Source organism: Phyllobates terribilis, unplaced genomic scaffold (assembly GCF_046119375.1).
Source record: "Phyllobates terribilis strain yellow unplaced genomic scaffold, ASM4611937v1 Scaffold_2__4_contigs__length_985480577, whole genome shotgun sequence".
NCBI classification, from domain to species: domain Eukaryota; kingdom Metazoa; phylum Chordata; class Amphibia; order Anura; family Dendrobatidae; genus Phyllobates; species Phyllobates terribilis.
In genome coordinates, this window is record NW_027362762.1 from 242,774,902 (window position 1) to 242,846,990 (window position 72,089).

Here is a 72,089-nt window from a genome sequence, read left to right on the forward strand (position 1 = left end):
GGCACATGACAGCTAATAAGATCAGCTGTCATGTGCAGGGAAAAATTCGGGCTCAGTGCCAGAGTCCGCATCAAAGGCAGGGACACGACCGATGATGTACCTATACATCACCGGTCGTGATGGGGTTGAACTATTTTAGCACTATGGCAAGGTCTATTATGCTGCTGAAAAAGGCCACTTTTAATGTAGGTGGTATGTGCAAAAGAAACATTTACATAAATGCAATTACCTATGGTTCCATCCTGCAAAACATTGACCAGAGTGTCACACTGCATATTCCCATAATGCATCCTGATACCATGTCTTCCCCTGGTTAGGAATTCATACATAATAAATTGGTGTACTTCTTTAATTATCATAAAAAGACTTTCAGTTACAGCATATAATTTGTAAATTGATACCCAGTAGGAAATTAACTTAGTGATGATGATATATCAACTCAGCATACTGACTGTGAAGTGGAAGACATCTTTGTGGAATTTTTATTTCAATGCGTGCATTTTTGGCTAAAAATCTTTTTTGCAATTGTGTTTCTTCAATTATGTTCTTTTGCACAATTTGCCTTCTTTAGCTTCTATGTTGCACTGTATATGCCGGCTGCAGAATAAGTTAACTTAGAATCTGCATGTAACCCAAAAACAATGGCAGAACTGCTTTTTTTTACTTTTCCAACACACTTGAAGTTCAAATTTTTCAGTACGTTGTATGGTAAAATGAATGATGTAATTAATAACTAGAAGGCGAGTAAAAGGGTAAAATGTGTAAAAAATTAAATTTGCATCGACAAGAAGGGTTTGATGAAACATATAAACAAAAGTGATTTTTAGCTGAAAATTAATTAATTTCACCAAATAAAAAATTGAAATGCAAACATCCTTCCAATGCACATTTTTTCTGCATTTTTAAAGAATTGCTAAAAAAAGAGCAATGAATTTCACGCATTCTTCATGACATTTTTGAAAAGCATTATTGGTGGTATTTTTTTACCCTTTAAAAAAATAAATAGTTGAAAAAAAAACATGTTTCTAAAGTCCTACGGTGGAGCTTGCAGAAAGAATGCCAGAAAAAAACATCATATCTAGACACTTCTGTGTTTTGAAAAAAAAAGTTTTCCTCTTTGGCGCATATTTTAGCTTCCATGGCAAGAAATCTACTCTAGAGTACATTTTTGATATTATTTGCAGCAATTTATACATTTGTTGATTGTGCTTGGCTGCACCCTTTCCATCTTAAATTCCACTAAGTTTAAAAAATTGGTACAATTGCATAATAACTTTTATGACATTTAAAACAGTTTTACAGAATTCTGCAAAAAAAACTTACTCAATGTGTAAATTCACATACAGGCCTTGATTCGTCAAACAAATTTTGCTGATATTCTGCCAAAAAACTATTTGAAATGTTGTAAAATGTTTGTTCAACTTGCAGTTGCGATATTGCAAATTTGGTATTTTTACTCCAGTAACGTTAAGCTCCTGAAAAATTTCTGAAAATTTTAACAGCGCTTAGCCGGAGGGACGTGGTCAAGCACAACCAACAGATAAATTCTGATTAATGTCACAAAAGTAGCATAATTTTCTATAAAAATGTATTCTAGTCCCAACTGGAGTATTTTTCTTGCAGAGGTCCATGGCATTTACAAGATGTGCCAAAATCATTAAAAGATGTTACGCCCACCGGCAGCACACGTAGATTTGTGGACCCACTGTGCCACAGGGCCAGGTCTGCCTAGGTAGGGGCATAGCTAAGCAGCTACCTGGTGTTCACAGAAGCTTCTGGTGGTGGAGACAGATTGGGATGCAGGTAGCCGCCAGGTACCACTTCTAGTCAGGTACTGCAGCAGCTGACCCTAGAGGACAGGTCAGCTGACACAGACTCGCGCTCGATTCACACTAATAGGTTCAGGATCAATGCAGAGTAGTTACTGACACGGAGACTCAGACAGGTACTTCAGAGATAGGTTGTAACAGTTTGGATATACAGTATATGTGGATAGGGAAATGTTCAGCCTCTCAGGTTTCGTATACTAATTCTGGGGTCGGCCCCATGCAGACCAGGGATAATATTCAGTCACTGGCCACACTGGGACCAGGGGACTTTGGGAACAGGACTGTCCACACCAGGACCAGGGGACAATGTGTCGGCACTGGCTGCACTGGGACCAGGGAACTTCAGGAACAGGACTGGCCACACAAGACCTGGGGACAATATTCAGGCACTTGCTGCACCAGTACCAGGGAACTTCAGGAACAGGACAATGGCTGCACTAGGACCAGGAATTGGGTTCAGGACCCTGACCACACTGGGACCAGGTGACCTAACAACTCACTAGTAGGGGAAACTAGACTCTAATGAATGTTGCTTCAGCGACTCCCCGAAGAGGAGAAAGTCTTTTATACAAGATGAAAAGACTTATTTGTATAAAAGACTTTTTAAGTCTTTTATACAAGATGCCTCCCAGCATTTGACTGGGAGCCATCTTGCAGGTGTACTCAGATATTAAATGCATCCAAGTGTGCGCACGTGCTGCCCTGATCTTAAAGATGCAGTACATGCACATAATAAAATGCCCCCAGCGAATAGCTGTGAGTGAGTATGCCAGTGTCACTGCATGGAAGGGTAAGGGAGGCGATGCAGGGGAGCTGGCAAAAGTGTTACAAAAGATGCATGTTTCTTAATAAATTTGGGGCATCTTACTCCAGTGCTCCCTTCGTCAAAGCTGGTGTACAGAACTCCAGTTTTGATAATCTATTAACAGAAAAATGCTATTAAATCTTGAATTAATTTCATGTTTGCAAGAATTTAAATGGGAACTGTACTTTCAACAAACATTACAAAAATCCTTACTCTATGAAGAGTTGAGTGGGAGGAGAAGTAAGGAGCTCTTAAAAGCAGATTGAGAAAACAAGCAGATCCAGACACAAAGAAATTATTCTGAGTTTTCCAGCAAGTCTTTCTTCTCACCTCATTGCTAAAGTCACATTTACACTTTTAAATTCTGTTGAATAAAGTCCCCTATACTGCTGTTTCTATTAGTTTGGTTAAGGAGTAAAGTGCAAGAATCCATCTCTGTGTCTTGTGTATGGGATATATTAGCAGCTGATCCCTTCATACAAACTAAGATTCATAATCAAATTAAGAGAGATGTACCTTCTTTGTTGGCGACCTAAACCTCATATGCCTCTCCCCATCTCAAAGCCTACAATTAATTAGAGATGCACCCTGCCTGTCGTTAAAAAGGTAGACATTCAGCTAGGGAGAGGCATATGAGGTTTAGAGTCCCAACAAATTGGTACGCCTTGTCGCTGGCTGTTTGGCTCTCGCAAATTAACCATTTTTTATGTTGGGTACCTTCATTTTTTAACATATTTTCTATAGCAGTAGAGCAATTCCAATCTCCTTTAGTCAATGCTTGTGTATTATAGAATTTCAGAGTGCTGCAGTATTTAATGTTATATTTAATAGTCATGACAGCATGCACCAGTTCACACTTCTCATATTCTGTTTAGAGATGCTGTTCAGTTTTTTGATATTTGTAGTACACTCCATCTGACTGAGCACTCCTCCCATCAGTCAAAGGAGTTTTTAAGTAGAGCTGGATCCTGCCTAATCATGTAGGAGCAGGTCAGTTTATGTATATTTTTAGTACAATTTAATATCGGGAAAAAGATCTATCTAGCATTATTGAATTTAGATTGGCGATTGTATTGTTTTGGAGATAAGTCAGCTTGCTCATACAAAACCCGAGAGCATTTGGCTGAGTGCGTGCTTCTGTCTATGGGAGACACAGCCAAGATAGCTGCCTTCCAAACAATCAGTCAAAATAGTGTTCAGCCAACAGCCATCTAATGTGTATGACTGACCTTACATTCAACTGTACTGCTGATTGAAGCAAAGTTTGTTGAAACAACGGTAATTTAAGTGTTCACTTACCTTTTCAGCATTCATTCTTTTTCTTCTTCAGATACCTAATGCTAAAAGACAATCATGTGTGCTCTGTAAGAAGGCATTAAATGAATTATATGATTTTATATGGCTTTCTAAGTTTTTTGGTGTGCTCAAAATGCAAAAAAGAATTAATCACTTTATGCCTAAAAAACATTGTACAAAATGTAAAGTTTTATATCATGTACAATTGTGCTAAAATTTAGCAACTTTGTGTGAGTTTTCATCACCGCCACCATGTTTTGAAAAATTGCTTAATCGGATGGGTTTGGCCTGGAGAAGGCCAACATACTCACTTTAATCTACATCAGAAAGTGGCGTATTTATATCAGAAATGTGTTTGAGGGGGTCATTTTTTTGGTATTCTGAAAGATATGCCAAATATAATAGAACTGCCAAATATGTTAAGAGACATGTGACTTTTAATGAAATTGGAGCATCATAATCTTGTGTTTTTTTGATGAAAGCAGTTATGAAAAAATGCATATTTTAATGTATCCCCTCGTTTGTTTTATTTACGCATTGTGGCTTTTCTCACTTTACAGCAGTTTTGCAATGTTGAGATGTCTTTTTTGCAGTTTTGTTAAAAATCACAGTACCAATGTGTGACAATACCACAAAGTGTAGAAAAATCAATTCAAGAGATGGTGCAGCCTGTACACACAGTCCCTGTCTAGCAAAAATCAGAACCCATTTCTACTGTAACAAATCTAAATCTTCTTCTTTCACATTTTTCTGTATTCTGCGTATTAAGCTTTTAAAGTATTACACAATTAATTTTCAATATAATAATTTCAAAACAGCTGTAAAGGTTTCTGGCCGGCACTATAATTGACCACTGTCTGTTGTCTGAATTGCTCCATTCTATAATTTCTCAGTCATCACAATTCAAATGCAATGAGGTCAGTCTAATAGAGTTCGGAAGTAGAAATTTCCTTTGTACCACATACAAAGCCATCTACATGCAGCTTTTTGAAACATGTTTTTTTTTTAGGTCAGGTAACAGTGAGTCTAACGTAATAGCCATTGCTGTAGAAGTAGGCAACAATGGAGACAGCTGTGGGTGTGATTAGGATGAAAGAACAAAAACTGCCTCATATTTGTCCTATTTAGGGAGTAATTGAAGGAAAATAAAAAAATAAAAAAACCTCCATCTTCCAACATTGTAAATAAAGTTTTTGCAAATTAGTGCAATTTTTTTTCTGCTTCTTCATGCATATTATCTTTAGTGTAAATTGTTAATGCAGCATGCTTGCGACCAGAGAGGTGCCATATTTGGGGATTTTATGTACTACTGGATGCTTTCAGTGCAGTTTGGCTCAGTTTGCAGGAAAATGGTAACTTACTATAGGCAATTGCAAAATAAATTTTACATTTTTGCCTAAGCGCCATTGTTTGTCCATCAGTAATGAGCTCAATATACAAATTAGATTTATTTCTTATAAATAAGGATGTAGGATCTGATTTGTATTTTTTGGTTCATGTATCAGTTTCTACCATCTAAATGTCATCCGTTTTTCTCATACGACAAGCAAAAAAACTAATCGAGGTTTCCCATGTTTCTCACAGCAATCAGTTAAAAATGAACAGCACATGGATTCAACTCATATGGCATGTGCTGTCCTTTTTTCTTTTTTTTTTGTGAACGCATTCATTTAAATGGGCAAATTTGATCTGCAAACTGGATAAAAATCAGACATGTCTTCTATTATTTTTGTACTGATGGCTCACAAAAAGCGCAAAAATCAAAAACTGGACATGTGAAAAGGATTCTAGAAGATAACAGATATGTGTTCTACCCTTTTAAAGGCGAGATGGAACACATTGGTGAAACTCACAGGTGTGAACTGGTCCTAATGTTATAAAGCACAACAAGAATAATGTGCCCTATGTTAAAAAAGCTTTTCTCCAACTTCTAAAAGAAAGCAGTAGCAAATGTTCCGAAACCAAAAAATAAACAATACTCACTTATTTTCCCCTGTGAACTACCACTATTGCTATGGTGGTCCACCATGCTGTTATAGCAGTACTATGACAGTCTTTCTTGTCTTTTTTTGTGTGCCTTGGAGCTTTGACCTGAATCTATGGCTCTCCAGGACTTTGCGTACAATTTAGAGTGATATATAATTATAGTTTTGTTATAGATGTGATTTGATCCCATGTAATACTTGGGCAAGGTATAAAGGTGTCTCTTTTCAGAAATACTGCATGCTGACTTTGATATCTATAATCAAGATTGCAGAAAAGCTGCATTGCCCTTTACGAAACAACACATTAAATGTTGGTATGAGGAAGTTTACTGTTTTCATGCGGGCTAGGCTTAGTTATAAGTCATTTTATTTTTCTTCTAGAGTCTCATTTAATATAAAACAAGGCATGATATCTGTAATTTTGTTGCACTAAACATAAACACTTTAATGTAGATGTTACATGAGTCATACCTGCAATAACTCAGATCATGTCAATCATGAATTATAGAGTGTAAGGAAAATATTAATATCAGGAAAATGTCCTTCCATCTGCGTGACACACATGTTCACCCCCTCCCTCACCCACTCCTTCTGCCAGCACAAAGCCCCAATTAACGCACGACTGATAAATAGTTATTCACACACGGCCAGGGAAGAAGTGTTAAAACTTCGTTAGGGAACCAAGCCTCTTGTCTCTGAGAGAGCAGGGGGTAATTACAACCGCAGGCTTGCACTAATTTACATGTACTTTTGAAGACTAGATCCCAAGCCTCAAAGGAAAGTTTGTAGACGAACTGACTCCGATATTAGTTATGAAATAATATGAGTTCTATAGGTCCGACAGTAACGGGACCCATATGTGTAGTGACCAAATCAGCCCCGGATTATGTAGGTCACTTTCCAAGGCCGTAACCAACATTGGGGGGCCGTAGTGCAAGAACCCCGGAATAGCAGACTGCAGCGATGTGATGCGTGATGTCAAAATAAAGATAAAATCATGAGGGAAAATATGGCGTAGTTTGCGAGCTTCTGCGATTAACGAGCGATGAGTTATCGCAAAAGTCAGCATTTCTAATAAAAATCTACAGGCTGAAGACCTGCCCACATGATGTCACCGCAAGGGTCATGTGGCCTGGTCTCTCCTTAGGTATAAAGTAATCTAGGGGGAAGACAGAAGCACTCATTGCCAGGGGGGAATAAGAATTATAAGCAAAGGGTCCTGTTCAATAACAGCATAATTTAGAGAGCTCCTCCTCCACCTATATCGAATCGTCTCCGCGATCGTATAGTTTAAGTAATTAATCTTCTCTTTCCTCCTGTTTATTTTATGTAACAGCATATGTATTTTAATGTCCCCTTTGTAACATCCTTGTATATATTTTTCCTAAACAATGCCTCCCTTTTTGGATTAAATATAAAATTTAATAGTTCTGTTTCTTTTGTTCTGTAATCGTTCTCCTCCCCGAAGCCATAAATGCTACTAGGTTGGTTCCTGACCCGATATCAGTCTTTTAACGGACTTGTATCAAACGAGAACTGGTGGCAGCATGCCATCTGGGGGGATTTGAGGAAGGCTAGCAGTGACGGTCGGAGGCGTGGATATATATTACTGGCGCAGCCAGGGGAATATATATATACCGCCCTCACTGCAGAGGGCCTCAAATACCCAGTGGGCTACAGGACGGCCTCTCCGGCGACCACTCACTCTAGGTGCAGTACCTTGACTGACCTGAGAGGCAAGGTGGCGCCAGAGAGCGGCACCCACCGGCCGGCAAGTTTTCCTGACATAGACGTTATCCATCCTTAAAAAAAAATAATTAATAACCGCAGCAGATATGAAAAAATAAACTCTACCCACCAATCCTCTCATTGGGTTCCAGTGCAGAAGATCCAGTGGCTCCCTGGTCTTAGTTTACAAGTGACTGGCATATGACTCGAGCACCCAATCTGCTGCCTTTGCAGTTATATATTGGCATGTAAAAGTTTTGGCACACCTCCTCAAAATTATTGTTATTGTGAACAGTTAAGCAAGTTGAAGATGAAATGATCTCTAAAAGGGCTAAAGTTAAAGATAACACATTTTCTTTGTATTTTAGGCAAAATGAATATATATACTGTATATATTGTCATTTTTTACATTTTAAAAAGGAAAATGGGCAGATGCTAATATTTGAGAACGCTTGAAGATGTGTGTGCCCAGATAACTTTGACCAAGGTTTCAGACCTTAATTAGCCTGTTAGGGTTATGGCTTGTTCACTATCATCATTAGGAAAGGCCATTTGATGGAAGGTCCCCAGCTTTATAAAACCCAGCCTCCTTTAACCTGGTGCCAAAAAACAGCACCCATGGATTCTTCTGAGCAGCTGCCTAGCACTGTGACAATGAAAATAATGGAGGCCCACAAATCAGGAGAAAGCTATAAGAAGATATACCCTTTCCTCAGTTCAAAATTGAATTAAAAAATGGCAATTAACAGGAACAGTGGAGGTCAAGATAAGGTCTTGAAGACCAAACAAAATTTCAGTCAGAACTGCTCATAGGATTGCTAGAGAGCAAATCAAAACCCCTGCTTGACTGCAAAAAACCTTCAGAAAGATTTTTAGCAGACTCAGGAGTTGTGGTACATTGTTTTACTGTTTAGAGACACCAGCACAAATATGGCCTTCATGGAACAGTCATCAGAATAAAACCTCTCCTGCGTCCTTGCCATAAAATTCAGTGTAAGAAGTATGCAAAAGAACATCTAAACAAGCCTGATGCATTTTGGAAACAAGTCCTGTGGACCAATGAGGTTAAAATAGAACTCTTTGGCCACAATGATAAAAAGTATGTGTGGAGAAAAAAGGACACAGAATTTTAGGAGTAAAACATCTCGCCAACTATTAAGCATGGAGGTGGATCGATCATGCTTTGGGGTTGTGTTGCTGCCAATGGCACATGGAACATTTCAAGGATAGAGGGAAGAATGGATTCAATGAAATTTTACTAAATTCTTGAAGCAAACATAACACCATTTGTAAAAAAGCTGAAGTTGAAAAGAGGATGGCTTCTACAAATGGATAATGATCCTAAGCACAATTCAAGATCCACAATAGACTACCGCAAGCTGAAGGTTTTACAACAGAACTCACAGTCCCCTGATCTGAACATCATTGAAAATCTGTGGCTAAACCTCAAAATAGCAGTAAATGCAAGACAACCCAGGAATTTCACAGAATTGGAAGAATTTTTCAAGGAAGAAATGATGAAAATCCCTCAAACAAGAATTTAAAGACTCTTGGCTGGCTACAAAAAGCATTTACAATATTTAATACTTGTAAAGGGGGGTGCTACCAGGTACTAACCATGCAGGGTGCCCAAACTTTTTGTATTGGCCCATTTTCATTTTTGAAAATTTTTTAAATTTAAAAGATGAAAATGTATATATTTACTGTATATTTGCCTAAAATACAAAGCAAATGTGTCATCTTTAACCTTAGCCCTATTAGAGATGATTAGAGATGAGCGTTGTTCTACTCGAACTGTTCGCCAATCTCAAATTCGAGCTGTTTTGGGCGGTGTTCGAGCCGTTCGGCGAACACGAACAATTTGAGAAAAATTCGGCTGTTCGAGGTTATGTTCGATAACTGTTCGTGCACCAAAATCATAACTGTATTTTTTCTCAGTAATGATGAAAATTAATGTTAATACGCAGTTTGAGTGTACAGCGGGGTGGGGGGAGGGGCAGGGGATGGATCTCTGCAGGAACAATGAAGATCTCCATTTTTTTTTCTCTTTCCCGCATTTACAGTGGGGAGGTGCAATCTGTCAGCCTATCAGCAGCGCACACACGGAGCGAAGTGCTTTTTTTCACACAAGCAAGGGCATGTGTCATTGGCAGTGTATGTCACATGTCCTTGCCCTATAAGACCAAGCCATTTTCCCCGTCGCCACCATTTTCTCACTGCTGCAGCTGCGTGTTAGACGGCACCGCTGTTGCTGTGTGCGCTATACCTTGTTAATTTCAAGCCAATTTTCGCACAAATCTACAGATAGCTTGGGAGTAGGGAATAGTTGTGATTGCAGTCCTTTTAAGGACTAGGTTACAGCATTTCCTACGACTTTTATCAGGCAGGTCTGTGCTCTTAAATAGATAGGTTGTGGGAGTAAAGACTAATTGTAATTGGAGTCCTTTTCAGGACTAGGTTACATCAGTTCCTATCAGTTTTTGCCAGGCAGGTCTGTGCCAGTGCTGTGCAAGTTTTTTTCACAGCATTTGGCTGAATCTAGCAAAGCTAATCCTTTTTGGCCTATTGCAGAGTGTGTTAGTCAGTGGAGTAGCCTATCTGTGTTGCAAGATATACCACCTGTGTATAGAATACCAATTTTTTTACTGCACCTAGTGAAGTAAAATCTTTTGGGCATAGCATCATTCTATTAGTCCATCTATACTGACCTCCATCAGGTTGCAAACTGAATATATTTTTTTCTGCATCTACCTCTGAAAAAATATTGGGCTTCTAGCTGTGTGTGGGTCTTGTTCTATTAATCGATCTATACTGACCTCCATCAGGTTGCAAACTGAATATAATTTTTTTCTGCATCTAGCTCTGAAAAAATTTTTGGCCTTCTAGTAGTGTGTCGGACTTTCTCTATTAGTCCATCTATACTGACCTCCATCAGGTTGCAAATTAAAAATAATTTTTATCTGCATCTACAGTACCTCTGAAAAAATATTTGGGCTTCTAGCTGTGTGTGGGACTTGTTGTATTAGTCCATCTATACTGACCTCCATCAGGTTGCAAACTGAATATAATTTTTTTCTGCATCTAGCTCTGAAAAAATATTTGGCCTTCTAGTAGTGTGTGGGACTTTCTCTGTTAGTCCATCTATACTGACCTCCATCAGGTTGCAAACTGAATATATTTTTTTCTGCATCTACCTCTGAAAAAATATTGGGCTTCTAGCTGTGTGTGGGTCTTGTTCTATTAATCCATCTATACTGACCTCCATCAGGTTGCAAACTGAATATAATTTTTTTCTGCATCTAGCTCTGAAAAAAATATTTGGCCTTCTAGTAGTGTGTCGGACTTTCTCTATTAGTCCATCTATACTGACCTCCATCAGGTTGCAAATTAAAAATAATTTTTATCTGCATCTACAGTACCTCTGAAAAAATATTTGGGCTTCTAGCTGTGTGTGGGACTTGTTGTATTAGTCCATCTATACTGACCTCCATCAGGTTGCAAACTGAATATATTTTTTTCTGCATCTACCTCTGAAAAAATATTGGGCTTCTAGCTGTGTGTGGGACTTGTTGTATTAGTCCATCTATACTGACCTCCATCAGGTTGCAAACTGAATATATTTTTTTCTGCATCTACCTCTGAAAAAATATTGGGCTTCTAGCTGTGTGTGGGACTTGTTGTATTAGTCCATCTATACTGACCTCCATCAGGTTGCAAATTGAATATAATTTTTTTCTGCATCTAACCCAGCCAATAGTTTTGGCCTAATACCACAGTTTGGCCACTCAGCTCTGCTCGGTTACCATCCATTGTTTTTTTGTGCAAACAACTCCAGAGTTGTGAATTAGTTAACCACCAAAATGAGTGGAAAAAGGCCTGCTGCTGGTGGAAAGGGGAATAGGCGTGTTGGGAAGGGGAAAAAAGGTTGTGTCCGTGGGGTAGGTGTTAAAGCAACAGTAACATCTGCAGAAGAAAGACCATCTTCCAGCCAAACTAAAATGTCTACTTCTTTTAGCGGACAATGTGATAAGATCCCTTTCTTACGGCCACGCCAATCGCTACAAATTCCAGATGAGGCACAAAAACAGCAGGTGCTTCAACGGATATCAAGTGCTCCTTTAAGTGGGCTCTCCTCCACATCAACTTCAACATCACAAATACTCCAGTCCTCAAAGGTGTCACCCAAATCGCACTTGCTTCCTCACAGCTCCCAAATCTCCAGCTGCCCGTCTGAGTATGAGGTAGAACAGATGGTTGAGTCTGCAGAGCTGTTTACTCATACTATAGCCTGGGAATCAGAGGTCGACTCCAGCGCTTCTGTGAATCCAGACGAGGAAATGATCTGCACTGATGCCCAGAATCTTTATGAGTCGGATCCAGGACCAGACGCAGAACGTTCTGACCATAATGTAGACCCTCATTCCCAAACTGTAACTCCTGTTGGTGGAGACAATGAGGAAGACGATGATGAGACTCAAATACCTGATTGGAGCGACAACTTTAGTTTTTTGTCAGGGCAGGAACAGGTTGGTTCTGAGGACGACGGGTGTGATAACGCACAGGGTGATGATGATGAGGTTGGAGATCCCACTTACTGTCAACCCACAGTCAGCCAAGAGATGAGGTCAGCAGAGGAGGTGGAGGAAGATGCTACTGACGACGAAGTCAGGTTGCGCCTTCCTGGACAGAGACGTAGTACTGGAAGCACGTCAACAACTGCATCCTCAAACACAACTCTGCCTCTCACCACAAGTCGTGGTGGCTCTTCAGGTCGCATGGGTGCTAAGCCTTGCATAGCCTGGGCATTTTTTCAGATCGATAAAGATGACCCAACTCATGTTATCTGTAACATTTGTCAGCAAAAGCTAAGTAGAGGCCAAAAAATACATAGTTTGAGTACTTCATGCATGAACCGGCACATGGACATGAAGCATAAGTTGCAGTGGGAAGCTCAGTGTGCTACAATGCGGCCCAGCCGGCCGGGCCAACCACCGTCTGCCATATCTTGTGCATCCGCGGCCTCTTCATCCTCTGTGACTGGGGGGACAGCAGTCACACCTGTTTTGGGGCGCAGACCTGCCACCTCTTTACCCACAACAGCCAGCGTGATTGGCAGGTCATCATTTTCTTTGGAGGTGGTAACACCAGCTGGTGTTGAGCGCTGTCCAACATCGATAGCACCACCTTTGGATCAAGGCAACCTAACATGTCCGCCTGCATCTTCCTCACAGACCGGCAGTTTGCCGGGGACACCCTTATCAACCCCGTCTAAGCACAATAGCCAGCCCTCGGTCCCTCAGATGTGGACAAGTAAAAGACCATTTCCTCCTAGCCATGAGAAAGCTAAGAGGTTGAATTTCACCATCTGCAAGCTCTTGGCTACAGAAATGCTGCCTTTCCGCCTGGTGGACACAGAGGATTTTTGAGACCTTATGTCCGTCGCAGTGCCCCAGTACCAGATGCCCAGTCGGCACTACTTCTCAAAGAAAGGTGTGCCTGCGCTCCACCAGCATGTCGCACACAACATCACCGCTTCTTTGAGAAACTCTGTGTGTGACAGGGTGCATTTCACCACAGACACTTGGACGAGTAGGCATGGACAGGGGCGTTACATGTCGCTGACTGGGCACTGGGTAACTATAGTGACAGCAGGACAAGGGACTGCTGTCCAAGTCTTGCCGTCCCCACGAGTTGCGCGTCAATCCTCTTTATGTCAAAGTTCCTCCACTGCTTCTGCCTCCTCAACCTCCTCTCGGTCTTCCACCTGCACCCAAAGCCTGTCTGGTCATGCCACAAGCTTTCTAACTGCGCAGAAGGGATCCTGCACACCTCCTTACTATGCTGGCAGTAGGGCTCAACGTCATCAGGCGGTTTTTACTTTGAAATGTCTGGGAAATGTGAGTCACACAGCTGAGGAGTTGTGGTCAGCTCTGGAGAACCAATTTCATGAATGGCTGTCTCCACTGGACCTGAAACCAGGGAATGCCGTGTGCAACAATGCTGCAAACCTGGGTGCGGCCCTTCGCCGGGGCAATGTCACACACGTGCCTTGTATGGCTCACGTGTTGAACCTGGTTGTCCAGCAATTTTTAGCCCACTATCCCAGACTAGATGGCCTTCTGCAGAGGACACGGTCGCTGTGTGCTCACTTCCGCCGTTCGCATCCCGCAGCTCAGCGACTTACATCTCTACAGAAGTCGTTGGGCCTGCCACTTCACCGGCTAAAATGCGATGTGCCTACCCGGTGGAATTCAACTCTGCACATGTTGCAGCGACTGTGTCAGCACCGACAAGCCCTGGTGCAATACGTTCTGACGTATAGCCTGGGCCAACGAGATTCAGAGGTGGGGCAAATCACGCTGGAGGAGTGGTCTCAGATCAGGGACCTATGCACCCTTCTGCACAGTTTTGAAATGGCGACGAAGATGTTTAGTGCTGATGATGCCATTATCAGCATGACTATTCCAGTGATTTACATGCTGGAGCACATGTTAAACAGAATTCGGAGTCAGGTGGTGGCACAAGAGGAGGTGGAGGAAGTAGAGGAGGAGGAGTTGTATGCGGAAGGGCTAACATCTGCAAGGTCCAGACGGTCGGCAGCACCAAGGCGGCAGGCATGTGAGGGTGGGGGAGATGGTTTTACCAGGGCGCATGGTAGCAGCCAAACTAGTGAGGAAGGTGCAGGAGCCCAGGAAGAAGTGGAGGACGAACTGATGGAAGACTCATCAGATGAGGGAGACCTTGATCACATTTCTGTTGTGCGAGGTTGGGGGGAGAGGACAGAGGAAGGAAGCATGATTGTTACCTCGCCACCAACACAACAGGGACTTGGTGCTCCTGGATGCGCAACACACATGAGTGCCTTCTTGCTGCACTACCTGCAACATGACCCTCGAATTGTGAGAATTAGAAATAATCCTGACTACTGGGTTGCCACACTGTTAGCTCCCCGGTACAAAAGTAAATTTGCCGAAATTATTCCTGCCATAGAAAGGGATGCACGCATGCAGGAGTATCAGCAGAGACTGTTGCAGAATCTTACATGTGCTTTTCCACAAAACACCAGTGGTGCACGTAGTGAATCTCACAGTTCCAACTTGCCAACCGTGGGACCGTCAAGTGTTCAGCACTCAAACCGTAACAGAACCACAGTATCTGCTGGTAACATCAATTTTGCGGAATCATTTCACCACTTTTTTAGCCCATCCTTTGCAAGGCCACAGGAGACAAGAAGTCTGACACATAGTCAACGCCTAGAGACGATGGTACAGGAGTATCTCCAAGTAAACATTGAAGCCACGACTGTGTCACTGGAGCCTTGCTCTTTTTGGGCTTCCAATCTGGATAAATGGCCGGAGCTAGCCACTTACGCCTTGGAGATCTTGTCATGCCCCGCAGCCAGCGTTCTGTCTGAACGTGTGTTCAGCGCTGCTGGTGGTGTGCTGACAGATAAGCGCACGCGGCTCTCCACTGATAATGTAGACAGACTCACGTTCATAAAGATGAACAAATCATGGATCCGAAACGACTTTTCTACCCCTGTGTCATCCTGGGGAGAGTAAAAGCTTGATGATTGGTTAAAATCACCCTACCAACCGTTTTAAGCTTTCAAATTACTAATCATGTTTATCTGTATCTTGACTGGAAAATAATTTGGGCTTTGTAGCAGTGTGCAGCACTGATCCTATTAGGCCATCTATAATAAGCTCCACCAGATTTAAAATTTAAAATAATTTTTAGCTGCATCTAGCCCGGAAAATAATTTTGGGGCTCCGAGATGCGCAAGACACATAAGTGCCTTCTTGCTGCACTACCTGCAGCATGACCCTCATATTGTCAGAATTCGAAGTAATCATGACTACTGGGTTGCCACACTCTTAGATCCCCCAAACTTTTCGATCAACCTTTTCATTTTAATAAAGACCAAAAAAATGGTCATTTTTGAAATTATAAGCATTAGCAGGTTGTTAGAAACTGAAATCAAACAGTTTTCAACTCAAAACTTTATTCTAGGTGATGTTACATTTTCACATAGGACCCCTTGTTCGAAAGGAGCTTCTGAACTCTCTCGTCCATTGAATTTGTCAGGTTTTGGATGGTTTCTGCTTCAATTGTTTTGCATGAGGACAGAATACCCTCCCAGAGCTGTTGCTTAGATGTGAACTGCCTCCCGCCATCATAGACACTCCTTTTAATGATGCTCCAAAGGTTCTGAATGGGGTAGAGGTCAGGGGAGCATGGGGGTCACACCATAAGTTTGTCCCCTTTTATGCCCATATCAGCCAGAGATGCAGATGTTTTATGTGCAGCATGAGATGGTGCATTATCATGCAGAAAAATGATCTTGCTGTGAAATACATGGTTCTTCTTCTTGAACCATGGCAGGAAGTGCTGTTTGAGAAAATCCACATACATTATGGAGTTCATCTTTAGCGCCTTCAGGGATCCTAAAGGGGCCGACAATCTCTCTCCCCATGATTTCAGCCCAAAACATTACTCCACCTCCTCCTTGTTGGCGCTGTAGCCGTGTTTGCGTGGGGTGTCCATCAACCAGCCATCCTCCACTCCATCCATCTGGACCATCGAGTGCTGCACGGCACTAATCCGTGAACAAAACAGTTTTGAAATCAGTCTTCATGTAATGTTTGGCCCACTGGAGCCGTTTCTGCTTGTGTGAAGTGGATAGAGGAGGTCGACAGGATGGCGTATGCACAGCTGCAAACCTCTGAAGGACCCTGCATCTTGTTGTTCGGGGGACGTTGGAGGCACCAGCAGCTTCAAAAACTTGTCTGCTGCTATGACAAGGCTTTTTTGCCGCTGCTCTTTCAACCTGACGTAATTGCCTGTAGGAAAGAGTCCTCAATTTGCCCTTATCAGCACGCACACGTGTGTACTGTGAATCAGCTACATACTTCTTGATTGCCAAGACACTTCATCCTGATCATCGCACAATGTTGATTGTAGTCATGCCTTGACCTAAACACTCCACAATTTGTTGCTTCTCAGCAGCCGACACATCCTTTTTCTTTCCCATTTTGGCAGAAAATGTAGGCTGCTTAATAATGTGAAAGAGCCTTCTTAAGTAGTCTTGCCTTTCATTGGACACACCTGCCAAACTAATTAGCACAGGTGTCTGCAATTGCTTACAGTGATATAAAGAGCCCTGACACACATCACCATCAATGAGTTTAACTGACAAACAAACAAATTCTTCCCTTATCACTCCTAAACACTTTTTGCATAATAATTTGGAACGCAGTGTACATGTGCTTTTCCACAAAACACCAGTGGTTCACGTAGTGAATCTTACAGTTCTAACTTGCCAACCGTGGTCTGTATGGAATTGTTCAATAAAGGGCCCAAAATTAAGATAACATAGATGGGAGAGGTCTCTATGAATAGGAATTCCTAAGTATTTGATACCCTGTGAGGGCCAGGCAAAGGGAAAGTTGGACTGGATGAAATCCTATATGGATTTGGGGAGGGAGACATCGAGGGCCTCAGACTTCGCTGCATTGATTTTAAAATTTTACCATGTAACAAAGTGATCTATTTCAGCCATAACAGCATGGATGGATATATGTGATTGAGTGATATATACTTGGACATCATCAGCAAATAGAGAGCACTTTTACTCGGTGCCTCCCACCTCAATCCACCTAATATTGGGGTTATGGCGAATTGATGAGAGCAGGTGCTCCGTCACTAGGATGTATAAGAGAGGGGACAGAGGACATCCCTGCCTTGTCCCATTGGTGATTGTGAAAGGTGATGAAAATGTTCTGACGCACCCCCTGGGCCTTGGGACACCCGGAGCCGGACCCTTTTTGGTGGATGCTGGTGGTTGTAGTCTTCGTGGCGGCGACCCGGTTCCGTGGCTCAGGGCAGTCAAACCAGTGGCGGAACTATTTATGTGGTTTTGATGTTTAAATGTCCGACTACGCCACCCGTGGATTGCGGTCAGAGTGAACCGCCGCTACAGGGCAGACCGCTGAGGCTGGTGTTGTGGGTGCAGCAGAGCGTAGCATAACTCCCCACGGGAGGAGTATAGCGTCAGGGCAGTGTATGCGGAGGATGGGGGTGATGGTGCAGGGCAGGAGCAGTAACGACACGGAGTCAGTGATGCAGTCCAGGGCCTTTACTCACAGTTCTTATTATCCAGACCACGTCTGCAGGTAACGGCTGCCCACGTCGTACTGTGCTCACCAGGTGAGGGGCTCAGACAACTCCCAGATAACTTTGGAGCACTTCACAGGACCCCCTTTGTGTGTCCTTTGTCTGGCCTTTCTTACCAACACTTCTGTCCGGCTGCCTCGGGCCTCCTCTTGGTAAACTTGGCTCCAGTTTCCCTGACCCTATGTGGTGCCCTCCTAGCGGGTGTAGCGAGGGGCTGCGCCACATAAAATGTCAGAGCCTCCGGTTTCTAGCTGAGGGTCGTTTCCTGCCTCCACTAGTTCGGGGACCGGTCTCCCCCTTTGGCCTGACCCCTCCACGCAGGTGGATTCGGGCGTGCGGTGGCGACTCGCCCGTCCGCACCCCTGGGATCCCTTCATTCCTCGGTCCTGGAGCCTTCTCCGCTCCTCTTCCTTCCTTCTCCCTCTTCCAGGCCTGGGCCTCTGTTACTAGGCCCGCCTCCGGAGCAGAGCTCATGCAGAGCCCCTGCTCCCTGCCACTTCTGCTCAGACTTCTCTGCACTGAACTAAGATGGTGCCCACCTTTTATACTCCCTTCTCAATGCACCCAGGAACTGCTTCCTCCCTGCTCCTGCACTACAGGGTTCCCCTTCCTCAGTGTTCCCTCCCCCCACTCCAGCCAGGGACAGGGACTGTCGTGCCCATCTCAGGGGCATATTGGTCGACCTGCCCCACGGCAATGTGGTGTAATGCATGCAGGTGTCGGGTCCTGATCCACACTCCATCCTTACCTGAGAGTGAGATATCACACCTCTGGGTGAGGTGCAATACGTCTGTAGCAACCGAGCCCTCAGGGTGCTACAGTTCCATTTATCTTCAGCCTAGGTGACGTATTGCAATACAGGGCCGTGATTTTGGCTATAAAAGGGTCCCCTAGACCCCTACCCCAAGCTTTTTAAGAGAATCATATATGGCGTGCCAGGAGACTCTATGGAATGCTTTCTCAGCATCCAACGAGAGTATCTAATTACAAATTTTTAACTGCATCTAGCCCAGGAAATACTTTGTGCCTAGTAGCAGTGTCTGCTAGTCAGCGGATTATCCCGGCTGTTAAGCAAGCTACACCACCTGTAGTTTAGACACTTAATTTTTTCAAAGGAAATGCTTCGGGACCATGGGATACTTAGTGAAGAGCATCAGGAGGCACCCCAAGGCATAGGGGCTGGGACTGGCAGTAGGATGCCTTGCGGTGGACAGCCGAGCTCGATCCTTATAAAAGCTTTTTAACTGCAGCAGCTTTAGTGGACGCTACTGGAGCTGGAATTACCGCGGCTGCTGGCATGAGACTTGCCCTCCAATAGATCCTTGTAAATGGATTTAAAGTGTATTCATTCAAATTAGAGAGACAATTTAAATTAAAAAGCTTAGAGCTGCCTCCACCACAGGGGGGCTCGCTCGACCCACCAGCGGACAGGCACCAGTATTGGGAGAGGGGGGCTGGCCGTCAGGGTTCACCGCAGCTCTGGCACAAACCCGGCGACACGGAGGTGGCACGGGCAGGAGCGGACTGGCCGTGTCGGCTTCTCACTTTTTGGATTTTAGAAGGGCATGACATGCCTATATCTGTGTCTCCCCCTCCTTTTACTCCTCCACCTCTTTTATTTTCGCATGACTATATGTACTTGTCACTTTTCCATGTGTTAGTTATGTCTTCTGAGCAGTTTGTCAGCTTTTGGACACCTTTGAAGGTGTTTTCTATGTGTTTCTATGTGTTTTTGTTTGCCTGCCATTGGTTTTAACGGTGTTCGAAGGTGTTCGACGAACAGTTCGACGAACAGTTCGGCGAGCACACGGGTGTTCGACGAACCGAACCGAACTCGAACAGTACGGGGGTGGCTCAACACTAGAGATGATATCATCTTCAACTTGCTTAACCGTTCACAATAATAGTAATTTTGATGAGGGGTGCCTAAACTTTAACATGCTGCTATGTGTTATATTACTGGCATCATGGCTCCTAACATTGAGCAGTCATTCTAGTAATACAGCACATGGAGGAAGATGCAACATTCAAGTGTGATGGGAGTTTCAAAGTAAGTACATCAGTCTCTATAAGAGATCTTAATATCTAAGAATCATACAGTGGGGAAAAAAAGTATGTGATACAGTGCCGATTTTGCAAGTCTTCCCTCCTACAAAAGAATGGAGAGGTCTGTAGTTTTTATCGTAGGTACACTTCAACTGTAAGAGACAGAATCTAAAAATAAAATGAGAAAATCACCTTGTATGATGGTACGTGTGCGAGCTTGCCTAGCTTCAGGGCTGCCACAAGGTTCTGGCCATTGTCATACACGACCATTCCTTGCTGTAGGTTCAGCGGTGACAGCCACAGATCTGCCAGCTCTTTTACAACTGTCAACAACTCTGCAGTGGTGTGCGGTTAGCCACCTAAGCATATTAGGTTCGGCACAGCCTGTTGCCGCTTGGTTGAGGCAGTGCTGCAGTGCTTCCAGCGTCTGACTGATGTGGTAACTTAGTAGATGGAGGCTGAAGATGAGGAGGTACAGAAGCTGTAGAATGTGGGGGAGACCCTGATTAACCCATAACCCGCAATCCTCTGCATCGGGAGGACGTGTTCCATCCCAGGGTCTGATTGGGTCCCTGATTTACGCTGTATTAACCCAGTGTGCCATCAGCAAGATTTACCATCCCTGGCAACAAACACTTGTCCATGTGTCCATGGTAAGGTGGATCTTCCCAGTAATTGCTTTGCTGAGGGCACCGCTAATGCTCTGGGACACGTGCATGTGTAAGGCGGGGATGGCACACCAGGAAAAATAGTGGCGGCTAGGGATACAGTAATGAGGGACAGCCACCGCCATGAGGTTGCAGAAAGATTCCATCTCCATGAGCCTAAAAGGCAATATTTCAATTGCAAGAAATCTAGAAATGTGCCAGTTTTGCGCTGTGGTCTTTGTGTGATTGGCTGCGTATTTGCGCTTGTGTTCAAAGGACTGAGGTAAAAACAACTGAGACAAGGACGTGGATGTGGTTGCTGATGGTGGTGTTTGTGAGTGTGCTACGGCAGATGCAGTGTGGGATGCATCTTAGCCTGCACCATGGACAGGGGATTGGAGTGCACACACAACAGCGGAAAAGGCCATTGCTATGTGGTAGTCAGGCTGGTAGTTTTGCTGCCCCTACTGATGCTAGCATGGCAGATGTTGCAAATGGCCTTTTTGGCGTTATCTGGACAGTCTTAAAAAAAGAGCCAGACTCTGGAAGACCTAACAGTTGGACTAGCAACTTCCCTCATGTTGGTGTTCCAGGGAACGGTTGTCCACATTGTGTCTGTGGCCACCCCACTACTTGTTCCTGCCTTTTGTGGTGCTACACCTCCCTCACCCTCTGTGCTGTTGTCCTCACTATGAATGTCACCTTGCCAGTTTGGGTCAGTGACTTCATTGTCGACCATCTTGTCTTCCAAGTACACACCCTGGGCCTCCTCCTTTGTTGGCAATTGTGTCTAATCATCATCATCCACCTCTTGCAACAGTAATTGCACTTTCCCACCGTCACCTTTGTGTGTCTGTGGCTGCTGAAATATTTGGGCATCTCTACATGCAATCTTCTCTTGCCCCTCTTGATGCGGGTCGGGCAAGAGGCACAAATTTATAAATGGAAAAGTGAACAGCTGTTCGGAGTGTCCAGGTGTGGGATTACTTGTCTCTAGGCACTCAGCAAGGAGGGAAAAATGAGGATCAGGGTGAGGAACATGTGGTCCAGACTCACGGCTACTGAGAGTGGACCATGTGAAATACAAGGTGGTGGTGGTGGCAACCTGGCTGGAAGCATCATCTGCTATCCAACCAACAACCTTTTCACACTGATCTGGTTTCATGAGTGGTGTTCCGCGGCCCCCTAGAAATTGGGACAGAAAGGTAGTTTGACATTATGTGGGTGTTTGTTTTGCTCCCTCATCAGGCACAGTTTCATCTTGTCCATGGCCTCGGCCTCTTTGTGCACCATCAGCATCACGTCCACTTCCCCATCCCTTGCCATGCACCTTGCCCATTTTAAATGGAGTGTAATATTTTGTAAGCTCCAAAAATGTGATGATTATTTATTACGGCAGTAATATCGGGTCATGTCTGATGACCATGGTTTTAGGCAGTGGTCTTATAGATGTGTATAAGTCACCAACTAAGTGTGAAAAGGTTGAACAACACACAACTGGCACACTTTAACTGGAGTGTACTATTTGGCACGCTCCAAAAATGTGACAATTATTGTGACAGTAATATTAGATCACGTGTAATGACCACGGTTTTAGGCAGTGGCCTTATAGATGTGCTATTGGTCAACAACCAAGTGTAAATAGATTGAACAACACACAACTGGCAGACTTTAACCCCTTTACAACCCAAGGTGGTTTGCATGTTAATGACCAGGCCAATTTTTACAATCCTGACCACTGTCACATTATGAGGTAATTACTCTGGAACGCTTCAACGGATACCCCTGATTCAGAGATGTTTTTTTCATGACATATTGTACTTCATGATAGTGGTAAAATTTCTTCAATATCACTTGCGTTTATTTGGAGAAAAAATAGAAATTTGGGAAAAATTTTGAAAATTTAGCAATTTTCAAAATTTGAATTTTTATGCCCTTAAATCAGAGAGATATGTCACACAAAATAGTTAATAAATAACATTTACCACATGTCTACTTTACATCAGCACAATTTTGGAACCAACATTTTTTTTTATTGGGGAGCTATAAGGGTTAAAAGTTGACCAGTGATTTCTCATTTTTCCAACAAAATTTACAAAACCATTTTTTTAGGGACCACATCATATTTAAAGTCACTTTGAGGGGTCTTTATGACAGAAAATACCCAAAAGTGACACCATTCTAAAAACTGCACCCCTCAAGGTGCTCAAAACCACATTCAAGAACTTAATTAACCATTCAGGTGCGTCACAGGAATATTTGGAATGTGGAAGAAAAAAATGAACATTTAACTTTTTTCTCAAAAATGTTACTTTAGACCCAATTTTTTTTATTTTTGCAGGGGTAACAGGAAAAAATGGACCACCAAATTTATTGTTCAATTTCTCCTGAGTAAGCAGCTACCCCATATGTGGGGGTAAACCACTGTTTGGGCGCACGGCAGGGTTCGGAAGGGAAGGAGCGCCATTTGACTTTTTGAATGTAAAATTTGCTTGAATAATTAGTGGACACCATGTTGCATTTGGGGAGCCCCTGATGTGCCTAAACAGTGGAAACCCCCCACAAGTGACACCATTTTGGAAACTAGACCCCTCAGGGAACTTATCTAGATGTGTGGTGAGCACCTTGAACCCCCAGGTGCTTCACAGAAGTTTATAACATTGAGCCATAAAAATACAATTTTCACATTTTTCCCACAAAAATGTTTTTCAGCTCCCACTTTTGCATTTTCATAAGGGTAACAGGAGAAATTTCACAATGCAGTTTGTTGAGCATATTTCTCCTGAGTAAGCAGATACCCCATATCTGGGGGAAAACCACTGTTTGGGCGCGCGGCAGGGTTCGGAAGGGAAGGAGCGCCATTTGACTTTTTGATTGTAAAATTTGCTTGAATAATTTGCGGATGTGCCCCTGATGTGCCTAAACAGTGGAAACCCCCCCCAAATGACTCCATTTTGGAAACTAGACCCCTCAGGGGTCTAGATGTGTGGTGAGCACCTTGAACCTCCAAGTCCTTTGCAGAAGTTTATAACATGGAGCCGTGAAAATAAAAAAATCTATTTTTTTCCACAAAAATGATGTTTTTGCCCCATTTTTTTTATTTTTACAGGGGTAAGGGGGGAAAATAGACCCCAAAAACTTTTGTGCAACTTCTCCTTAGTACGCCATTACCCCATATGTGGGGAAAATACAGTGTTTGGGCGAACGGCAGAGTTCAGAAGGGAAGGAGCACTGTGTGACTTTTTGAACGCAAAATCGGCTGGAATCGAGAGCAGATGCCATGACGCGTTTGGAGAGCCCCTGATGTGCCTAAATAGTTGAAACCCCCCTCAAGTGACCCAATTTTGGAAACTACACCCCTCAATGATTTTTTCAAGGGGTATAGTGAACATTTTGAACCCAGAGGTATGACACAGAATTTGATGACATTAGGTCATCATATTGAATAAGTTGTCATTAGTCTTGAGCGCAAGTGCTCGCTACTTGAGCTTGCGTCGGGTGCTCAGGTATGCACCATGTATCACGGGTGCTCAAGTGAAATGCTCGAGTCCTCGCCCGCATGTTTGACGGTTATTAGACACCCCCAAAAAAACATGCAGGGATCGCTTGTGCATGGCAGGCAATTCCCGCAAGGTTTTTTTGGCCGCGAAGCATATGGGGCGGAGACTCGAGCACCCACGATACTAAATGCATACCCGAGCACTCGATGCAAACTCAAGTAGCAAGCACTTGCTTTCAACACTGGTTGCCATATCGTCATCTTTTTTTTAATTTTTTTTTACTTTTGAAAAAAAGCAACCCTAACCCCAACCCTAACCCTACCCTAGCCGAATCCTGACCCCAACCCTGACATTAGCACAACCCTAACCCTAACCCCAACCCCAGCCCTAGCGTTTATTTTTTACGCCATTCCTAGTGCAGTATAAGTGATTAGACGACCTTATTCTTCGGGTTGGTGCAACTACAGAGACACCAGAATGATATCGGGTTTTTATGATTGACAGCTGTCACACACTAAGCGACACATATTTTGTCAAATCTAGTTTTTGCATCGCCATATTTTGAGAGCTATAATTTTTCCATATTTTGGCCGACAGAGTCATGTGACAGCTTGTTTTTTGCGGGATGAGTTGACGTTTTTATTGGTGCCATTTTCAGGCACGTGACATTTTTTGATCTCTTTCTATTACTGCTTTTGGGAGGCAGAATAAACAAAAACCAACAATTCAGGAATTGTTTTTTTGTTTTTTTTTTATTCTACTCCGCGTGTGGTAAAATTGATAAAGTAGCTTTATTCTTCGGGTCAGTACGTTTACAGAGGTGCCACATTTATATTTTTCTATGTTTTGGCGCTTTTACACAATAAAAGCTATTTTATAGAAAAAAATATTTTTTTACATCGCTTTACTCTGAGAGCTAGAACTTTTTTATTTTTCAGCTGATAGAGCTGTATCGTGGCTTGTTTTTTGCAGTACACGATGACGTTTTCAGCGGTACCATTTTTATTTATTTTCGTCTTTTTGATTGCGTGTTATTCTATTTTTTGTTTGGCGGTATGATGATAAAGCATTGTTTTTTGCTTTGTTTTTTTTATTTTTTTTACCGTGTTCACTGAAGTGGTTAACTGGTAAGACAGTTTTATAGGTCAGGTCATTACGGACGTGGCGATACCAAATATGTGTACTTTTATTGGGTTTTTTTTTTCAGAATATTTATTGATGGGTACATTATATTTTTATTTTTGGTGGATTCTTTCTTTTCTTTTTTTTTTATATTTTTACAATTTTTTTCTTTTTTTTCACTTTCTGAGAGTTTTTTTTACTTGTTTACTTTGTCCCACTGTGGGACTTTCACTTTTTTTATTCTGATCACCTGCATAGCACAGGAATGGAGCACAATCCCTGTGCTATGCAGGCAGTCAGGTGACCTGGAAGTTGTCATAACGACATTGGGTCGTCATGGCAACACCCAGGAAGCCGTGGCAGACAGCGCTGGAGGCCGGAAGAGGAGGTGAGTATAACGATCACCTCCCCTTAGCCACCGCAATGCTGCGATCGACTTCGATCGCAGAATTGCGGGGGTTAATGTGCCGGGAGTGGTACGGGACCGCTCCCTGCACAAAGTACATTGTGTCAGCTGTGACAATCAGCTGACACCCGGCGGCGATCGCGCCCGCACAGTCTGTGTGCGCGCGCGATTGCTATGACGTACTAATACGGGTCAGGCTCTTAAGTCCCAGGGCACAGACGCGTATTAGTACATCTTGGGCTTTAAAGGGGTTAAATGTAATAGTTTAAGCTGTATGGCAGCTTGTTTTTTGCAGGACAAGTTGACGTTTTCAGCAGTACCATTTTTATTTACATTTGTATTTTTGATTGCATTTTATTCCACTTTTTCTTCTGCAATATGATGATAAAGCTTTGTTTCTTGCGTCATTTTTGTTTTTTACCATGCTCACTAAAGGGGTTAACTAGTGGGACTGTTTTATAGGTCAGGTCGTTCCAGACATGGCAATATCAAATATGTGTACTTTTATTGTTTACACATTTTGTCAAAATTGTTGGTACTCCTCATTTTATGAAAGAAAAACCCACAATGGTCACAGAAATAAGTTGAATCTGACAAAAGTAATAATAAATTAAAAATCTATGAAAATGAACAACTAAAAGTCAGACATTGCTTTTCAACCCTGCTTCCACAGAATTAAAAAAAAAATTTAACTCATGAAATAGGCCTGGACAGAAATGATGGTACCCCTGAAAATAACGTGACATAAGGGACATGTTAAATCAAGTTGTGTCCACTAATTAGCATCACAGGTGTCTACAATCTTGTAAATCAGTCAGTGGGCCTGTATATAGGGCAACAGATACTCACTATGCTGTTTGGTGACATTGTGTGTACCACACTCAACATGGACGAGAGGAAGCAAAGGAAAGAGATGTCTCAGGAGATTAGAAAGAAAATTATAGACAAGCATGTAAAAGGTAAAGGTTATAAGACCATCTCCAAGCACCTTGATGTTCCTGTGACTACAGTTGCACATATTATTCAGAAATTTATAATCCATGGGACTGTAGCCAACCTCCCTGGACCCGGCCACAGGAGGAAAATTGATGACAAATCAAAGATACGGATAATACGAATGGTAACAAAAGAGCCAAGGATAACTTCTAAAGAGATTAAAGGCGAATTTCAAGCTCAAGGAACATCAGTGTTAGATCACACCATCCGTCATTGTTTAATCCAAAGTGTACTTCATGGAGACGACCAAGGAGAACACCATTGTTGAAAAAAAATCATAAAAAAGCCAGACTGGAATATGACAAACTACATGTTGACAAGCCACAAAGCTTCTGTGAGATTGTCCTATGGACAGATGAGACAAAAATTGAAGTTTTTGGCAAGGCACATGACATCACATGTTCACAGATGGAAAAATGAAGCATATCAAGAAAAGAACACTTTCCCTACTGTGAAACATGGAGGAGGCTCTGTTATGTTCGGGGGCTGCTTTGCTGCATCTGGCACAGGGTGTCTTGAATCTGTGCAGGGTACACTGAAATCTCACGACTATCAAGGGATTCTAGAGAGAAATGTGCTGCCCAGTGTTAGAAAGCTTGGTCTTAGTCGAAGGTTATGGGTCTTGCAACAGGATAATGACCCAAAACACACAGCTAAAAACACCAAAGAATGGCTAAGAGGAAAACATTGAACTATTCTGAAAAGGCCTTCGATGAGCCCTGACCTAAATCCTATTGAGCATCTTTGTAAAGAGATAAAGCATGCTGTCTGGAAAAGGAAACCTTTAAACACGAGACAACTGGAGCAGTTTGTTCATGAGCAGGGGCGGACACAGACTGTAGTGGGCCCCTGTGCAAGAAATTTTGGGGGGCCCCCCCTGCCCTTCATAAGGCAACAAAGTTATGTAAACATAACCCCCCATGTGCATCTCTCACCCCCCCATGTGCATCTCTCATCCCACCCATGTGCAGCTCTCACCCCCCGTGCATCTCTCATCCCCCCCATGTGCATCTCTCATCCCCCCATGTGCATCTCTCACCCCCCATGTGCATCTCTCACCCCCCCATGTGCATCTCTCACCCCCCATGTGCATCTCTCACCCCCCCCATGTGCATCTCTCACCCCCCCATGTGCATCTCTCACCCCCCATGTGCATCTCTCACCCCCCCATGTGCATCTCTCACCCCCCCATGTGCATCTCTCACCCCCCATGTGCATCTCTCACCCCCCCATGTGCATCTCTCACCCCCCCATGTGCATCTCTCACCCCCCCATGCATCTCTGATTCCCCCCACTCCTAGTTAATTAATTGTATTTAAAAAAAATAAAACTTGTTATACTTACCCCCATGCAATCCCTGCAGAATCCTGGCGCTCGTCCACGTCGCTGCCACCAGGTTCTCCTGACGTTCGGCCATGTGACGGCGCCACATACATAGCCATCAGCTTTTGTTTTGGCCAAAAGATTTTTAAAGCCGCCACCACGATAAGGTAGACTCTTCTGGGCGGGCCCTACTCTAACCTATTAAAATTTTCTTAAAATATCCAATACTCTTTTTAGATATATTTTTATTTAGTTTTCTTTAAGGGAATGTGTCATATACATTTTTTTTTTAAATGACCAATAATACCACATACAGGGAATACTGCCACACCATGACCAGACCACATATTACCACAACATAGTGACCGAATAATACCACACAGAAGGGAGAAAAACTGCCACACCATGACCAGACCACATATTACCACTACATTACTAATATTACCACCACATTACTAATATTACCATAAGTGTCATTATACACGGGAGCTCTATACATGGTATGTATAACGTAAGTGTCCAGGTAATCTAGTGATCACCAGTGAAATTATACACAGGAGCTCTGTATATAGTGTCAGTGTACAGGTAATACAGTGATCACCAGTGACATTATACACAGGAGCTCTGTATATAGTGTACAGGTAATACAGTGATCATCAGTGACATTATACACAGGAGCTCTGTATATAGTGTCAGTGTACAGGTAATACAGGGATCACCAGTGACATTATACACAGGAGCTCTGTATATAGTGTCAGTGTACAGGTAATACAGTGATCACCAGTGAAATTATACACAGGAGCTCTGTATATAGTGTCAGTGTACAGGTAATACAGTGATCACCAGTGACATTATACACAGGAGCTCTCTGTATAGTGTCAGTGTACAGGTAATACAGTGATCACCAGTGACATTATACACAGTGTACATGTAATAGACTGACTCACCGGTGACGTCTCTAGGTGAAGTCCTTCATCTTCGCTTTTCTCCTTCATCCAGCACAGACCGCCATCACGTCTTCCAGCCAGGACTCGTCTCTGCATAAAATAACACAGTTATCTAGAGCACATTCCCCAACTTCTACATTATGCAGCTGAATACAGACGTGCATCCACCATCAATATATGGTTAGTTATTATGCAACCTACCATTCCAAATATAAATTGTAATCCACCACTGTGCCCCCATTAACTGTAAATAGGCACTTAATATATAATTTAATTAGAACCTCTACTCTTTCCGCCAATTTGTTACCAGTCACACTCCTGCATCCGCAACGCCCCCTACTCTATACTTCCTGCTCCCCGCATTCAATATTTACATGCACCCCCTGCCCCAATTCATTATATCATGTCCGTGCTCTCCCCACCCCATCATCATTTATCATTTACTCTCCCCCACCCCACATTCGTTATGTGCAGCTCATTATCCCCCTACTCCCAATTCCCCCATGTGCAGCTCTCAAACCCCCCCATGTGCAGCTCTCATCCCCCCCCATGTGCACATCTCTCACCCCCTCCCCCACATGTGCCCCTCTCGTCCCCCCCCCACATGTGCCCCTCTCATCCCCCTCCCCCACATGTGCCCCTCTCTCATCCCCCTCCACCACATGTGCACCTCTCTCATCCCCCTCCACCACATGTGCACCTCTCTCATCCCCCTCCACCACATGTGCACCTCTCTCACCCCCCCCCACATGTGCATCTCCCATCTCCCCCCCACACATGTGCATCTCCCATCTCCCCCCCACCACATGTGCATCTCCCATCCCCCCCCACACATGTGCATCTCCCATCTCCCCCCCCACACATGTGCATCTCCCATCTCCCCCCCACACATGTGCATCTCCCTTCCCCCCCACACATGTGCATCTCCCATCTCCCCCCCCACACATGTGCATCTCCCATCTCCCCCCCCACACATGTGCATCTCCCATCTCCCCCCACACAAATGTGCATCTCCCATCTCCCCCCCCACACACATGTGCATCTCCCATCTCCCCCCCCACACACACACATGTGCATCTCCCACCCCCCCCCACACACACACACACACACACATGTGCATCTCCCATCTCCCCCCCACACACATGTGCATCTCCCATCTCCCCCCCCACACACATGTGCATCTCCCATCCCCCCCCACACACATGTGCATCTCCCATCTCCCCCCCCACACACATGTGCATCTCCCATCTCCCCCCCCCACACACATGTGCATCTCCCATCTCCCCCCCCCACACACACACACACACACATGTGCATCTCCCATCTCCCCCCCCCCCACACACACACACACACACACATGTGCATCTCCCATCTCTCCACTCCTAGTTAATTGTATTTTAAAAAAAAATAAAACTTGTTATACTTACCCCCATGCGATCCCTGCAGAATCCTGGCGCTCGTCCAAATCGCTGACAGCAGGTTCTCCTGACTTCCGGTCATGTGACGGCACCGTCACATGACCGGAAGTCAGGGGAATCATGAAGGCGCTGCTGCAACAGCGCAGCTCAGCGCTGAAATGTCCCGGACCCGGCGCATAGCATGGGGCCGGGGGCCCCATGAGGAGAGAGACGCACAAGAGGGGGGCCCCCGAGGGGGACCCTACCGGCCGGGCCCCATACTGGAGTCAGGGCAGTCATGCCCTGATGGCGGCCCTGCTGGAGGCTGGAGGGGCCCCCTCTCCCTCGGGGCCCCCGTTCAATGAACCGGCTGCACGGGCGGTAGTTCCGCCCCTGCTATCAACTGTTACAAATGCATTCACCCAGAAATGTCATTTTAACATTTTACAATCTTATCTGGCCATGTGCTGTGTGACACATGCATACAATGCTGAAAAGACATGGGAACAGCATGGGGAAGACCACTGGAATCATCTCTGACACCCAGGTCACTGCCTAAAAGTGTGCCCATCAGAAGTGATCCTTGCCGCTTCAGAAGATGCAGACTTGCAACTATCCCCGAGCAAGTCCTTGTCTCAGGGCAGTGTTCAATTGTACCTCCCCCATTCCTTGCAAGGCAAGCGCAAGTATGCATCCTGCCATCAACCCACCCCCAGGCTGCAATACCTTACTGCTAGCTTACACTTGAAATGAGGCCTTTTAGTTTGGAGGAGGCTGAAGCTGGCCACTACCTCATGGCTGCTTTGGCGGCGCGGTATCCATACTCAGTCCCCAGCCGCTCGGCGGCCGGGTGTCCACGCTCGGTCCACAGCCGCCAGGGGGCGGTCGGGTGTCCATACTCGGTCCCCAGCCGCCCCGCGGCCGGGTGTCCACACACGGTCCCCAGCCGCCGGGGGGTGGCCGGGTTTCCATAAACGGTCCCCAGCCGCACCAATTTCTCCGCGGAAGATCCTCACAGACGTTTCTTAGCCCGGCCTGCTTTAGGGCAGCATTGGACGAGCCCACCAGAGTACCAGACTCCTCCGGTGGGCCCTGGCTTCTCCATCAGGGGAGTTGAGAGTGCCAAGGTGAGGAGCATGATGATGATGAAAGAAATTAGCATCTGCTTTGTTTTCTTGGAATGCAAGCGTAAGTGTGCAACATGCCACCCACCCACCCCCAGGCTGCAATACCATACTGAAAGCTTGCACTTAAAATAGGACTTTTTAGTTTGGAGGAGGCTGAAGCTGGCCACTACCTCATGGCTGCTTCAGCAGCGAGGTATCCATACTCAGTCCCCAGCCGCCCGGCGGCCGGGTGTCCACGCTCGGTCCCCAGCCGCCAGGGGGCGGCCGGGTGTCCATACTCGGTCCCCAGCCGCCCCGCGGCCTGGTGTCCACACACGGTCCACTGCCGCCGGGTGTCCATAAATGGTCTCCAGCCGCCCCTATTTGAAGGACAGCCTAACCACAAACACGTGGACAAGTGAATGTGGCCAGGCATGGTCTATCTCACGCCTTCACACAGGGTTAATATTGTGGAAGCTGGGACACAGTTGGACACTGGGATGCAACACGTCCTCCAGACATAGAGGATTGCGGGTCCTGGGTCAATCAGGCATCAACACAAAGTTCAAAAGGTATACAGCAGCAGTGGTTGGCCTCCTACACAACGAGTAAATTATTCATGATTATGAGGCCATCCATCTCCTTAGCTTTCTGTTCCTTGGAATGCAAGCGCATGTATGTAGTAGCGGCTAGGCCTGAGGTGGTCAGCGTTTTTGCGCATATCCTGCCTACTCCGAGGATTGCTGGATGTTTTCCTGCTAATATCCCTGTTCTATGACTCCCGTTAAAACAAATCTTCAGGTGATGAATGATGGATGAGGTGGTGGCAAAGGAGAAAGAGCAGGAGAAACAGGGACTATTCAAAACAATATCAGGCCAGTCAACCACACATGTCTTGTAGGATATGATTCTGTACCAAAAGGAGCTGTTCTGCTACACAGTTATAGGGCATACAGTGAGTGCAATGCCTACCAAAAATTTTGAGGCACTCCATTGCCCCTTGGAAGTGACATGGAGGTCAGAGGGCCTTAACAAAACCGTTTTTTCCATTTATAGCAACTGGGTCTCCTGTGCACTGCTGGCCTAAGCAGTGAATGGAAGGCTTTCCAAAAATTATGAGGAACTACAATTCCCCTTGAAACAGACGTGGATTACAGCGTACTAAAAACCTTCTATCCATTATTAGGGGGTGGGTCTCCCTTAGTGTTCGCCTATGCATTGAAAAGCAAAAGTTGACTAAAATTAGGAGGAAATGGAATGGCCGTTGGAAGAGTCATGGAGGTTAGAGTAAATTAAAAACATTTCAATGCCCCTTGGAAGAGCTGTGGAGTTCAGAATGGTTTAACAAGACGCTTTTAATGCCCCTTGGAAGAGACGTGGAGGTCGCAGTAGCTTAACAAGATGTTTTAAATGCCCCTTGGAAGAGACGTGGAGGTCGCAGTAGCTTAAAAATACGGTTTTAATGCCCCTTTTAAGAGACGTGGAGGTCGCAGTAGATTAACAAGACGGTTAAAATGCCCCTTGGAAGATACGTGGAGGTCGCAATAGCTTAAAAAGACGGTTTTAATGCCCCTTGGAAGAGCAGTGTAGGTCGCAGTAGCTTAAAAAGATGGTTTTAATGCCCCTTGGAAGAGACGTGGAGGTCGCAGTAGCTTAACAAGATGGTTCAAATGCCCCTTGGAAGAGACATGGAGGTTGCAGTAGATTAACAAGAAAGTTTAAATGCCCCTTGGAAGAATGGTGGAGGTCGCAGTAGCTTAACAAGATGATTTTAATCCCCCTTAAAAGAGCCATGCAGTACAGCATATTAAAAACATTATTACCATTATTGGGGAGTGGGTCTCCCATAGTCTTTGCCTATGCCTTCCAAGCTAAAGCTGGCAAAAATTAGGAAGGAGGAACTTTCAATGCTGGCAACACGGACCACGGTCACCCTGGTGGTATAGTGGTGGTGGAGGCTGAGGATAAGGAGAAGAGCAAAATACAGCCAAAATGAGGAAGCATATACCCATGTGTGGGTGTGAAGCGGTGCATGGGAATACACCTCCTGAAATAACACAGTGGATTTGACTTTATGTTACTCTGCTGTCTTTTGGTGGTAATGAGAAGTCTGGCCCAATCCAGCCCTTGTTCATTTTGATAAGGGTCAGCTTGTCAGCATTGTCAGTTGACAGGCGAGTGCGCTTATCAGTTATAATTCCCCCAGCGGCACTAAAAACACGATCTGATAACACGCTAGTGGCAGGGCAGGCCAGGACCTCCAAGGCGTACAGAGCGAGTTCATTCCAAGTGTCCAGCTTAGATACCCAATAAATAACAGGCAAAGAAGAATCACGGAGGACGCTGGTACGGTCGGCAAGGTACTCCCTCACTCTCTTTTGAAACTTTCCACTAGTTGTGAGAGTACCCCGCGCCTCAGGGCCTGTTAGCTGGGCGGGTCTCAGAAAACTGTCCCAAAATGTTGACAGTGTTCCCCTGCCTCTGCTAAATTGGAGTTGCGTCTCTCTCACCTGTACACCTTGGTTGGTCAACGAACTGTGACCTCTGCCGCTAGTGTGTTCAGATGGGAATTTTTTTAACAGTTCTGCAGCAAGGGCCTTCTGGTGCTGCCACATTTTTGTAGACCTCTCCACCTCAGGAACAAGAGAGTGAAAGTTGTCCTTGTAGCGGGGGTCTAAAAGTGTCACCAACCAGTAATGACTGTCACCCAACATTTTGACAACGCGAGGGTCACGGTTAATGCAGCGTAGCATAAAGTCAGCCATGCATGCCAGACTGGTAACGGGCAAGACTTCCGTGTCCTCACCAAGACGATGACTGACCATGCTTTCCTCCTCCTCCTCTTCCTCCTCCTCCTCCTCCCCCCTGTCCTCAGGCCACCCATGCTGATCCGACTGTATGACAGTTGTACAGGTACTACCATCTACAGCACATGATGCCAGCTCCTGTTCTTCCTCCTCCTCCTCCTCCTCTCCCTCATTGTCCCCAAATGCACATTGGGATGAGATGAGGCTGGGCTGTGTGTAATTGCCCGCTACGGCTTCTTGATCCATCTCATCATACTCTGGCTGCAATGCCTCCTCTTTAATTCTCTGCAGAGAGCGTTGCAGAAGACAAACAAGTGGGATGCTGACGATAATGATGGCGTCATAGCCACTCACCATCTTAGTGGACTCCTCAAAGTTTGTCAGGATGGTACATATGTCAGACATCCAGGTCCACTCCTGAGGTCTTATGTGTGGAGTCTGATCTGAATATCGACGGCCTTGTTGCAGCTGGTACTCCACAACTGCTCTCTTCTGCTCACAAATCCTTTGCAACATGTGGAGGATAGAACTCCAACGTGTGGGGACATCACACACCAGTCGGTGTGACGGAAGCTGCAAACGCTGCTGCAACACAGCAAGGGCGGCGGAAGCCGTAGCCGACTTCCGAAAATGAGCTGACATGCGGCGCACTTTGACTAGCAGATCAGGCAACTCGGGCTACGATTTAAGAAACCGCTGAACCACGAGGTTAAACACATGAGCCAGGCATGGTACGTGTGTGATCTCGCCTCGCCTCAGAGCCGCCACCAGGTTACGGCCATTGTCACTCACGACCATGCCTGGATGTAGGTTCAGCGGTCTCAGCCACAGATCTGCCTGCTCTTTCACAGCTGTCAACAACTCACAAGCAGTGTGAGGTCTGTCACCTAAGTTTATGAGTTTCAGCACAGCCTGTTGCCGCTTGGCTCAGGCAGTACTGCAGTGCTTCCAGCTTGTAACTGATGTGGTGATATCTGAGATGGAGGCTGAACATGAGGAGGGGGAGGAGGATGATGTGCAGGAGCTGTACACTGTGGGGGCAACTCTGACTGACATAGGGCCCACAATCCTCGGTGTGGAGAGGATGTATTTCGTCCCCAGGTCCGACTGGGTCCTGGCTTCCACTATGTTTACCCAGTGTGCCGTCAGGCCACAAGCACTTGTCCACGTGTCCATTGTCAGTTGGACTCTCCCAGTAACTGCGTTGTTGAGGGCACGGCAGATGTTTTGGGACATATGCTTGTGTAGTGCGTGGATGGTACACCGGGCAAAATAGTGTCGGCAGGGTACCGAGTACCGAAGGTTGGCCACCGCCATAAGGTTACGGAAGGATTCCATCTCCACCAGCCTAAAAGGCAACATTTCCAATGCAAGCAGTCGTGAAATGTGCGAATTTAGGATTGTGGCCTGTGGGGCGTTGGCTGCGAATTTGCGCTTTCGTTCAAAGCTCTGGGATATGGACAATTGAACGCTGCGGTGGAACGTGGACGTGGACGTTGATGCTGTTTTTTGAGAAACTGCCATAACAAGTGAAGACTGAGAGCAGGGGGCATCTTTGCATGCAGTATGGACAGGGTATTGCCTTGCATGCACAACAGGGGGTCTATTACACGCACAACAGCGGAAGAAGCAGTGGTGACACCTGCTCACACTTGTCGTGGACCCTGGGGTTCACCCCACAAAGTCGTGGGGTGTTAGTTTTGTCACCTCTGCTGATGCTGGCATGACAGGTGGTAAAAATGGCCTTTTCGGGGTTATCAGCAGAGTCTTTAAAAAAATTCCAGACTCTGGAAGACCTACCGGTTGTACTGGCAACGTCCCTCGTGTTGGTGTTATGGGGAATGGTTGCCAGCCTTCTGTCTGCGGCCACCACACTGCTTCTTCCTGCCTGTTGGAGTACTCTGCCTCCCTCCCCCTGTGTGCTGCTGGCTTCGCTCTGCGTGTCCTCCCACCACGTTGGGTCAGTTACTAGATCATCCACCACCTCCTCCTCTTCCACTTGTGCACCACGATCCTCCTCCTCACTTTGTGGCAATTGTGTCTCGTCGTCATCCACCTCTTGTAACAAATTGCCAGCGTCGACTTCCTGTTGCCGTGGCTGTTCAAATATTTGGGCATCGCTACATGGGATCTCCTCTTCCACCACTTCAAGCAGAGCAGGAGAGGGGCACAAGTCTGGAAATGGACCAGTGAACAGCTCTTCAGAGTGTGCAAGTGTGGGATCAGTTGCTGTCTGACGACACTCGGCATGGTGGGAGGAAGGAACATCAGGGTGAGGAGGAGTATGTGGTTGAGACTCAAGGCTACTAAGATTTGACCGTGTGGAAGACAGACCGGAGGTGGTGGTGCCCAGGAAACTGGAAGTATTATCTGCTATCCAATTAGTTTCCTGTTCACACTGATCAGTACGCAATAGTGGTCTTGTTGTTGTGTGCTTCCCTAGTAATTCGGTCAAGAACTGGGAGCGAGAAGATGTGGCTCTTGGTTGTGGCACATTTTCACCTTGGCCATGGCCCCGTCCTCTACACGCGCCATCACCGGAACGTCCAGTTTCACGTCCCTTGCCACGCGCCTTGCCCATTGTAAATGAAGTAAAATAGCTTACACTCGCACTATCAATGGAAAAAGAGTAATAAAAAGGAGATTAGAACCGTGGAAGAGGAAAACCACAGTTATATTTTTCTGGTCTACACCAGACTCTTTTAAACAGATATATTTGTGTCTGACCAGTCAGGGAGACACTATTACAGTTTTTTTTAAGGCAAAAAATGACAAAAAAAGGATAATACAAAGATTTGACCCGTGGAACTGCAAAACCACAGTTATATTTTTCTGGCCTACACCAGACTCTTTTAAAGAGATACAGTATAGACCAAAAGTTTGGGCACACCTTTTCATTTAAAGATTTTTCTGTGCTTTGCACACTCTTGGCATTCTCTTGATGAGCTTCAAGATTTAGTCACCGGAAATGGTCTTCCAACAATCTTGAAGGAGTTCCCAGAGATGTTAAGCACTTGTTGGCCATTTTGCCTTCACTCTGCGGTCCAGCTCACCCCAAACCTTCTCGATTGGGTTCAGGTCTGGTGACTATGGAGGCCCAGTCATCCGGAGTAGCACCCCATCACTCTCCTTCTTGGTCAAATAGCCCTTACACAGCCTGGAGGTGTGTTTGGGCTCATTGTCCTTTTGAAAAATTAATGATGGTCCAACTAAACGCAAACCGGATGCAATAGCATGCCGCTGCAAGATGCTGTGGTAGCCATGCTGGTTCAGTATGCCTTCAATTTTGAATAAATCCCCAACAGTTTCACCAGCAAAGCACCCCCACACCATCACACCTCCTCCTCCATGCTTCACGGTGGGAACCAGGCATGTTGAGTCCATCCGTTCACCTCTTCTGCGTCGCACAAAGGCAACGTGGTTGGTACCAAAGATCTCAAATTTGGACTCATCAGACCAACGCACAGATTTCAACTGGTCTAATGTCCATTCTTTGTGTTCTTTAGCACAAGCAAGTCTCTTCTGCTTGTTGCCTATCTTAGCAGTGGTTTCCTAGCAGCTATTTTACCATGAAGGCCTGCTGCACAAAGTCTCTTCTTAACTGTTGTTGAAGAGATGTGTCTGCTGCTAGAACTCTGTGTGGCATTGACCTGTTCTCTAATCTGAGCTGCTGTTAACCTGCGATTTCTGAGGCTGGTGACTATGATAAACTTATCCTCAGAAGCAGAGGTGACTCTTGGCCTTCCTTTTCTGGGGCGGTCCTCATGTGTGCCAGTTTCTTTGTAGCGCTTGATGGTTTTTGCAACTGCACTTGGGGACACTTTCAAAGTTTTCCCAATTTTTCACACTGACTGACCTTCATTTCTTAAAGTAATGATGACCACTCATTTTTCTTTACTTAGCTGCTTTTTTCTTGCCATAATACAAATTCTAACAGTCTATTCAGTAGGACTATCAGCTATGTATCCACCAGACTTCAGCACAAAACAACTGATGGTCCCAACCCCATTTATAAGGCAAGAAATTCCACTTATTAAACCTGACAGGGCACACCTGTGAGGTGAAAACCATTTCTGGTGACTACCTCTTGAAGCTCATCAAGAGAATGCCAAGAGTGTGCAAAGCAGTCATCAAAGCAAAAGGTGGCTACTTTGAAGAACCTAGAATATAAGACATATTTTCAGTTGTTTCACACTTTTTTGTTAAGTATATAATTCCACATGTGTTAATTCATAGTTTTGATGCCTTCAGTGTGAATGTACAATTTTCATAGTCTGGAAAATACAGAAAAATCTTTAAATGAGAAGGTGTGTCCAAACTTTTGGTCTGTACTGTATATTTGTGTCTGATCAGTCAGGGAGACACTATTACGGTTTTTTTAAGGCAAAAAATGCCAAAAAAAAGTGTAATACAGAGATATGACATGTGGAACTGCAAAACAACAGTTGTATTTTTCTGGCCTACACCAGACTTTTTTAAACAGATATATTTATGTCTGACCAGTCAGGGAGACACTATTACAGTTTTTTTACAGCAAAAAATGCCAAAATAAAGATAATGCAGAGATTTGACCTGTGGAACTGCAAAACCACAGTTATATTTTTCAGGCCTACAACAGACTCTTTTAAACAGATATATTGGTGTCTGAACAGTCACAGACACACTAATTTTTTTTTTTGGTGGGGGGGAATACCAAAAGGTTAATAATAATTGTTATTTGGACAGTCTGACTGAGGAAAAAAAAATACAGGATTTAGATGAAAAAAAAATAATTTTTCCTGGCCCTTGAGACCAAGGAATAAGTCTAGCAGTTTGACCAGCAGGAGCACACAGGACTTTAATGCAGCGTTTGCTGGTATAACCACTTCGTCTCCTATACAGCCTGCCTGCCTGCCTGATAATGGTCCCCTGACCTCCCCTGAGGTCAGGGAAGCATGGGTGACACATCATAAGTTTGTCCCCTTTTATGCCCATAGCAACCATAGATGCAGATGTGTTATGTGCAGCATGAGACGGGGCATTATCATGCATGAAATGATCTCGATGGTCCAGATGGATGGAGTGGAGGATGGCTGGTTGATGGACACCCCATGCAAACACGGCTACGGCGTCAACAAGGAGGAGGTGGAGTAATGTTTTGGGCTGAAATCATGGGGAGAGAGATTGTCGGCCCTTTTAGGATCCCTGAAGGGGTAAAGATGAACTCCATAATGTATGTTGAGTTTCTCAAACAGCACTTCCTGCCATGGTTCAATAAGAAGAACCGTGCATTCCGCAGCAAGATCATTTTCATGCATGATAATGCCCCGTCTCATGCTGCACATAACACATCTGCATCTCTGGCTGCTGTAGGCATAAAAGGGGACAAACTTATGGTGTGGCCCCCATGCTCCCCTGACCTCAACCCCATTGAGAACCTCTGGAGCATCATCAAAAGGAGTGTCTATGATGGCGGGAGGCAGTTCACATCTAAGCAACAGCTCTGGGAGGGTATTCTGTCCTCATGCAAAACAATTGAAGCAGAAACCATCCAAAACCTGACAAATTCAATGAATGAGAGAGTTCAGAAGCTCCTTTCGAACAAGGGGTCCTATGTGCAAATGTTACATCACCTAGAATAAAGTTTTGAGTTGAAAACTGTTTGATTTCAGTTTGTAATAACCTGCTAATGCTTATAATTTCAAAAATGACCATTTTTTTTGTTCTTTATTAAAATGAAAAGGTTGAAAACTCTGCTGTGCATAATAATTTGGAACATGCATTTTGAGTGCAGTTTGAGTGTTTTACTTTTTAAAAAATATACTGTTATCATAGGCAGTTTATACAAAAACCTTTCAATTGTACTCTAATAGTTATTTGACTGGAAAATTACAATGACTGCAATTCATATAGGTAATTTGGGAAAATCTGAGAAAATATTATTTGTATAATAATTTGGAACACAGTGTAGTGAGGGCAGTTTCAGTAGAATGTAAAGAGAGGAAACCAGATTGTAGATGGTCTAGAAGAGAGTTGTCTGAGAGATAGTGGATTAGACGGGAATGGACCAGGTGTTCCAGGAGTTTAGAGATAAATGGAAGATTGGAAACAGGTCTGTAGTTGGCCGTGCAGTTCTGGTCAAGGGATGGTTTTTTAAGTAATGGATGTATGCTGGAGTGTTTAAAAGAAGAGGGAAAGATACCAGATGAGAGGGAGAGGTTGAAAATTTTAGCTAGGTGAGTGGTGCCAGCTGGAGAAAGGGACTGAAGGAGATGTGAGGTAATAGGGTTACTGGTGCAAGTAGTAGGGTGAGAAGATGCAACGAGCCTGATCACTTCATCTTCCATGACTGGTTCGAAGTCAGAAAGTGAGCAAGATACAATGTGGCGGGGGAGAGCATGCATAACGTTTGGGGATTGAAGGAAAATTTCCTGTCAGATATGGTCAATTTTTTCTTTGAAATAATTAGCCAGATCATCAGCACTGAGGTCGGTGGTCGGGGCCTGTGGTGTTTGATTGAGGAGAGAATGAAACGTGTCAAAGAGGCATTTAGGATTATTGGAAAGTGAGATGAAGAGATTATTAAAGTAGGTTTGTTTGGAGAGGAGAAGGGTTATAAGTTTTCAGCATAAATTTATAATGGAGGAAATCTTCGGGCAGATTAGATTTTCTCCACAGCCGTTCAGCGCACCTGAAGGACCTCTGGAGAACACGTGTTTGAGGCATGTGCCAGGGTTGTCGCCGTCTATGCCGAATTTTTCTTTGTGTAGGAAGTGCGACTTCATCCAGGGCGCATAGCTTTATTTTGTTATAATGTTTCAATGCAGAGTTGGGACATGAGAGGGAGGAGATTGGGGCCAATGATGATTGCAACTTTTTCATAAATTTCTGGGTGTTAATGGCGTGTATATTTCTATAAGTGTTGAAAGTAGGGGTTTCTTGAGTAGACTCACAGTTCTTGACAGAGAATGAAAGAAGATTATGGTGAGATAGTGGAAGAGGAGAGTTAGTAAAGTCATGTACTGCGCAAAGCCGGGAGAAGATCAGGTCCAATGTGTTCCCGTCTTCATGTGTAGGAGAATAAGCAAGCTGTGAAAGGCCGAAGGAGGAGGTTAGGGATAAAAGATGAGCGGCAGATGGGGAAAGAGAATCGCCAATTGGGATGTTAAAATTTCTCTTGATTAGAGTGGGGATGTCGCAGGATAGAAAATTTGGAAGCCAGGCAGCAAAGTGATCCAGGAACTGACGGGAGGGACCTGGAGGGCGATGGACAACCGCCACTCGCAGGGAGAAGGGCCATTAGAGTCTGACTGCGTGGGCCTCAAAAGAAGGTAAGATAAGGGAGGGTACTGGGGGAATAACCTGAAAAGTACATTTTGTTGAAAGAAACAGACCAACACCTCCATCTGATCTGTTGTCAGGTCTTGGGGTATGAGAGAAATGTAGGCCACTGTGGCACCCTGCTACAACAGGTACCACAGGACCCAAAGGGTGCATGAATGGACTTCTCCACAAGAGGCCCTCATTACAAACAAACACCTCCACCCTTCCACCTCATACCACCACGGGGAGCCCTGTTAGGGATATATATATGGCGGGTGGAGCCAGTTAGTTGGTCAGTCAGAGAGTGTGCTGTCACTGATAGCAGAGAAGATGCAGCACGTCTGCTGCTGTATTGAGGGCCCCGAGTGTGGCCGGAGGCAAAGAGGAGAGGAGGGAGGAGTTTAGGGGGCAGAGGAGCATCATAGGCTCACCCCAAGACACAAACTGGACACCAGGTCCACGCCTACAGGGTCCTCTATACCCATAGGGACTACCGGCATACCAGGAGGCTTCCAGACCCCTTGTCATCCTGAAGCTACCAGCAATAACAGCACTAGGAACCGCGTCCAGGGATAGTGGTTGCCAAAGAAATGTCCTACTACCAAGCGGTCCGGTGAGAGAGCAACACAACACAGAAGCTAGGCCAAGTTCAAGGCTGGCTAGAAGCTTAGAGAGAGGGAGACACGGATCAGGAGGCCTTATACCCGCTCACAGGGGAGAAGTCCTGAAGTGCACCCTTCCTAGCAAGTACCCTGGACCACACCTGCCGTTACACCAGTAAAGGTACTGAAACGAATTCCCTGTGTGCGTGTCCGTCCTTCCCCCTGACCTGGCCATCTCTCACCTGCATCCCTTCCATCAACTCTGCCCCGGGGGTCCGCTCTGCCTGTGGGGAGCAGAAACATCGCAGCTGCAATCTCATCACCCCCGGAGGTCTGCAGCAGCGCCGATAACCATTACCGGAAGCCACAGGTGGCGTCACGAAACAAACTGTACACTAAAAACACTTTTTTCAAGAGAGACCCCAGAGTACGGGCCCGGGAGCCGACTGCCGTGACATCGTAAGCAAAGTAAAAGGCCCGGGTACCGAGTCCCCTATATCCCCCTGGGTGACACACCACCATAGGAGAGAGCTGCAGTGGCGGTGGTGTCTGACTGCTGGATCCAGGTTTCGGTGAGAGCAAGAAGGTTGAGGGAATTAGAGAGGAAAAAGTCATGGATGTAAGAGAGTTTATTACATGCTGAGCGCGCATTCCAAAGGGCACAGTTGATTGAGACAGAAGATATGGAGGGAATATTAATGAGATTAGCAAGGTTTCTGAATGTAACAGGGAAAGAGTTAGTGTTATTATTACTGGAGGGTCCTGGATTAGGAGAAATATCACATTGTCCTTGTAGTGGGGACCCAGCAGGGTGGCCAACTAGTAATCAGCACTGGTAACAATCCGTGCACCTCAGCAGTCATTATGCTGGCACACCAACATGTATTGGCTCATGTGTGCCAGGCTGCAAAGAGACAACGACAAGCTGTTATCGTCTGTGTCCTATGTATCCCCTCAGCCACGCTCTAGTGATGCCCATGAGCAACTTTGAGTGCCACCCTGCTGTTAACATGGTTCCTCCTCATCATCATCATCATACCCATCCTCCAAAACTGTTCCCTAGCTGGACAGCTATGTACTTGCCTGCTGTTGGTACAGGAACCCACCTTCGAGCCATGTGTGGATGACTGGCCTGATAATGGTGTGATGGTCCCTGTTCTTCCTCCTCTTCCTCCTGTGCCACCACCCCATCCATCATTGCCTGAAGAATTTTTTCAAGGAGGCACAGAAGTGGGATAGTAACGCTGATAATGGAGTCATTAGCACTTGCTATGTTGGTGGAGTATTCAAAGCAGCATAATACAGCACACATGTCCCACATGGAGGCCCACTCTTTGGTTGTGAAGTGGAAGAGCAACTCACCCATGCGTGCTGCAGCTGAAACTTCACTATTGCCTGCTGCTGCTACTAGTACAGTCCATCCATCATATGCATGGTGGAGTTTCACCTTTTTGGTACATCCCATATGAGACGGTGAGCAAGATGGCTGAATTGATGCTGCCGAGCAGACAGATGAGCAGCAGCAGTGTGAGAATGCCAAAAGTGCTCACAGACATCCAAGCACTTTATGCAGCAGCTCTGACATATCAGGGTAATTTTTAAGCTCTGCATCACCAAATTCAAGACATGCACCAAGCACGGGATGTGCATGAAACTGGCTAGGCCTAATGCACAAGATTTCGCCTGTTATCACACACCACCAGGCCAGGCTTGAGGTTCAGTGGCACCAACCATGTATCACGCCGTGTGGGATCTTTCCTACAAACAGATGAGTTTCAGAACAGCCTGCTGTCATTTCCCCATGGTGGTGCGAGTGTTACACTGCCCAGATAAAGAGACGGTGGAGGAAGCAAAATAGGAGCAGGAGGCAGCATTGATACATAAACGTCCAGTAATCCTCTGTGGTGGTAGGACATATGCCAAACCGCAGTTCATCTTAGGCCTAACCACCACTACATTTACCCAGTGGGTAGTTAGGGAGATTTAACATCACTGTCCATGCTTATTGATCCACGTATCAGTGGTTATATGGATCTTGCCACCAATGGCGTTGAGCAGTGCACACCTGTTTTTGTCTGCAACATATTTGTGTAGCACAGAGATGGCCCTCTTGGAAAAGTGGTTACGCTATGGTAGCATGGCCACCTCCTATTCCTTTCGAACTGTGCCCGTTACTCGGATGGCCATCATTTGGGGTCGAGGACCTCATCATCCCCCTCATTATCTTTCACCCAGTCCTCACCTCTGCCCTCCTTGCTTGTCTGCACACTGCAGAAATCTGGAGTAGTTGGCCCTTGTGTTTCATCATCATCAGAGATGTGCTGCGGTAGTTCACTGACCGTGTGAACAAACCCTCCCAAGTACTCATCCTCCAACTGAACAAGTGGTTGGGCATCGGTGCACTCAATCTCTTCCACTTGTGGGGTAGGGCCAGGTGGATGACCCACAGAACCCTAGCCAGAGGAGTCATCAAAAAGCAGAAGTGTCTTCTGCATTACTTGGGGCTTGGACTTCTTGGCTGATTTAAAAGGGGGTGAGGTACTCAAGCCTCTGAAATTATGCAGAAAGGAAATGAAAATAGTTTCATTTGGGAACATAGCAGGCACAGATCAACTGCATCCTAACAAAAAAGAGCACAGTAGAGAAGAGAAAGAGAAAGTGACTAGCAGTTGATTTCACTGTTAGGGTACTCTGCAACTGGCTCTATAAGTGCAATCTGCACCAGGCTCTTTTAAGGTACTCTGCACCAAGCTGTATTAGGTCTTTGACTGATCCATTCAAACACATGAATATGTTTTGATCTAAACTATTTCATTGTAACCCTGGCAGTATATAGTGTCATTGCCCTGCTGGAAGGTGAGCCTATGCCCCAGTCTCTAGTGCACCGATGCCCCCGTCTCTAGGTGGACAGCCATAACAGTGCTATGTGAGATGCTGAACAGTGCTCCGTGAGATGTTCAAAGTTAAGGCTATTTTTTACAGACCCTTAGTTTGAATATTTGACACTGATCTGATACAATTGATGATCTGATACACTGCAATATGCATGTATTTCAGTGCATTAGACCTATCAGTTTTATACTGATGTTTAGCCTGTTAGATCCTTTTCATGGCATGGCATGGACTAACAGGTTATTTTATCTATAAGATCTTTAGGACAATTGTAAGGTGCCAATAAGTTTAAAGATTGAAGCCCCTCCCTTTATTAAATATACAGATTCCATTGTTGTCATTGACAGTGGCATCAACAGGATTAAATTGTCTTTATCGATGCTACCATAGAACATGGCCATTGCCGTAGGGTATATGCTGTAATCTATAGCTAATATCCACTCAACTGCAGCCGGTAGGTGAGTGCTATACACTAATTCTTCATTAGTAGAGATGAGCGTTGCTCTACTCGAACTGTTCGCCAATCTCAAATTCGAGCTGTTTTGGGCGGTGTTCGAGCCGTTCGGCGAACACGAACGATTTGAGAAAAATTCGGCTATTCGAGGTTATGTTCGATAAATGTTCGTGCACCAAAATCATAACTGGATATTTTCTCAGTAATGATGAAAATTAATGTTAATACGCAGTTTGAGTGTACAGCGGGGTGGGGGGAGGGGCAGGGGATGGATCTCTGCAGGAATAATGAAGATCTCCATTTTTTTTTCTCTTTACCGCATTTACAGTGGGGAGGTGCAATCTGTCAGCCTATCAGCAGCGCACACACGGAGCGAAGTGCTTTTTTCACACAAGCAAGGGCATGTGTCATTGGCAGTGTATGTCACATGTCCTTGCCCTATAAGACCAAGCCATTTTCCCCATCGCCACCATTTTCTCACTGCTGCAGCTGCGTGTTAGACGGCACCGCTGTTGCTGTGTGCGCTATACCTTGTTAATTTCAAGCCAATTTTCGCACAAATCTACAGATAGCTTGGGAGTAGGGAATAGTTGTGATTGCAGTCCTTTTAACCACTTCGCGCCAGAGCCTGTTTTTGCCTTCGTGACCAGGCCAATTTTTTCAATTCTGACCACTGCCAGTTTATGAAGTAATTACCCTGGAACGCTTCAACATATTCCCCTGATTCTGAGATTGTTTTTTCGTGACATATTGTACTTCATGATAGTGGTAAAATTTCTTCGATATCACTTGCGTTTATTTGTGAAAAAATCGGAAATTTGGCGAAAATTTTGAAAATTTTGCAATTTTCAAACTTTGAATTTTCATGCCCTTAAATCAGAGAGATATGTCACACAAAATAGTTAATAAATAACATTTCCCACATGTCTACTTTACATCAGCACAATTTTGGAACCCAAATTTTTTTTTGTTAGGGAGCTATAAGGGTTAAAAGTTGACCAGCGATTTCTCATTTTTCCAACAAAATTTACAAAAACATTTTTTTAGGGACCACATCATATTTGAAGTCACTTTGAGGGGTCTTTATGACAGAAAATACCAAAAAGTGACACCATTCTAAAAACTGCACCTCTCAAGGTGCTCAAAACCACATTCAAGAACTTTATTAACCCTTCAGGTGCTTCACAGGAATTTTTGGAATGTGGAAGAAAAAAATTAACATTTAACTTTTTTCACAAAAATGTTACTTTAGACCCAATTTTTTTATTTTCACAGGGGTAACATGAAAAAATGGACCCCAAATTTTTTTGTGCAATTTCTCTTGAGCGTGCTGATACCTCATATGTGAGGGATAACCACTGTTTGGGCGCACGGCAGGGTTCGGAAGGGAAGGAGCGACATTAGACTTTTTGAATGTAAAATTTGTCTGAATAATTAGCGGATGCCATGTTGCGTTTGGAGAGCTCCTGATGTGCCTAAACAGTGGAAACCCCCCACAAGTGACACCATTTTGGAAACTAGACCCCTTAGGGAACTTATCTAGATGTGTGGTGAGCACCTTGCACCCCCAGCTGCTTCACAGAAGTTTATAATATTGAGCCGTAAAAATAACATTTTCACATTTTTCCCTCAAAAAATGTTTTTCATTCCCTAATTTTGTATTATCATAAGGGTAACAGGATAAATTGCACTATGAAATTTGTTGCGCAATCTCTCCTGAACACGCCGATACCCCATATGTGGAGGCAAATTACTGTTTGGGCACATGGCAGGGTTTGAAAGGGAAGGAGCGCCATTTGACTTTTTGAATGTAAAATTTGTTTGAATAATTAGTGGACGCCATGTCACATTTGGGGAGCCCCTAATGTGCCTAAACAGTGGAAACCCCCCACAAGTGCCACCATTTTGGAAACTATACCCCTTAGGGAACTTATCTAGATGTGTGGTGAGCACCTTGCACCCCCAGCTGCTTCACAGAAGTTTATAATATTGAGCCGTAAAAATAAAATTTTCACATTTTTCCCATAAAAAATGTTTTTCATTCCCTAATTTTGCATTATCATAAGGGTAACAGGATAAATTGCACCATGAAATTTGTTGTACAATTTCTCCTGAGTACGCCGATACCCCATATGTGGGGGAAAACCACTGCTTTGGTGTACGGCAGGGTTCGGAAGAGAAAGAAGCGCTATGTTGGCTGGGATAGGCAGCAGACACCATGTCACATTTGAAGAGTCGCTGACATGCCAAAACAGCAGAAACCCCCACAAGTGACCCCATTTTGTAAACTACACCTCTCAAGGAATTCATCTAGGGAAGTAGTGAGCATTTTTTAATTTTTAAATTTATACCATTGGGCAGTGAAAAAAGCATAATTATATTTTTACCACAAAAAAATGTTTTACCCTCAGATTTTACATTTTCACACAGGGCAATGGGTAAAAATGGTGCCGAAATGTGTCACACAAATTCTTCTAAAAGTGTCAATACCCCATATGTGGCTGTATCGTACCACTTAGCCATACGGTGAGATTTGAGGGGGAAGGAGCGCTATTTGACAATTGGAGAACAAATTATTGTAGAATAGGCATTTGGATTTGGGAGCACAAAATTTTCTGAATTTCTTTTGGGGGGCAAGGACCATTTTGCTTTTCCAGAGCCTTTCTGCTACCAGTAACTTGGAAGTCCCTTATATTTTTAACAGATGATGGACCTGAGTGGGGACTAGCTTTTTTTGAGGACTGAGTTGAAGCTTTTATTGGGAACATTTTACGTAACATTTATCCGGCGCTCTAGGCTGAGCACTTACATCGGTGTTTCCATCTAATTTTCTAAGTGATGTAATTCAGATGAAACCCCTGCAGGATCCATTCACTGTAATGAGGCAGCAGAGTTACTCTGGACTCCGTCTGGCCTCTGTTTAGTGGTGTCCTTTTTTTCAGAAGTGCACAAAACTGTGGCCAACCGCACTTTTATGCACGCCTAAAACAAATGACACCGTGGGATCCCAGGCTAGACGGCATCCACAGTGGCCTATATCTGCCTCATTACAGGGAATCTTCCATCATGGGTTCTGGCTGAATCACGTATTTCAGAGATTTACACGGAAACTCTGGTGTAAGTGCTCAGCGCAGAGCACAGGATAAATGTGAGCAGAGCCTTACTGGGATCTTTGGGAGACATAATAAACAAATCAGTAGCAGGTGAATAATATTTGTTTTATTTATTTTTTATGCCGTTCCTAGTGTGATATAACTGATTAGATTACTTTATTCTTCGGGTCGGTGTGATTACAGAGATACCAGATTTATAGTGGGTTTTTATGACTGACAGCTGTCACACACTAAAATACGCTTTTTTTGCAAAATCTAGTTTTTGCATCACCATATTTTGAGAGCTATAATTTTTCCATATTTCGGCCGATAGAGTCATGTGACGGCTTGTTTTTTGCGGGACGAGTTGAAATTTTTATTGGAACCATTTTTGGGCACGTGACATTTTTTGATCGCATTCTATTCCGTTTTTTGGGAGGTAAAGTTAACAAAAACAAACACTTCAGGAATTGTTTTTTGAGTTTTTTTTTATGCCGTTCTGCATGTGGTAAAAGTGATCAGGCAGCGTTATTCTTCGGGTCAGTACGTTTACAGCGATATTACACTTACTGTATTTTTTTTATGTTTTGGCGCTTTTACACAATAAAACAATTTTATAGAAAAAAAAATATTTTTTTTGCATTGCTTTATTCTGAGCGCTATAACTTTTTTATTTTTTGGCTGATGGAGCTGTTTGGCAGCTTTTTTTTGCGGAACAAGATGACGTTTTCAGTGGTACCATTTTTATTTCTATTCTGCTTTTTGATCGAATTTTTTTCCACTTTTTGTTTGGCAATATGATGAAAAAGCATATTTTTTTGCTCCGTTTTTTATTTATTTTTATTACGGTGTGCACAGAAGGAGTTAATTAGTGTGACAGTTTTATAGCTCGGGTTGTTTCGGACGCGGCGATACCAAATATGTGTACTTTTTTTGGTTTTGTAATAATTTACGGATTTATTGGTTTAATATTTTATTTATTTATTTTTATTTATTTTGTGATTTTTTTTTTAATAGTTTAAAAACTTTTTTTTTACTTTTTTTTACATTTTTACTTAGTCCCTGTATGGGACATTAATTTTTATTTTTCTGATCACTGATCTCATGTAATGTAATACACATATATTACATTATATGAGATCTTCACTGACTGTTTCAGTCAGAGTCTCCTGTCTGACTTCAGCTACATACAGGCTGAAGTCAGACAGGAAGGACACCATATATGGCAGAGCTGGAGGCGGTCATGTGACCTCCAGCTGCCATAGCAACCCCAGGTACTCAAACGAAACGGAGGTCTTCGGAGGTAAGTAAGACGACCCCCTCTCTTCCTGCTGTCTCCTATATGCCGCGATCACTATAGATCACAGCATATAGAAGACAGCAAAGGGTTAACATCACTGGGACCTGATCTAATCAGGTCCCGATGATGTACCCTGTCAGAGCTAACGCTCTGCACCGGAATCGCAGTGCTTGCAGGACCCTGGGGGTCCTGAGCACTGCGAGACCACCCACCGTTTTTAAACGTCGGCACTGCACAGAGCCCGGCAAGCGCCGACGTTTATCTACAGTGGGCGGTCGGGAACCGGTTAAGGACTAGGTTACAGCATTTCCTACGACTTTTATCAGGCAGGTCTGTGCTCTTAAATAGATAGATTGTGGGAGTAAAGACTAATTGTAATTGGAGTCCTTTTCAGGACTAGGTTACATCAGTTCCTATCAGTTTTTGCCAGGCAGGTCTGTGCCAGTGCTGTGCAAGTTTTTTTCACAGCATTTGGCTGAATCTAGCAAAGCTAATCCTTTTTGGCCTATTGCAGAGTGTGTTAGTCAGTGGAGTAGCCTATCTGTGTTGCAAGATATACCACCTGTGTATAGAATACCAATTTTTTTACTGCACCGAGTGAAGTAAAATCTTTTGGGCATAGCATCATTCTATTAGTCCATCTATACTGACCTCCATCAGGTTGCAAATTGAATATAATTGTTTTCTGCATCTAGCTCTGAAAAAATATTTGGGCTTCTAGCAGTGTGTGGGACTTGTTCTATTAGTCCGTCTATACTGACCTCCATCAGGTTGCAAACTGAATATAATTTTTTTCTGCATCTAGCTCTGAAAAAATATTTGGCCTTCTAGCAGTGTGTGGGACTTTCTCTATTAGTCCATCTATACTGACCTCCATCAGGTTGCAAACTGAATATATTTTTTTTCTGCATCTACCTCTGAAAAAATATTGGGCTTCTAGCTGTGTGTGGGACTTGTTCTATTAATCCATCTATACAGACCTCCATCAGGTTGCAAACTGAATATAATTTTTTTCTGCATCTACCTCTGAAAAAATATTTGGGCTTCTAGCTGTGTGTGGGACTTGTTCTATTAGTCCATCTATACTGACCTCCATCAGGTTGCAAATTAAAAATAATTTTTATCTGCATCTACCTCTGAAAAAATATTTGGGCTTCTAGCTGTGTGTGGGACTTGTTCTATTAGTCCATCTATACTGACCTCCATCAGGTTGCAAACTGAATATAATTTTTTTCTGCATCTAGCTCTGAAAAAATATTTCGCCTTTTAGCAGTGTGTGGGACTTTCTCTATTAGTCCATCTATACTGACCTCCATCAGGTTGCAAATTAAAAATAATTTTTATCTGCATCCAGCTCTGAAAAAATATTTGGCCTTCTAGCAGTGTGTGGGACTTTCTCTATTAGTCCATCTATACTGACCTCCATCAGGTTGCAAATTAAAAATATTTTTTTGTCTGCATCTAGCTCTGAAAAAATATTTGGCCTTCTAGCAGTGTGTGGGACTTTCTCTATTAGTCCATATATACTGACCTCCATCAGGTTGCAAACTGAATATATTTTTTTTCTGCACCTACCTCAGAAAAAATATTGGGCTTCTAGCTGTGTGTGGGACTTGTTGTATTAATCCATCTATACAGACCTCCATCAGGTTGCAAACTGAATATAATTTTTTTCTGCATCTACCTCTGAAAAAATATTTGGGCTTCTAGCTGTGTGTGGGACTTGTTCTATTAGTCCATCTATACTGACCTCCATCAGGTTGCAAACTGAATATATTTTTTTTCTGCATCTAGCTCTGAAAAAATATTTGGGCTTCTAGCTGTGTGTGGGACTTTCTCTATTAGTCCATCTATACTGACCTCCATCAGGTTGCAAATTAAAAATAATTTTTTGTCTGCATCTAGCTCTGAAAAAATATTTGGCCTTCTAGCAGTGTGTGGGACTTTCTCTATTAGTCCATCTATACTGACCTCCATCAGGTTGCAAACTGAATATATTTTTTTTCTGCATCTACCTCTGAAAAAATATTGGGCTTCTAGCTGTGTGTGGGACTTGATCTATTAATCCATCTATACAGACCTCCATCCGGTTGCAAACTGAATATAATTTTTTTCTGCATCTACCTCTGAAAAAATATTTGGGCTTCTAGCTGTGTGTGGGACTTGTTCTATTTGTCCATCTATACTGACCTCCATCAGGTTGCAAACTGAAAATAATTTTTTGTCTGCATCTAGCTCTGAAAAAATATTTGGCATTCTAGCAGTGTGTGGGACTTTCTCTATTAGTCCATCTATACTAACCTCTATCAGGTTGCAAATTAAAAATAATTTTTATCTGCATCTACCTCTGAAAAAATCTTTGGGCTTCTAGCTGTGTGTGGGACTTGTTCTATTAGTCCATCTATACTGACCTCCATCAGGTTGCAAACTGAATATAATTTTTTTCTGCATCTAGCTCTGAAAAAATATTTGGCCTTCTAGCAGTGTGTTGGGACTTTCTCTATTAGTCCATCTATACTGACCTCCATCAGGTTGCAAATTAAAAATAATTTTTATCTGCATCTACCTCTGAAAAAATATTTGGGCTTCTAGCTGTGTGTGGGACTTGTTCTATTAGTCCATCTATACTGACCTCCATCAGGTTGCAAACTGAATATAATTTTTTTCTGCATCTACCTCTGAAAAAATATTTGGCCTTCTAGCAGTGTGTGGGACTTTCTCTATTAGTCCATCTATACTGACCTCCATCAGGTTGCAAACTGAATATATTTTTTTTCTGCATCTACCTCTGAAAAAATATTTGGGCTTCTTGCTGTGTGTGGGACTTTCTCTATTAGTCCATCTATACTGACCTCCATCAGGTTGCAAATTGAATATAATTTTTTTCTGCATCTAACCCAGCTAATAGTTTTGGCCTAATACCACAGTTTGGCCACTCAGCTCTGCTCGGTTCCCATCCATTGTTTTTTTGTGCAAACAACTCCAGAGTTGTGAATTAGTTAACCACCAAAATGAGTGGAAAAAGGCCTGCTGCTGGTGGAAAGGGGAATAGGCGTGTTCGGAAGGGGAAAAAAGGTTGTGTCCGTGGGGTAGGTGTTAAAGCAACAGTAACATCTGCAGAAGAAAGACCATCTTCCAGCCAAACTAAAATGTCTACTTCTTTTAGCGGACAATGTGATAAGATCCCTTTCTTACGGCCACGCCAATCGCTACAAATTCCAGATGAGGCACAAAAACAGCAGGTGCTTCAACGGATATCAAGTGCTCCTTTAAGTGGGCTCTCCTCCACATCAACTTCAACATCACAAATACTCCAGTCCTCAAAGGTGTCACCCCAATCGCACTTGCTTCCTCACAGCTCCCAAATCTCCAGCTGCCCGTCTGAGTATGAGGTAGAACAGATGGTTGAGTCTGCAGAGCTGTTTACTCATACTATAGCCTGGGAATCAGAGGTCGACTCCAGCGCTTCTGTGAATCCAGACGAGGAAATGATCTGCACTGATGCCCAGAATCTTTATGAATCGGATCCAGGACCAGACGCAGAAGGTTCTGACCATAATGTAGGCCCTCATTCCCAAACTGTAACTCCTGTTGGTGGAGACAATGAGGAAGACGATGATGAGACTCAAATACCTGATTGGAGCGACAACTTTAGTTTTTTGTCAGGGCAGGAACAGGTTGGCTCTGAGGACGACGGGTGTGATAACGCACAGGGTGATGATGATGAGGTTGGAGATCCCACTTACTGTCAACCCACAGTCAGCCAAGAGATGAGGTCAGCAGAGGAGGTGGAGGAAGATGCTACTGACGACGAGGTCAGGTTGCGCCTTCCTGGACAGAGACGTAGTACTGGAAGCACGTCAACAACTGCATCCTCAAACACAACTCTGCCTCTCACCACAAGTCATGGTGGCTCTTCAGGTCGCATGGGTGCTAAGCCTTGCATAGCCTGGGCATTTTTTCAGATCGATAAAGATGACCCAACTCGTGTTATCTGTAACATTTGTCAGCAAAAGCTAAGTAGAGGCCAAAAAATACATAGTTTGAGTACTTCATGCATGAACCGGCACATGGACATGAAGCATAAGTTGCAGTGGGAAGCTCAGTGTGCTACAATGCGGCCTAGCCGGCCGGGCCAACCACCGTCTGCCATATCTTGTGCATCCGCGGCCTCTTCATCCTCTGTGACTGGGGGGACAGCAGTCACACCTGTTTTGGGGCGCAGACCTGCCACCTCTTTACCCGCAACAGCCAGCGTGATTGGCAGGTCATCATTTTCTTTGGAGGTGGTAACACCAGCTGGTGTTGAGCGCTGTCCGACATCGATAGCACCACCTTTGGATCATGGCAACCTAACATGTCCGCCTGCATCTTCCTCACAGACCGGCAGTTTGCCGGGGACACCCTTATCAACCCCGTCTAAGCACAATAGCCAGCCCTCGGTCCCTCAGATGTGGACAAGTAAAAGACCATTTCCTCCTAGCCATGAGAAAGCTAAGAGGTTGAATTTCACCATCTGCAAGCTCTTGGCTACAGAAATGCTGCCTTTCCGCCTGGTGGACACAGAGGATTTTCGAGACCTTATGTCCGTCGCAGTGCCCCAGTACCAGATGCCCAGTCGGCACTACTTCTCAAAGAAAGGTGTGCCTGCGCTCCACCAGCATGTCGCACACAACATAACCGCTTCTTTGAGAAACTCTGTGTGTGACAGGGTGCATTTCACCACAGACACTTGGACGAGTAGGCACGGACAGGGGCGTTACATGTCGCTGACTGGGCACTGGGTAACTATGGTGACAGCAGGACAAGGGGCTGCTGTCCAAGTCTTGCCGTCCCCACGAGTTGTGCGTCAATCCTCTTTATGTCAAAGTTCCTCCACTGCTTCTGCCTCCTCAACCTCCTCTCGGTCTTCCACCTGCACCCAAAGCCTGTCTGGTCATGCCACAAGCTTTCTAACTGCGCAGAAGGGATCCTGCACACCTCCTTACTATGCTGGCAGTAGGGCTCAACGTCATCAGGCGGTTTTTACTTTGAAATGTCTGGGAAATGTGAGTCACACAGCTGAGGAGTTGTGGTCAGCTCTGGAGAACCAATTTCATGAATGGTTGTCTCCACTGGACCTGAAACCAGGGAAGGCCGTGTGCGACAATGCTGCAAACCTGGGTGCGGCCCTTCGCCGGGGCAATGTCACACACGTGCCTTGTATGGCTCACGTGTTGAACCTGGTTGTCCAGCAATTTTTAACCCACTATCCCAGACTAGATGGCCTTCTGCAGAGGGCACGGTCGCTGTGTGCTCACTTCCACCGTTCCCATCCCGCAGCTCAGCGACTTACATCTCTACAGAAGTCGTTGGGCCTGCCACTTCACCGGCTAAAATGCGATGTGCCTACCCGGTGCAATTCAACTCTGCACATGTTGCAGCGACTGTGGCAGCACCGACAAGCCCTGGTGCAATACGTTCTGACGTATAGCCTGGGCCAGCGAGATCCGGAGGTGGGGCAAATCACGCTGGAGGAGTGGTCTCAGATCAGGGACCTATGCACCCTTCTGCACAGTTTTGAAATGGCGACGAAGATGTTTAGTGCTGACGATGCCATTATCAGCATGACTATTCCGGTGATTTACATGCTGGAGCACATGTTAAACAGAATTCGGAGTCAGGTGGTGGCACAAGAGGAGGTGGAGGAAGCAGAGGAGGAGAAGTTGTATGCGGAAGGGCTAACATCTGCAAGGTCCAGACGGTCGGCAGCACCATGGCGGCAGGCATGTGAGGGTGGGGGAGATGGGTTTACCAGGGCGCATGGTAGCAGCCAAACTAGTGAGGAAGGTGCAGGAGCCCAGGAAGAAGTGGAGGACGAACTGATGGAAGACTCATCAGATGAGGGAGACCTTGATCACATTTCTGTTGTGCGAGGTTGGGGGGAGAGGACAGAGGAAGGAAGCATGATTGTTACCTCGCCACCAACACAACAGGGACTTGGTGCTCCTGGATGCGCAACACACATGACTGCCTTCTTGCTGCACTACCTGCAACATGACCCTCGAATTGTGAGAATTAGAAATAATCCTGACTACTGGGTTGCCACACTGTTAGATCCCCGGTACAAAAGAAAATTTGCAGAAATGATTCCTGCCATAGAAAGGGATGCACGCATGCAGGAGTATCAGCAGAGACTGTTGCAGAATCTTACATGTGCTTTTCCACAAAACACCAGTGGTGCACGTAGTGAATCTCACAGTTCCAGCTTGCCAACCGTGGGACCGTCAAGTGTTCAGCACTCAAACCGTAACAGAACCACAGTATCTGCTGGTAACATCAATTTTGCGGAATCATTTCACCACTTTTTTAGCCCATCCTTTGCAAGGCCACAGGAGACAAGAAGTCTGACACATAGTCAACGCCTAGAGACGATGGTACAGGAGAATCTCCAAGTAAACATTGAAGCCATGACTGTGTCACTGGACCCTTGCTCTTTTTGGGCTTCCAATCTGGATAAATGGCCGGAGCTAGCCACTTACGCCTTGGAGATCTTGTCATGCCCCGCAGCCAGCGTTCTGTCTGATCGTGTGTTCAGCGCTGCTGGGGGTGTGCTGACAGATAAGCGCACGCGGCTCTCCACTGATAATGTAGACAGACTCACGTTCATAAAGATGAACAAATCATGGATCCGAAATGACTTTTCTACACCTGTGTCATCGTGGGGAGAGTAAAAGCTTGATGATTGGTTAAAATCACCCTACCAACCGTTTTAAGCTTTCAAATTACTAATCATGTTTATCTGTATCTTGACTGGAAAATAATTTGGACTTTGTAGCAGTGTGCAGCACTGATCCTATTAGCCCATCTATACTAAGCTCCACCAGATTTAAAATTAATAATAATTTGTAGCTGCATCTAGCCCGGAAAATAATTTTGGGGCTCCGAGATGCGCAAGACACATAAGTGCCTTCTTGCTGCACTACCTGCAACATGACCCTCATATTGTCAGAATTCGAAGTAATCATGACTACTGGGTTGCCACACTCTTAGATCCCCCAAACTTTTCGATCAACCTATTCATTTTAATAAAGACCATAAAATGGTCATTTTTGAAATTGTAAGCATTAGCAGGTTATTAGAAACTGAAATCAAACAGTTTTCAACTCAAAACTTTATTCTAGGTGATGTTACATTTTCACATAGGACCCCTTGTTCGAAAGGAGCTTCTGAACTCTCTCGTCCACTGAATTTGTCAGGTTTTGGATGGTTTCTGCTTCAATTGTTTTGCATGAGGACAGAATACCCTCCCAGAGCTGTTGCTTAGATGTGAACTGCCTCCCGCCATCATAGACACTCCTTTTGATGATGCTCCTGAGGTTCTGAATGGGGTAGAGGTCAGGGGAGCATGGGGGTCACACCATAAGTTTGTCCCCTTTTATGCCCATATCAGCCAGAGATGCAGATGTTTTATGTGCAGCATGAGATGGTGCATTATCATGCAAAAAAATGATCTTGCTGTGAAATACATGTTTCTTCTTCTTGAACTATGGCAGGAAGTGCTGTTTGAGAAAATCCACATACATTATGGAGTTCATCTTTAGCGCCTTCAGGGATCCTAAAGGGGCCGACAATCTCTCTCCCCATGATTCCAGCCCAAAACATTACTCCACCTCCTCCTTGTTGGCGCTGTAGCCGTGTTTGCGTGGGGTGTCCATCAACCAGCCATCCTCCACTCCATCCATCTGGACCATCGAGCGCTGCACGGCACTCATCCGTGAACAAAACAGTTTTGAAATCAGTCTTCATGTAATGTTGGCCCACTGGAGCCGTTTCTGCTTGTGTGAAGTGGATAGAGGAGGTCGACAGGATGGCATATGCACAGCTGCAAACCTCTGAAGGACCCTGCATCTTGTTGTTCGGGGGACGTTGGAGGCACCAGCAGCTTCAAAAACTTGTCTGCTGCTATGACAAGGCTTTTTTGCCGCTGCTCTTTTAACCTGACGTAATTGCCTGTAGGAAAGAGTCCTCAATTTGCCCTTATCAGCACGCACACGTGTGTACTGTGAATCAGCTACATACTTCTTGATTGCCAAGACACTTCATCCTGATCATCGCACAATGTTGATTGTAGTCATGCCTTGACCTAAACACTCCACAATTTGTTGCTTCTCAGCAGCCGACACATCCTTTTTCTTTCCCATTTTGGCAGAAAATGTAGGCTGCTTAATAATGTGAGACAGCCTTCTTAAGTAGTCTTGCCTTTCATTGGACACACCTGCCAAACTAATTAGCACAGGTGTCTGCAATTGCTTACAGTGATATAAAGAGCCCTGACACACATCACCATCAATGAGTTTAACTGACAAACAAACAAATTCTTCCCTTATCACTCCTAAACACTTTTTGCATAATAATTTGGAACACAGTGTACATGTGCTTCTCCACAAAACACCAGTGGTTCACATAGTGAATCTTACAGTTCTAACTTGCCAACCGTGGTCTGTATGGAGTTGTTCAATAAAGGGCCCAAAATTAAGATAACATATGTAACGTGTCTGGGAGGCGGAACCTCAGAGCTACTATACAAGGAGGCGGTCCTTGTAAGGTGGCGACCAGGGAAGACGGGCTGGAAGTCTCAGCAGGTGAACGGGACAGTCTCTGAGTGAACGGGACAGTCTCTGAGTGAACGGGACAGTCTCTGAGTGAACGGGCTGGAGGTCACGGCAATGACCGGGGCAGTCTCTAGGTATAGGGTTGGTACGACCTGTGGCGGCTGAAGATAGACGTGAGCTCCCAGGTGAGCAGGCGAGAGTCTCTGGATGAACGGGTGGTCACAGCAAGTGACGGCGGAGCCTCCAGGAAGACCAGCGGACAGGCAACAGATGAGTGCTCCCAGGTGAGCGGGCAGAAGTCTCTGGACAGGCGGGTGGTCACAGCACGTGATGGCAGAGCCTCCGGGTAGGCAAACAGACAGGTAGCAGAAGAGCGCTCCCAGGTGAGCGGGCAGGAGTCACTGGACAGGCAGGTGGTCACAGCACGTGACGGCGGAGCCTCCAGGTAGGCTAGCAGGCAGATAGCAGATGTGCGCTCCCAGGTGAGCGGGCAAGCTGGTCCATAGACAGACTGACAGGAGTTGGAAGGCAGACCGTCGGACCTCAGGCAGGCAGGCAGGTAGCTGATGTGCGCTCCCAGGTGAGCGGGCAGGCTGGTCCTTAGACAGACTGACAGGATTAGTAAGGCAGACCGTCGGACCTCAGACTAGCAGGCAGGTAGCAAGTAATCAGGCAGGAATCTGGCAGGTAACTGGCAGGTAACTGGCAACGGGACCTGAGGGCTGAAGCACAGGTGAGACACAGGTGCAAACAACATTGCTCGGGCACCTCCATTTTGGAGGAGGTGCCTTATATACGGTAAAGTCCTCCGGTCATTGGCCGGGGACTCCTTAGGACGGCGCGCGCGGCCCCTTTAAGAGGGAGGGAGGGCGCGCGCGCGCGCCCTAAGCACAGTGGCCGGGAAGGAGCGCGGGCTGCCAGCAGAGCGGGAGAGGGACGCCGGGCATGGAGCAGAGCGGTGAGGGGAACAGAGTCCCTGCCTAGCAGAGGGCAGGGACGCCGGCACTACAGTACCCCCCCCTTTAGGCCCCCCCTTTTTTAGGCCAGATAGAAATTTAGCTAGGATGAGAGGGGCATGGATGTTCTCCCGGGGCTCCCACGTTCTCTCCTCAGGACCAAACCCCTTCCAATCTACCAGAAAAAAGGTCTTTCCTCTTACCCTTTTGGTGGCAAGAATGTTCTCTACCTCAAACTCGTCCTCAGCAGAAACCGGAGCAGGAGGCGTACCTGTAGACTTGGAAAAAGAGTTAAGCACCACGGGTTTGAGGAGAGATACATGGAAGGAGTTGGGGATCCGTAAGTTGGCCGGGAGTTTCAATTTATAGGCCACCGGGTTGATCTGACTGATGACCTCCAGAGGACCGATGAACCGAGGCCCTAACTTGTAAGAAGGTATCTTGAGTCGAACATATTTAGATGAGAGCCAGACTTTATCTCCTGGACGAAATTGTGGAGGATCCAGGCGTTTTTTGTCAGCGTGTCTTTTCATACTCTCGGAAGACAGAAGGAGTGCGGACCAGGTACTCTCCCATATGGAGGAAAATTTGCTAACGAGAGATTCCGCAGCCGGGTTGTCCACAGAGGTGGAGACAGGAAAAGGAATCCGAGGATGCTGACCAAAGACTACAAAAAACGGGGATTTGGAGGAGGATTCGCTCTCGTGATTATTATAAGAGAACTCGGCCCATGGTAGGAGATCCACCCAGTCAGAATGGTGGGCATTAACGAAGTGCCGGAGGTAACTGGTCAGGTTCTGATTGATCCGCTCCACTTGACCATTGGACTGTGGGTGGTAAGCGGAAGAGAAGTCCAGGGTGACGTCTAGTAGTTTACAAGTGGCTCTCCAGAAACGTGAGGTGAACTGTACGCCACGATCCGACACGATGTGGAGGGGCAGGCCATGAAGACGGAAGATGTGGCGGATAAAGTCTTTAGCCAGCTCGGGTGCAGACGGAAGGCCTGGCAGGGGAATAAAGTGAGCCATCTTGGAAAAGCGGTCAGCGACCACCCAAATGACCGAACAACCGGCAGAGACGGGGAGATCAGTTATAAAGTCCATTGCTATATGCTGCCAGGGGGCAGCAGGTACAGGAAGCGGAAGGAGGCGTCCGGCTGGCAGATGTCTCGGGACTTTGTTGCGGGCTCAGGACACACAGGCAGAAACAAAGTCTATTATGTCCTTGTGCAGGGTAGGCCACCAATAGTGCCGGGCAATAAGCTGGAGGGTCTTTTTCTGACCGGCGTGGCCAGCTAGTTTAGACGAATGGCCCCAGTGTAGGATCTTCTCCCGATCAGGTACTGAAACAAACGTCTTACCGGGAGGGAGACGATTTAGACTCACGGGAGCCACCTGCATTACTCTGGCGGGATCGATGATATGTTTAGGTTCTTCCTCGAGATCGGACACCAGAAAGGATCGGGACAAGGCGTCTGCTTTGACGTTTTTGTCAGCCGGGCGAAAATGAAGAACAAAATCAAAACGAGCAAAAAACAAGGACCACCGGGCTTGGCGCGGGTTAGGTCTCTGGGCATGCTGGAGGTAAGCCAAGTTCTTGTGGTCAGTGTAAATTATTACCGGATGAAGAGCCCCCTCGAGTAGGTAACGCCACTCCTCCAACGCCAGTTTGATGGCCAATAACTCTCGGTCTCCTATGGAATAGTTGCGCTCAGAAGAGGAGAAGAGTTTGGAGAAGAAGCCACAAGTTACCATTCTCCCGGAAGATGATTTTTGAGTAAGTACCGCTCCGGCTCCAGAGGAGGAGGCGTCAACTTCCAGGAAGAACTGCTTGTTGCCGTCCGGGCGATGCAGCACCGGGGCGGAAGAGAAGGCCTGTTTTAGGGAAAGAAAGGCCTCCTCTGCTCCGGGCGGCCACTCTTTGGGATTAGTACCCTTACGGGTGAGTGCGGAAATTGGGGCAGTCCGGGAAGAGAAGTGCGGGATGAAGAGGCGGTAATAGTTGGCGAAGCCCAGGAACCATTGAATAGCCTTCAACCCCTCTGGTCGGGGCCATTTCTCGATGGCAGACAGTTTCTCAGGATCCATTTGTAGGCCGGTCTGAGAGATAATGTAGCCCAGAAACGGAAGCGAGGTCTGCTCAAAGAGGCACTTCTCATATTTAGCGTAGAGATGGTTCTGCCTGAGCCTGAGCAGGACCTGACGAACGTCCCTCCGGTGAGTCTGGAGATCCGGAGAGAAGACCAAGATGTCGTCCAGGTACACCACTGCGCAGGAGTAGAGAAGGTCCCGGAAGATGTCATTGACCAACTCTTGAAAGACGGCAGGAGCGTTACAAAGACCAAAGGGCATTACCAGATATTCATAGTGGCCGTCCCGGGTGTTGAATGCCGTCTTCCATTCATCCCCCTGACGGATACGAACCAGGTTATACGCCCCACGGAGGTCCAGTTTGGTGAAGATTCTAGCCCCCCTCAGACGATCAAATAACTCCGGAATGAGCGGAAGGGGGTACTTATTCTTCACCGTGATCTGGTTAAGGCCTCTATAGTCTATACAGGGACGGAGAGAGCCGTCCTTCTTTTTGACGAAAAAGAAGCCTGCTCCCGCCGGGGAGGTAGATTTCCGAATGAATCCCCTGGCCAGATTTTCCTCAATATATTCGGACATCGACCGGGTCTCAGCAGCGGATAATGGATAAATACGCCCACGGGGAGGAGAAGTACCAGGTAACAGGTCGATAGGACAGTCGTATGGTCTATGAGGGGGTAGTGTCTCTGCCTCCTTTTTATTAAAGACATCAGCATAAGACCAATAAGGAATCGGAAGTCCAGGTAGATTAGCTGGGGTAGGAGAAGGACGGACGGGATGAACGGGAACCAGACAGGTCTTATGGCAGCCCTGTCCCCAGCGAAGGACTTCTCCGGTCTGCCAGTCAAGAACGGGTGCATGTTTCTGGAGCCAAGGTAGGCCTAGCAAGAGGGCGTGAGAGAGTCCAGGCAGAACATGGAAGGAGATACTTTCAGAATGCAGCATTCCCACCTGCAGAGTAATGGATTCGGTGATGAGTTGGATGGGGCGTGGTAAGAGCCCCCCATCCACGGCAGCAACAGACAAGGGTACAGCCAGAGGTTGGTGGGGATGCGGTATTTCTCTACCAGGGACTGTGAAATAAGATTCCCGGCTGCTCCAGAGTCAAGTTGGGCTAGTTCGAAATAACAGTTCTCCCCGTAGACGATTGAAACTGACAACAGCAGGGATGGAGAGGATTTATTCTTGTCTAGGTGGACCTCTCTGAGCGAACCTAGACACAGGCGTTTCCCGATCTCTCCGGGCAGGCACGGATCCGGTGCTCCTTACTGCCACAGTAGAAGAAGGTCCCCTCGGCACGACGTAAGTCCTGACGGGTCTTGACCATCTTGGTCTGGTCGACCTGCATAGGCTCAGGAGGGTGTACCTGGTTAGAGACAGAAGGAGTGACGGGTTTCTGAAAAGTAGGAGCTAGACGTGGTAACCTCCTCTCACGGGTGACCTCTCTGGCACGCTCCTGGAACCGTAGGTCAATCCGGGTGGCAAGAGTTATTAAGTCATCGAGAGTGGTAGGAATGTCCCGACCGGCAAGTTCATCTTTAAAACGGCCGGACAGACCCTCCCAGAAGACGGAAACCAGAGCGTCGTTATCCCAGGCCAGCTCCGAGGCAAGGGTACGGAACCGTATGGCATATTGGCCCACGGTGAGACTTTCCTGACGGAGGCGTAGCAACGATGATGCGGATGAGGTCTTCCGTCCGGGTTCGTCGAACACTTTCCAGAAAGCCGTGAGAAAAGCAGGCAAGTTGGACACCAGGGGGTCTCCTCTCTCCCATAGAGGATTTAGCCAGGCCAGGGCCTCCCCGGTGAGATGGGACATGATGAATGCAATTTTGGCTCGGTCGGAGTTAAACTGGTGGGACAAAAGTTCAAAGTGCAGGGTGCACTGATTTATGAAGCCCCGAGCCTGAGCGGAGTCGCCTCCGAAGCGAGGAGGTGCAGAAAGCCGGGGTCCAGGGTAGGATACCATGGTATTAGTGGGCAGCGGAGCTGCCGGATTGCGAGACATGGCACTGGCGGAGGTTGCTGGTGGAGCAGTCAGAGTGTCCAGGCGAGTATTGACATTCCGCAGGTGACCCATTATGGACTCCTGTTGGGACCTTTGACGGGACAGTTCATGACACAGGTCCGAGAGCGAGGGAGCTTGGGTGCCACCGGGTTCCATGGCCCGAGCAAACTGTAACGGGTCTGGGAGGCGGAACGTCAGAGCTACTATACAAGGAGGCGGTCCTTGTAAGGGAGCGGGTGGCGACCAGGGAAGACGGGCTGGAAGTCTCAGCAGGTGAACGGGACAGTCTCTGAGTGAACGGGACAGTCTCTGAGTGAACGGGACAGTCTCTGAATGAACGGGCTGGAGGTCACGGCAAGTGACCGGGGCAGTCTCTAGGTATAGGGTTGGTACGACCTGTGGCGGCTGAAGATAGACGTGAGCTCCCAGGTGAGCAGGCGAGAGTCTCTGGATGAACGGGTGGTCACAGCAAGTGACAGCGGAGCCTCCAGGAAGACCAGCGGACAGGCGACAGATGAGCGCTCGCAGGTGAGCGGGCAGAAGTCTCTGGACAGGCGGGTGGTCACAGCACGTGACGGCAGAGCCTCCAGGTAGGCAAACAGACAGGTAGCAAAAGAGCGCTCCCAGGTGAGCGGGCAGGAGTCACTGGACAGGCAGGTGGTCACAGCACGTGACGGCGGAGCCTCCAGGTAGGCTAGCAGGCAGATAGCAGATGTGCGCTCCCAGGTGAGCGGGCAAGCTGGTCCATAGACAGACTGACAGGAGTTGGAAGGCAGACCGTCGGACCTCAGGCAGGCAGGCAGGTAGCTGATGTGCGCTCCCAGGTGAGCGGGCAGGCTGGTCCTTAGACAGACTGACAGGATTAGTAAGGCAGACCGTCGGACCTCAGACTAGCAGGCAGGTAGCAAGTAATCAGGCAGGAAACTGGCAGGTAACTGGCAGGTAACTGGCAACGGGACCTGAGGGCTGAAGCACAGGTGAGACACAGGTGCAAACAACATTGCTCGGGCACCTCCATTTTGGAGGAGGTGCCTTATATACGGTAAAGTCCTCCGGTCATTGGCCGGGGACTCCTTAGGACGGCGCGCGCGGCCCCTTTAAGAGGGAGGGCACGCGCGCGCGCCCTAAGCACAGTGGCCGGGAAGGAGCGCGCGCTGCCAGCAGAGCGGGAGAGGGACGCCGGGCACGGAGCAGAGCGGTGAGGGGAACAGCGTCCCTGCCTAGCAGAGGGCAGGGACGCCGGCACTACAACATAGATGGGAGAGGTCTCTATGAATAGGAATTCCTAAGTATTTGATACCCTGTGAGGGCCAGGCAAAGGGAAAGTTGGACTGGATGGAATCCTATATGGATTTGGGGAGGGAGACATCGAGGGCCTCAGACTTCGCTGCATTGATTTTAAAATTTGACCATGTAACAAAGTGATCTATTTCAGCCATAACAGCATGGATGGATATATGTGATTGAGTGATATATACTAGTACATCATCAGCAAATAGAGAGCACTTGTACTCGGTGCCTCCCACCTCAATCCACCTAATATTGGGGTTATGGCGAATTGATGAGAGCAGGTGCTCCGTCACTAGGATGTATAAGAGAGGGGACAGAGGACATCCCTGCCTTGTCCCATTGGTGATTGTGAAAGGTGATGAAAATGTTCTGATGCACCCCCTGGGCCTTGGGACACCCGGAGCCGGACCCTTTTTGGTGGATGCTGGTGGTTGTAGTCTTCGTGGCAGCAACCCGGTTCCGTGGCTCAGGGTGGTCAAACCAGTGGCGGAACTATTTATGTGGTTTTGATGTTTAAATGTCCGACTGCGCCACCCGTGGATTGCGGTCAGAGTGAACCGCCGCTGCAGGGCAGACCGCTGAGGCTGGTGTTGTGGGTGCAGCAGAGCGTAGCATAACTCCCCACGGGAGGAGTATAGCCTCAGGGCAGTATATGCGGAGGATGGGGGTGATGGTGCTGGGCAGCAGCAGTAACGACACGGAGTCAGTGATGCAGTCCAGGGCCTTTACTCACAGTTCTTATTATCCAGACCACGTCTGCAGGTAACGGCTGCCCACGTCGTACTGTGCTCACCAGGTGAGGGGCTCAGACAACTCCCAGATAACTTTGGAGCGCTTCACAGGACCCCCTTTGTGTGTCCTTTGTCTGGCCTTTCTTACCAACCCTTCTGTCCGGCTGCCTCGGGCCTCCTCTTGGTAAACTTGGCGCCAGTTTCCCTGACCCTATGTGCTGCCCTCCTAGCGGGTGTAGCGAGGGGTTGCGCCACATAAAATGTCACAGCCTCCGGTTTCTAGCTGAGGGTTGTTTCCTGCCTCCACTAGTTTCGGGGACCGGTCTCCCCCTTTGGCCTGACCCCTCCATGCAGGTGGATTCGGGCGTGCGGTGGCGACTCGCCCGTCCGCACCCCTGGGATCCCTTCGTTCCTCGTTCCTGGAGCCTTCTCCGCTCCTCTTCCTTCCTTCTCCCTCTTCCAGGCCTGGGCCTCTGTTACTAGGCCCGCCTCCGGAGCCGAGCTCATGCAGAGCCCCTGCTCCCTGCCACTTCTGCTCAGACTTCTCTGCACTGAACTAAGATGGTGCCCACCTTTTATACTCCCTTCTCAATGCACCCAGGAACTGCTTCCTCCCTGCTCCTGCACTACAGGGTTCCCCTTCCTCAGTGTTCCCTCCCCCCACTCCAGCCAGGGACAGGGACTGTCGTGCCCATCTCAGGGGCATATTGGTCGCCCTGCCCCACGGCAATGTGGTGTAATGCATGCACGTGTCGGGTCCTGATCCACACTCCATCCTTACCTGAGAGTGAGATATCACACCTCTGGGTGAGGTGCAATACCTCTGTAGCAACCGAGCCCTCAGGGTGCTACAGTTCCATTTATCTTCAGCTTAGGTGACGTATTGCGATACAGGGCCGTGATTTTGGCTATAAAAGGGTCCCCTAGACCCCTACAACAAGCTTTTTAAGAGAATCATATATGGCGTGCCAGGAGACTCTATGGAATGCTTTCTCAGCATCCAACGAGAGTATCTAATTACAAATTTTTAACTGCATCTAGCCCAGGAAATACTTTGTGCCTAGTAGCAGTGTCTGCTAGTCAGCGGATTATCCCGGCTGTTAAGCAAGCTACACCACCTGTAGTTTGGACACTTAAATTTTTCAAAGGAAATGCTTCGGGACCACGGGATACTCAGTGAAGAGCATCAGGAGGCACCCCAAGGCATAGGGGCTGGGACTGGCAGTAGGATGCCTTGCGGTGGACAGCCGAGCTCGATCCTTATAAAAGCTTTTTAACTGCAGCTGCTTTAGTGGACGCTACTGGAGCTGGAATTACGCGGCTGCTGGCATGAGACTTGCCCTCCAATAGATTCTTTCCTTGTAAATGGATTTAAAGTGTATTCATTCAAATTAGAGAGACAATTTAAATTAAAAAGCTTAGAGCTGCCTCCACCACAGGGGGGCTCGCTCGACCCACCAGCGGACAGGCACCAGTATTGGGAGAGGGGGGCTGGCCGTCAGGGTTCACCGCGGCTCTGGCACAAACCCGGCGACACGGAGGTGGCACGGGCAGGAGCGGACTGAACGTGTCGGCTTCTCACTTTTTGGATTTTAGAAGGGCATGACATGCCTATATCTGTGTCTCCCCCTCCTTTTACTCCTCCACCTCTTTTCTTTTCTCATGACTATATGTACTTGTCACTTTTCCATGTGTTAGTTGTGTCTTCTGAGCAGTTTGTCAGCTTTTGGACACCTTTGAAGGTGTTTTCTATGTGTTTCTATGTGTTTTTGTTTGCCTGCCATTGGTTTTAACGGTGTTCGAAGGTGTTCGACGAACAGTTCGGCGAACACACGGGTGTTCGACGAACCGAACCGAACTCGAACACTACGGGGGTGGCTCAACACTACTCATTAGAGAGAAAAATGGTTGTATGACTGTAACCTTATACTGTAATAATTAAATCGCTGCACTCCTTAAATAGGGTGCTCAAGTAGGGGCCAAACCCTTTGTCTTGTAAAATAATCTTGGCACTCAGAAAACTTGTAATGGTGAAAATTTATTGCAGTCCATAATATACATATAAACTTTTCGGTCACAAGGACCTTCTTCAGTAGACGTTATATAGACTGTGAAAGGATACGCGGTTAGGATGGAACCTGGATAGAGGTATCCGCTCGTTGCTGTGGATACCGCGTTGTGACGCCTTACCCCCTGACACACAGTACCAGGCAGTCCATATCGGACCCCTATCCAGGTTCCATCATAACCGCGTATCCTTTCACAGTCTATATACCGTCTACTGAAGAAGGTCCTTGTGACCGAAACGTTTATATGTATATTATGGACTGCAATAAATTTTCACCATTACAAGTTTTCTGTGTAACCTAATACTGAGCTGAAGTACTGTGTTTGATTGTCTTTTCTTTACCCTCTATGAACAACTTCCCATTTCCTTTATTAGGCTATGTTCAAAATGCAGGTGTGCTGTACTTTTGCTTATTTTTCACGTATTTTTGCAGCTTTATTGCTGCATTTTTTGTGTGTAGATTACATTATTAATTTGTCCACAGTACATGCATAATTTAGTTGGTTTTATTCACCATAAACAGCAAAAGATGCTACAAAAACTCAGAAAAAAACTATTATGATAAAAAAAATTGACATGCTGAAAGAATTAAAAAAACATTGCAGTACCAAATTCAGTCAGAAAAAAAACAAGTTTGTGCATGAGATTTCTGAAATCTCATAGCTTTTGATGATACTGTAAAATGCAGCTTAATTTCTGCAGAAAAAAAATTGAAGCAAAAAAACACTGCAAAAACACTACGTGTGAACATAGTCTTAGAAGTGCTGTTGCACATACTCTACTCTTGTATTTTTTCTACACATGTAATGTAAACCTAAAGAGTACCTATTACCAATCTGGGGCTGCCCTTATATTTAATAAAAAATTTGCATAACCAGACTGGAGATTTTATTAAATGTATACTGCTGACAAAACTACTCAAAAGGGCTATTAATGCCCCCCGAAAGGGCCTGGCGTTTTACGAGAGATATACCGTATTTTTTGGACCATTTTTTCCCGCAAATTTTGGGAGGAAAATGGGGGGTGTATCTTATGGGAGTTGCAGTTGTGGTGAAGCGGGAAAAAATGGCCTCCGAGATCCCAGTCTGTGCATGCACCATTTCCCTGTTGATCATGGCTTCAGGAAGATGGCCACGGCAACTGGAAAAGCAGCACACGCCGCTCTGCCTCACAGCCTGCAGGCAGACACCAGCCCCGCAGCATCTCACCTCTTCTGCTGCCACCGCCGGGTTCCTGAGGAAGGGAATGGAGGACCCTGCTTACTACGATCATGCTCCACCACGACCTCAACTCCCAGCTGTTGGAGCACCCCAGGTCCGCAGCATTCCTCCACTTCCGGAATGGACCATGCCTCCTGTGTCCCCCGCTCCACCGCCCACCAGGTAAAATACATATTCGGACTATAAGATGGACCCCCATCTTATAAAACATATTTTTTTCCTCTTTTCACCCCAACATTTGGGGTGCGTCTTATGGTCCGAAAAATATGGTAAGTCATTTTTTTTGTGCTATTATTTATGATTTATGCCTTGGGAACTTTCCTCACAGGGATTCTCTTAGGACACATTTTTTAACTACTTCTCATATTTACCATATGATCAATGCCCCGTAAAGACCAAAAAATTGCACCAAATAAAAAGGCCCATATCTCTGGAACCATATATAGCTGATTTAAAGAAAATAAAAAAAAGCCAGATTGCCCAGTGGAGTAGCTGGAATCAGGCTGAGTTCACACGATGCGCTTTTCATGCGTTTCCGCGGCGTTTTTGCAGTTGCGGAAACGCCACGGAAACGCATGAAAAACGCATGGTAGAAGGGCAGCAATGTTCCCCAATGGAAATCCGCATGTGCTGTGCCCATGATGCGGATTTTTCCGCAGCGTAAACGCTGCGGTCAAAAATCCGCAGCATGTCAATTAATTTTGCGGAAACGCTGCTCTTTTGCCGCCATTGACTTGCATTAGATCGCATGGAATCCGCATCACTGTATATGTTGATGCGCTTTTCATGCGGTCTAATGTGCGGATGGTACCCGGGTGTGGAGGAGAGGACTCTCATCCAGACCCAGGTACCATTAAAAAAAAAGAATAAAATAAAAAATATATATATTCTCACCTTCTGACGGCCCGCACAGCGTCCTCCTGGCTTCCCGGGCACTTCGCGGTTGAATGAAGGTCCTTCGCTGACGTCAGAGTCATGTGACGGGTCACGTGACGCTGACGTCGGAAGGTCCTAAAGTCTTCACTGCCGGCAGCCGGGACCGATGAAGCAGGACACCGGGGGCCATCAGAGGGTAAAGTATAGATTTATTTTTTATTTTTTAACATTCACACACTATATAAATCCATGCCGGTTGCATGGATTTATATAGTGTGAAGTTGACAAGCACTTTCCAAGTGATGCTAAAATCGCTTGGGAAGCGCTTGTCAACCCGCATGCGGAAATGAAAGTGAAGACCGCTTCATTTCCGCATGTCCCTGGCAGGAAACCGCATGTACAATCCGCATGCGTTTTTTCCTGCCAGAGAGATGCAGAAACGCTCAGGAAAAAATCCTGAGCATTTCTGCATCGTGTGCACATACCCTAAAATAGGATAAAAAACTGATCACTTTTGACTGGATGACAGGTCCTCTTGCAGACTGAGAGACCCTTATAGTTTAATTTTACAAGAACTGTTTTACTTCTATTGACAAACTAAATTTTTCTTAGTTCTAGGAATTATGCTTGAATTTTTAAGTTTTATTATTAGTGGTACTATAAATAAGGATAATCTATTTGAATTTTGTTGGCAGTAGCAAAAATGAAGACACAATTGTTTTATTAGTCTTCCAGTATAAATTAAGAGGGAGACTTCTTAGACCTTTAATCTTACAAAGTAAGATTTATTTAGTTCAATAAAACAGCCATGATCTCACAAAGCACACTAGATGTCATTTCCATTGCAAGAAGTTTGTGGCACCTGATTTATTATGTATTAAGCTTGGACAAACTGTACTTGTATAGTCAAACAGCAATCTCAGACATAATAATTAGGTCCGTGCATAGAATCTTTCCCTGGCTTCATTCTAGGTCTGGGCATTATTATGTCTTCTTCCTACAAAGAAAAAGTCAATATTTCTAATAAATTAGCTAAACATTTGTAATTGACTTGTATTTACATAAACAGGCACAATTTTGCTCTTAAAACCATTGTCATTCGGTTCAAACATTAGAGAAAAATATCAACGGAACTTATTACAGGTTAACAAATCAATTCTATGTGAATCAAATTTGGGTTGAATGACAAAGGAATTCACAGAACCAAGTAAATTTAGAAAAAAAAATATTTGGCTTGTGTAAATCGCAAAATATAGCTGCTATTATTACACATTGCAAAAGATTGTGTTGTCAAAGGAAAGATTACATGAACCTTGATACTTCTGGGCAGGTTTCCCTATAGTTGCTGACAGCCATCATGGTATAGTACAGTCAAGAAGAAGTGACTATCAGAGCCTGTATAAAAGCAGAAGCAAGAAAGGCAGCAGCGATTTTGTGCTAAATTTAGAAAGTAAGAGTAAGTAACAATTTACAGTTCAGTAATATTTAAAGGGAGAGAAAGCCATAAAACACTCAGCAAACTGTACAACCAGTACATAACAGCACAGCACTGAAAAATATTGGTGTGTGAGGGAAAGAGAATAATACAAATATTGATAGAGATAGGAGAGTCACTGGGTTACCGATTACCATCTGTTTACCCACAGTCAGATACATTAAGGTCACTGTGACATTACCAAGACTATGTTTGCATTAAAGCATTTTATAGGGGTAAAATACAGCCCTTGGAGACCTCATAGTGTCATACACATATTTTAAAGCAGTTGGAGGCTATGCAGCACTTTTGATTAAGCGGCAAATTGATTTGCTGGAAATCAAATTTTCTAGGAAAATTTGTCAAAGCTGGCAAATTTGAATTTCAAAAAAGTCACTCATCTCTAGCACTTTTCTATCTACTTTTGTCAGTAAAAATCATCTTTGTTGTGTGCACATATAGCAGTGGTAAAGTTTGCATTTGTGCTTGGAAACAGAGTAGGAGTAGGTGTATCAGGCGATCATTGGATTGAAGTCGTACTTCAATAAATTTAAAAAAAATAAAAGGTTAATTCACCAGTAGTTGTCTAGCTGTGTAATTTGCTTCATCCCAACTCAGTTGCATTAATACATTTTGGCCTTTTTTATCATGGGCTGCTGTGTCATGTAATCCCCATTATGACCACTATTCTAGAGTTTACTGTACAGAGGAGTCCCATCTCACATAAGAGCTATGGGAATAAATCTGCATCAAATCATTCCAAGCAGCTTTCATATACCCTCCTTTCCCAGCGAACTCCACCCTAAGTTTTTCCCCTTATGTCCCCAATGCATAGAATGCTGCTGAATATACACTGCTCAAAAAAATAAAGGGAACACTCAAATAACACATCCTAGATCTGAATGAATGAAATATTCTCATTGAATACTTTGTTCTGTACAAAGTTGAATGTACTGACAACAAAATCACACAAAAATCATCAATGGAAATCAAATTTATTAACCAATAAAGGCCTGGATTTGGA